Genomic DNA, 72089 nt, shown 5'->3' with positions numbered 1-72089 from the left:
AAGTCAGATGTGTTAAATGCTTTTATTAACTTTAAGAATCATGTGAAAAATATTTTCTCTACAAAAATTTAAATGTTTCAGAGTGATTGGGGTGGTGAATTTCACAATCTCTCTCGTTATCTTGATAATGCTGGTATTCTTCATTGCCTTAGTTGTCCTCATACGCATGAGCAGAATGGTAGTGTTGAGTGAAAACATTGGCATGTTATTGAGTCCACATTGTCTCTACTGGTATCCTCCTCTCTCCCTCAGTCCTTTTTGGGTAGATGCTGCTAAAACTACGGTCTTCCTCATCAATCGACTGCCAACTCCAGGCCTTGGTAATCTCTCTCCTTATAAGAAATTATTTGGAAAGCCTCTTGATTATTCTATGCTAAAGGTTTTTGGTTGTAAGTGTTACCCTCTTCTTCGGCCTTATAATGTACACAAGATAGATTTTTGTTTTGTTCCCTATATCTTTGTTGGCTATAGCAATAATCACAAAGGGTACCATTGTTACAATCCTACTACCAGCAATGAGATAATTGTGAGACATGTTGTATTTGATGAGCACTCCTTTCCCGGATCAGCACAGTCATCGCTGCCTTCCATCCCTGTTACCCCTACTGGAGTTTTTCTTCCTTCTTTGGGCACCGTTAGTGGTGACACGTGCCCAACTTCTGTGGCTCTTGAGGTATCCTCTTCTCCTCTACCATCTATATCTGTTACTAATGAGGCATTTGCTACTTCCTCCTCTAAGCCAAAACAGGAAGTTTCTCTCAATGTTGATTCCCTTCCAGTTCCTGTGCACCCGCCTTATTTAGGAACTGTTGGACACAATTCCTATTGTAGACCTTCCAGAGCGTAGTCATAAAATGATGACAAGGTCTATGACATCTAGGTCGGCTCAAGCATTAACTGCCACTCGTAATCCTCTCCTAGTTGCTTTACTACATAATGTTCATACTCATGAGGAGGAACCCTCCTCCTACGGACAGGCTTCCAAGTCTCCTCACTAGTGGGCTGCCGAATTTCATGCCTTGCTTCAGAATGGTACTTGGGAATTGGTTCCCTATGATGCTTCTATGAATGTGGTTGGCTCCAAGTGGGTTTTCAAAATCAAATGGCACCCTGACGGTTCCATTGATCGCTACAAAGCCCGTCTTGTTGCATAAGGCTTCACTCTGGTTCCGGGCGTCAACTTTGAAGGAAATGACAGATCCATCGTATGGACGCCCAAAGATTGTGGAATAAGGGGCGAATTTCAAAAATTTTTCTCTCCCTTCAATTGGGAATCACATTCCCTATTTAGAAAATCATATTTTCAATGATCATTTTTGAACCATAAACTGAACCAGATCTGAACCAAAAAGGAGTAGGAGAGGATTATACCTGATACGGAGAAATAGTATCCCCCAACGAAGGTGTTCACACCCAAGGAATGATCCAAAGAGTGCTCCCAATGAAGATGGCACGGTTCACGATGGAACAGAATCAACAGTGTTCTTCTCCAAGAACTCTGTCCTTCGCAAGAATCAATAGGATGGCACGTGAGCACAACTTACTATCAATTCTTTCTCAAAGAACTGATGTCAAGATCGAATCTTGACTTCTCCCACAATTGGAGATCGAACTAGCAAATAGGGCGGCAAGAACAGGGAGGCGGCAAGAAAGATTTCTGCAGGGATGCTTAATTCTTCCTTCTTGATTTTAGCACTGAAGAGGATCTGAATGTGTGTGTCTTCTAAAGGATGTCGCCCCCTTATTCTTTTGTTAACATAAAAGATCAGCTCCTAATCCAATTAGGAGTTGCTTATCCAAATCATATTTGGATCAGCCTTCTCTTTAGGTGATAAGGATAAACCCTTATCTTATCTAAAGATTAGATCAGCTTTCTCCTAATCTCATTAGGAGGTTTCTAAATCTGAATCACATTCAGATTTGGACTCTCTGAGTGGATAGGGTCAAGACCCTATCTTATCTACTATTCCATCTCAGAATTCACCCCATAATTAACAAATTAAATAGCCCAGTTCGCATTAAGCTTATGTGCTCACTTAACCTTCCTAACTGTTACCTAGTTGGTGGCGTGGCACCCAAGCATTGATCTACACATTAGCCATATGGGTTCGGCCCAGCCTTTGTTACAAGGCCTGGCCGAATACACTGTTATGGATAGTGCACCCCTTGAAATCCATCAAATGGGCTCTATGGGCCCAACACTTACCCTAAGTAGTCATTGGGCCAAACCACATTGTAACACCCAGGGACTGTGGGCAGATGCAAGATTAGCCCATCAGGAATTATTCTTAACGGTCTTACACATAACCTCTCAGCCCATAATGATCATACACTGCCCGATAAGAGAGGACCTCTCCCTCGGCTGCAAGGAACAATATTGCACCCTCTACTTATATGGATCCCGGGAATTAAAACCTTATTGCAAATATTTTAGAAACCATAACATATATACTTTTATATCTCATATAAAATATATGTTGCAAAACAAATCTCAACGATTGAAATCGGCTGCCGGCAGTCTTGGTTTCCATCAGTGAGAGTGCATCCCTGACCATTACATTTGTTCGACAAAGGGGCTGATCCTGTCACTATGATCACCCACTCAGATGAATTCTTAGACTATCCCAACAGACCCAGGTTTTGACCCCCATTAAGGATCTCACTAAATGGTATATCAAAGACAGCCCAATCCGACACCTAGTGCAGTATCATAATCGAGTCTAGGGGTCGGGTGTAACTTTTCAGTTTTGCCCATCAATCTCCAAGGTCCAAGGCAATGCTGGAAATCTAGTCAAGTTCATAGATTCAATTAATCCTACATTATATGTGCCTAGGGTCTCACCCTGGCAGCTGAGTTAGGCCACCCCAACCGACTTGGTGGCACCACAGTGTCAGCCTTGTTAGGATAGGTCTCCCTAGACCGACCCACTAGCTGTGAACATTCTAAACTAACACAAGTCTCATTAAGTGTCCAGTTTAAGGGTATTACATAGAAACATACCAAGGGAACATGAATCAAATATGCACTTTTATTCATTTACAATAAACTCATAAAGTATATCATTCTGATTGAAGCTAAGGGCATACAAAACAGTCTAACAGCTCCCACTTGCACTTAGGTCCAATCAGGTACAAGCCGGAGTCCCATGCTTTCCACGTGTTTCTCAAACTTTTTCTGTGATAGTGGCTTCATCAATGGGTCTGCTACATTTTTCACTGATGCTACTTTCTGAATCTGGATGTCCCCTCTACCCACAATCTCTTGCAGTACGTGGTACTTCCTCTCGATGTGCTTGGACTTCGAGTGGGCTCGTGGCTCCTTAGCCTGAGAAATGGCTCCATTGTTGTCACACAACAAGGGGATGGGTGATGTGCTAGACGAAATTACTCCCACCTCATGAACGAACTTCTTCATCCACATGGCTTCTTTGGTAGCCTCACTTGTGGCAATGTACTCGGCCTCGGTCGTGGAGTTCGTAGTGGATCCCTGTTTGCTGCTTTTATAGCAAACAACACACAATCCTATCGTGAAAACATATCCAAATGTAGACTTTCTATCATCTAGATCCGACTGAAAATCGACATCTGTATACCCTTGGATCTGCAGTGAGCTACCGTCGAATACTAAACAAAACTCTTTTGTCCTTCGAAGGTACTTAAGTTAGTTTTTCACAGCAGTCCAGTGCTCTTGCCCTGGGTTGGCCTGAAATCTGCGTACTACACTCATTGCCTGAGCAATGTTAGGACGAGTGCACAACATGATTGAAAGAATGGTAGGATCCATCTAATGGATGCCAAGAAGGGTGCGGAATGGGGGGCGAATTTCAAAAAAAAATTCCTACCTTCTTCCAACTGGGAATCATATTCCCTAAATTTAGAATACTTTATTCAAGGATCCTACTTGAACCGTAAACAAACCAGATCTGAACCAAAAGGAAACAGAAAGGATTATACCTGATCCGGAGAAATAATATCTACCAAAGTTGGTGTTCACGCCCAAAGAAGTAACCAAGATCCGCTCCTGCTGAAGATGACACATCTGTGAATGGAACGGAACTAGCAGGGTAAGTCCTACACACTGGATTCTTCACAAGAACCCTCTGAAAACCTTGAACACCGAATCCTTTTGTCTTTCTTGCAAGACTATTGTTAAGAACTGCTTTCTTGACTTCCTGTTGCTGCAAAGATCCAATCTTCCAACAGGTAGTGGCGGCGGCTGAAGGAGGAAAAGTCCAGGGGTGAATAGGGCAGAACTATCTCTTCTCTCTGGAGTCTGTGAGAGATCAAATCTCAGATTGCAGGATGTGTTTCTTGCTTACTCAAAACCCCTAGTTTGAAATCTGATATTTCTGCTAGGGTTTTTTCCTCTTTTTTCTTGATTAAGAAACCTCCCAATATTTTGGGAGTTATCCCAATCCAAATCAGTATTTGGATAGAGGTTAATCTCAATCCTATTTGCAAATTAAGTTAGTTAACTCCTGATCTTATTAGGAGGTTACCCGATTCAAATCTATTTTGAATTTGGTCTCTTAGAGTAGATAAGGTCAAAGACCCAATCCTTTTACTAACACTAATCTCAGATTCACCCTATGAACTGGTGATCATATCAGCCTAGTTTGAAATGGGCTTTGTTAGACAGTTTTGTATGCCCTTAGCTTCAATATGATTTGATGTACTTTTGTTATTTAGTGGAAATAAATAAAGTGCATGTTTGATTCATGTTGTTTGGTTTAATTCTGTGTAAAACCCTAAAACTAGACATTTATAGAGACTCATATTAGTTTTAAATGTTCACAGCCGTTCGATAAGTCTGGGGAGATTTATCCTACCAAGGCTGATACTGGTGTGCCACCAAGTGTTGGGATGGCCTATCTCAGCCATCAGGGTAAGACCCGAGGCACATGCAGTATGGGATTACTTGAATCCTTGAACCGGACCAGATTTCCAGTATTACCCTGGACCTTGGAGATAGATGGGCAAAACTAGAAAGTTACACCTAACCCCTAGACTCGATTATGACATTTCACTAGGTGTTGGATCAGGCTGCCTTTGATATGCCATTCAGTGAGATCCTTAGCGGGGATCAAAACCTGGGTATGTTGGGGTAGTTTGAGAATTCATCTGAGTGGGTGATCATAGTGACAGAATCAGCCACTTTGTCGGACAAAGGGTAATGATCGGGAATGCCTCTCTCTGATGGAAACCAAACTGCCGGCAGTTGATTTCAATCGTTGGAATTTTGTTTTGCAAAATTAATATATTTATATATATATGTACGGTTTCGAATTGTTTGCAAATGGTTTTAATTCCCGGGATCCATGTGAGAGGAGAGTGCGACACTGTTCCTTGCAGCCGAGGGAGAGGTCCTCTCTTGTCGGGCAGTGCTTGATCATTAAGGGCTGAGAGGTTAAGTGTAAGACCATTAAGGATAATACCTGATGGGCTAATCTTGCACCTGCCCACAGTCCCTGGGTTTTTATAAGATGGCTTGGCCCAGGGACCACTTAATGTAAGTGTTGGGCCCATAGGGTCCATATGATGGACCCAAGGGGTTCATTGAGTTTTTCAGTGAATTCGGCTGGGCCTTGTTTTAGAGGCTGGGCCGAACCCATGTGGCTGGTGTGTAGATCAATGCTTGGGTCCCACACCATACAAAGAAGCCCAACTGGGCAGCAGATTGGAAAGTAATTAGACACTGAACACTTAATGAGCCAAAAGCCCATTTCGAGGTGGGCTGATATGATCACCCATCCATGGGGCGAATTTGAGATTAAAGTTAGTAAAAGGATTGGGCCTTTAGCCTTATCCACTCTTAGAGACCAAATTCAAATTAGATTTGAATCTGGTAACCTCCTGATAAGATCAGGAGTAAGCTAACTCTATCTGCAGAAAGGATTAAGATTATCCCCTATCCAAATACTGATTTGGATTGGGATAACTCTTAAAAAGGAGGTTTCTTAATCAAGAAGAAAGGAGGAGATTTCGAACCACCTTGAAGAGGTATAGGATATCTCCTGCGAATTGAGGGAGGTTTTCATTATTCATACTCTCCAGAAAAACAGAAAAAGCAGTTCAGCCTTTTTCGTTTTGGAGATCTCCTCCTGCCGCCGCCATCTGCCATTGCAAGATTAGATCTTTGCAGAAAAGAAAGTCAAGAAATCTGTTCTTGACATCAGTCTTGCAAGAAAGACTGAAAAAGATTCAGTGTTTAATACTTCCAGAGGATTCTTGTGAAGGATCCAGTGTGTAGGACGCACCCTGTTAGTTCTGTTCCATTCACAGCTGTGTCATCTTCAACAGGAACGGATCTTGGAGCATTCTTTGGGCGTGAACACCAACTTTGGGAGATACTGCTTCTCCGGATCAGGTATATTCCTCCCATTTATCTTTTGGTACAGATCTGGTTTGATTATGGTTCAAGTAGGATCCTTGAATATTGTATTCTAAATTTAGGGAATATGATTCCCAGTTGAGAGAAGGTAGGAAATTTTTGAAATTCGCCCACCCATTCCGCAACCTTTATGGCGTCCATTAGATGGATCCTACCATTCTTTCACTTTTGGTCCATTAAGTGTTCAGTGTTTAACTAGTTTCCAACCTGCTGCCCAGTTGGGCTTCTTTGTATGGCGTGGGACCCAAGCATTGACCTACCCACCAGCCACATGGGTTCGGCCCAGCCGAATTCACTGAAAGACTCAGTGACCCCATTGAGCCCATCACATGGACCCTATGGGCCCAACACTTACATTAAGTGGTCCCTGGGCCAAGCCATCTTATAAAAACCCAGGGACTGTGGGCAGGTGCAAGATAAATGGTCTTACACTTAACCTCTCAGCCCTTAATGATCAAGCACTGCCCGACAAGAGAAGACCTCTCTTTCGGCTGCAAGGAACAGTGCCGCACTCTCTACTCACATGGATCCCGGGAATTAAAACCTTTTGCAAATCTTTTGAAACTGTACATTATATATATATATATATATATATATATATATATATATATATATTTCTTATTTTTGCAAAACAAAATTCCAACGATTGAAATCAACTGCCGGCAGTTTGGTTTCCATCAGAGAGAGTGCATTCCCGATCATTACCATTGTTCAACAAAGGGGCTGATCTTGTCACTATGACCACTCACTCAAATGAATTCTCAGACTGCCCCAACATGTCCAGGTTTTGACCCCCACCAAGGATCTCACTGATTGACACATCAAAGACAGCCCGATCCGACACCTAGTGATGTGTCATAATCGAGTCTAGGGGTCAGGTGTAACTTTCCATTTTTGCCCATCTATCTCCAAGGTCTAGGGCAATACTGGAAATCTGGTCTGGTTCAGGGGTTCAAGCAATCCCATACTGCATGTGCCTTGGGTCTTACCCTGATGGCCGAAACAAGCCATCCCAACACTTGGTGGCACATTAGCATCAGCCTTGGCAGGATAAATCTCCCCAGACTTATCCAATGACTGTGAACATTTAAAACTAACACAAGTTTCTATAAGTGTCCAGTTTTAGGGTCATACACAGAATTACACCAAACAACATGAATCAAACATGCACTTTAATTTATTTCCACTAAATAATAAAAGTACATCAAATCTGATTGAAGCTAAGGGCATACAAGACTGTCTAACAGCTCCCACTTGCACTTAGGTCCAATCTGGTACAAGTCGGAGTCCCATACTTTCCACGTGTTTCTCAAACACCTTCTGTGTTAGTGGCTTGGTCAATGGGTCTGCCACATTATCCGCTGATGCTACCTTCTGAATTAGGACGTCCCCTCTACGAACGATCTCCCGTAGTACATGGTACTTCCTCTCGATGTGCTTTGACTTCAAGTGGGCCCGAGGCTCTTTAGCCTGGGCGATCGCTCCATTGTTGTCACACAACAACGGTATGGGTGATGTGCTGGACGGAATCAATCCCAATTCGTGTATGAATTTCTTCATCCACACGGCTTCCTTGGCAGCTTCACTTGCGGCAATGTACTCGGCCTCGGTTGTGGAGTCTGTAGTGGACCCCTGTTTGTTGCTTTTCTAGCAAACAAGACACGATCCTATTGTGAAAGCATACCCAGATATAGACTTCCTATCATTTGGATCCGACTGGAAATCGGCATTGGTATACCCTAGAACTTGTAGTGATCTACCATCGAATATCAGACAAAACTCTTTTGTCCTTCGAAGGTATTTAAGTATGTTCTTCACAGCAGTCCAATGCTCCTGCCATGGGTTAGCCTGGAATCTGCTTACCACACTCACCGCCTGAGCTATGTACGGGCGAGTGCACAGCATGGCATACATGATGCTCCCTACGGCTGAGGCATAGGGAACGTCTCTCATGCCCTCAATCTCCTCAGAAGTCTTGGGAGATATCTTCTTGGAGAGAGTTACTCCACGTCTGAAAGGAACATTTCCTTTCTTGGAGTTTTCCATGCTATACCTTTTGACAATTTTGTCAATGTAAGCAGCCTGGGATAATCCAATTATCTGCTTCGATCTATCTCTATAGAGTCGAAGACCCAGTATGTATGAAGTTTCTCCAAGATCTTTCATGGAGAACTACTGTGACAGCCATACCTTGACCGAAGTCAACATTCCTACATCATTCCCAATGAGTAGGATATCGTCCACGTACAATACTAAAAAAATAATCTTATCCCCACTAGACTTCCTGTAAACACATCAGAACGAATGTTCCAACTCCTAGAAGCCTACTTAAGTCCATATATGGATCTGTTGAGTTTACATACCATGTGTTCCTGACCAGCAGCAATAAAGCCTTGCAGCTGTTGCATGCAGATATCTTCACTAAGATCTCCATTCAGGAATGCCGTTTTGACATCCATTTGCCAAATCTCGTAGTTATGGTATGTTGCTACAGCTAGCAGGATCCTAATGGATTTAAGCATGGCCACGGGCGAAAAGGTTTCCTCATAATCGATGCCTTCTTTCTGAGTATACCCTTTCGTCACCAAGCGAGCTTTGTAGGTCTCAATCCTGCCACCGGGGCCCTTCTTCCTCTTGTAGATCAATTTGCAACTAATTGCTTTTACCCCGGAGGGTTGATCTACTAAATTCCAGACTCCATTGGTCTCCATCGAGTCCATCTCAGCTCTCATGGCCTCCACCCACTTCTAGGAATCTATGTCTAACATAGGTTCCGCATAAGTCACGGGATCCTCTTCACTAGTCAAGGCTTCCACTAGGTAGGTATCCTAGTTATAACCATATCAGACTGGTGGTTTGGATACCCAGGTGGACCTTCTAGGTTGGTCACTACCTGGAACTTGTGGGACATCTCCCACTGCTCCTGAGCTCTCCTCATCAAGAACTATTTCCTGACGGTGAGTGTCCATGATGTATTCGGATTCTAAGAATTGGGCGTTTCGACTGCAGAACACTTTCCGCTCACTTGGGTCATAGAATAGATAACCCACTGAATCCTTTGGGTAGCCTATAAATAGGCAACGACTGGTTTTGGATTCCAACTTGTCCGCACTTGTTCTTTTAACGTGTGCAGGACAACCCTAAATCTTCAAGTGTCTTACACTTGGCTTCCTTCTGGTCCATAGTTCATATGGAGTTTTCGGAACTGATTTGGTTGGAACTGTTAGACAGTTTTGTATGCCCTTAGCTTCAATCAAAATTGATGTACTTTATGAGTTTATTGTAAATGATTAAAAGTGCATATTTGATTCATGTTCCCTTGGCATGTTTCTGTGCAATACCCTTAAACTGGACACTTAATGAGACTTGTGTTAGTTTAGAATATTCACAGCCAGTGGGTCGGTCTGGGGAGACCTATCCTGACAAGGCTGACACTGTGGTGCCACCAAGTCGGTTGGGGTGGCTTGTCTCAGCTACCGGGGTGAGACCCTAGGCACATACAGTGTGGGACTAAATGAATCTTTGAATTGGACCAGATTTCCAGTATTGCCCTGGACCTTGGAGATTGATGGGAAAAACTAGAAAGTTACACCCGACCCCTAGACTCAATTATGATACTGCACTAGGTGTTGGATCGGGCTGTCTTTGATGTACCAATCAGTGAGATCCTCAGTGGGGGTCAAAACCTGGGTATGTTGGGACAATCTGAGAATTCATTTGAGTGGGTGATCAAAGTGACAGGATCAGCCCCTTTGTCGGACAAAGGTAATGATCAGGGATGCACTCTCACTGTTGGAAACCAAGACTACCGGCAGCCGATTTCAACCGTTGAGATTTGTTTTGCAAAGTATATTTTATATGAGATATAAAAGTACATATATTATGGTTTCTAAAATGTTTGCAAAAAGGTTTTAATTCCCGGGATCCATATAAGTGGAGAGTGCAACACTGTTCCTTGCAGTCGAGGGAGATGTCCTCTCTTGTCGGGCAGTGTATGATCATTAAGGGCTGAGAGGTTAAGTGTAAGACCATTGAGGATAATACCTGATGGGCTAATCTTGCATCTGCCCACAGTCCCTGGGTGTTACAAGGTGGTTTGGCCCAGGGACCACTTAGGGTAAGTGTTGGGCCCATAGAGCCCATTCGATGGGTTTCAGGGGGTGCATTGTCTTTAACAGTGTATTCGAGCAGGCCTTGTAACAAAGGCTGGGCCGAACCCAGGTGGATAATGTGTAGATCAATGTTTGGGTCCCACGCCATACAAGGAAGCCCAACTGGGCGGCAGTTAGGAAGGTTAAGTGAGCACATAAGTTTAATGGGCCTAAAGCCCATTTTGAACTGGGCTATTTATTTAGTTAATTAAAGGGGCGAATTCTGAGATGGATTAGCAGATAGGATAGGGTCTTAATCCTATCCACTGAGAGAGTCCAGATCTGAATGTGATTCAGATCTAGAAACCTCCTAATGGGATTAGGAGAAAGCTAATCTAATCTGCAGATAAGATAAGGGTTTATCCTTATCTCTAGAAGAGTAGGCTGATCGAAATATGATTTGGATAAGCAGCTCCTAATGGGATTAGGAGCTGATCTTTTAAGTTAACAAAAAGGATGGGGCAGCAGCCTTTAGGAGATATACATCAGATCCTCTTTTGTGCTGAAATCAAGAAGAGAGAATTCTGCCCCCTGCGAATACTCTCTTGCTGCCTCCCTGTTCTTGCCGCCCTGTTTTCCAGTTCGATCTCCAATTGTGGGAGAAGTCAAGATTTGATATTGACATCAGTTCTTTGAGAAAGGATTGAAAGGAAGTTGTGCTCATGTACCATTCTACTGATTCTTGCGAAGGACAGAATTCTTGGGGAAGAACACTACTGATTCTGCTCCATCCTGCACTACGCCATTTTCAGTGGGAGCAGTCTTTGGATCCTTCCTTGGGCGTGAACACCTTCGTTGGGAGATATTACTTCTCCATATCAGGTATAATTCTCTCCTATTCCTTTTGGTTCAGATCTGGTTCAGTTTAAGGTTCAAGAATGATCTTTGAAAATATGATTTTCTAAATAGGGAATGTGATTCCCAGTTGAAGGGAGAGAAAAATTTTTGAAATTCTCCCCTTATTCCGCAATCTTTGGGCGTCAATGGGATGGATCTCTCATCCATTCAGTGGTATCAGAGCCATGGTTCAAATCTTGAACCATTCTGTTTCAGATCTGAACCTACGCAATTAGGGAGAAGGCGTTATACCCAATTTGCGCAGATATGGATTTTGGGAAATTTGTTCCCGAAACAGATGGGCAAATAATCTGAAATTAATTTTAAATAAATCTAATTCTTATTTAGAATTGTTCTTTTTAATTTTCTTGATTTATGGGCTGTTCGTACAAGAGGAGATCGAATTCTTGGTTTGCGCAGGGAACCTACGATTTTGCAGTTCTTGAATTATTTTGGGTATGTAAATAATTTTTTTTTTATTTTCTAGAATCAATGTATAGGTATTCGATCTGATGTAATCATTAATAGAAATAGGATTTCTATTTATTTTTATTTTGTATCAAAGATGGTGGCGCAGAAAAGGAGATTTCATAGATGGGAGAAACGCTATCTGCGATTTGCAGTTTGTGAAACTGCATTCTGTGATCTAACCTCTGTTTTGCAGGATGGATTGTGCGAACAGCCCTGATTGACTGATTCTTGTTTTTTTCTTTTATCAGTATTTAATTTCAGATTATTTTCTTGAATTAAGGATTTAATTAAAAATCAAACCCTAGACCCATTCGAACCGAGATAGGTTCAAACTGTTTGGACCAATTCTAGGGTTTAATCAAGGCTGAAAGTCAGCCATAATTTCCCACTAATGGGCCTAAGGATTGATATTTAATTAAATGGTTAATTCGGCCCAGCCTGTAAAGGCCCAGTTTTAAATAGTTAAAACTACAAAAGCCCATTTTAAAGGATAAAGCTATATGGGCCGAACTGGGTAACCCTAATTCAGCCCATATACCTAGATAATATTAATGGTTAATATTATGGAATTTTAACGGGCTTCCAACGAGCCTTACAGATAATTAATTGATTGGATCAGTTTATCCCTGCATGAGATGTATGGATGTGTGATGTGCTGCGTACATGGGCCATAAGTACTTGGCCCATGCTCATTCGACAGTGGCTCTTGCGCACACCATGGCTGAATGCACATCGTTGTCATGGTGTCCCTTTTGGTCATTGGATGACTTCCCTCAGTGGTGGGCCCCACACCTCATCAAGAAGTTACGTACGGAACCCTAGCCGAATTAAGGCCCACCGAAATCTGGCTTGATGAAAGTCAGTGGGAGCCACTTTGGATTGACCTAAATCAAACTAGGGCGTAATTTTGTTCCCTCTAGCTAATATGAGTGCATGTGATAGGGAGATTCATATGATGAACTCTCTAAAGGCCTTCCATCATTAGCATGAGGATGGGTCTTTCAGTAATGAGGAAACGCACTAGAAAATGGGTTATCCATTTGCTGTTGGGCTTGTTTGAGTGTTTCATAAGATGATAGGGGCGTCATAGACCGATGTGGGAGGGGCTTCACCAGAAAATGGGAACTCTCTCACGGTACCTTGGCGTTCACGAATATGATGGGTACGCACTCACTGGACAGAAAGGTTTACCTGAAAATGGCTCTGAACCTTGTCTGATAGAGGCCAAAGGGAAAACTCATATGATGAGTGGATATGATCCTTCACAGAAAGGTGGTGGGGTTATGCAGCTGAAACAGTTGGCTCCATGCACCCTATGTGATTTCCTACATTTTCAGAGACAACCCATAGTCTCCGTCACTGAGAAAGGAGGGAAATCTCAGAGATGAATAATTGGAAATGGATCGTAGATTAAAATCCATATCTATGAAATGAATATGAATCAAATTAGGTTGTGGACTGATGTTTGCTCTTTTATCAGAAAATGGCAAACGGATCTTTTGCAAAACTACTTGATGACTACAAGTTGAAGGGCCCAAACTATGCTGACTGGTACAAGAACCTTATGCTGGTCCTACCTTCTGAAAAGCTGGACAAAGTGGCAAAGAATCCTGCCCCGGAGTGTCCGGGTGATAGGGCTTCTGAGGCCCGAAGGAGAGACTATCAAGAATGGGAGGAGAAAAACTTCCTTGCCCGGTGTTACATCATTGCCTCTTTGGACAACCCAATACAGAGGCAGTTCGATCAGATCGAACTTGCCTAAGACATATTGGACAGTCTCGGGACAATGTATGAAGAGCAGAATCGTTCTACTTGACAAAAGGTCTTGAAATAGTTCATGACCGCACAAATGTCCAAGGGTCAACAAGTTCACGACCATTGTCTTCGGATGATGGGATACATCAACGAACTGGAGGCTCTTGGATCCGGGCTGGACCTTGCAACCTAGATAGATGCTATCCTTAACTCTTTGCCTCCTTCCTTTAATCCGTTCATCATGAACTATAACATGAACAAGCTGAATGTCAGCTTGCAAGAGCTCAACAATATGTTGCAAAGAGCTGAAGAACTTATTAGAAAGGCTGAGCCTGTAGCTATGTTTGTTGAAGCTAGCAAGATAGGCAAGAGACAAAAGGAAAGCAAAGAAGCCTCAAAAGAAAGCCACTAAGGGCAAGAAGTAGAAGAAAGACAAAGCATCGGATGCCTGTCACTTCTGCAAGAAGACCGGCCACTGGATTAGGAACTGTCCTGCCTACCTGAAATCCAAGAAAGGTAACTTTGAAACTTGTGTTATAGAAACCAATTTATTTGTAGCTTATGCGTCCTGGTGTATTGACTCCGGGGCTTCAACTCATGCGTGTAACTCACTGCAGGGGTCCAAGGTTAGCAGAAGGCTGAGTGAAGGAGAAGTCACACTCTAATTGGGGACTACTACAACTGTTGCAGCAGCGGCCATAGGAACCGTGGAGTTAATTTTTAGAGAAGGAACAATTGTACTGAAAGACTGTCTTTATGTGCAAAATTTAAGGAGAAATTTGATTTCTGTCTCAAAACTGTGTGCAGATGGTTATTCTGTCTTCTTTAGTAATACAATTACTATTAAAAAAACAACAGATTCATTGCATACGGGGAACTGGAGAACGGTCTCTATGTTCTATATCCTTCTCTAGAAACTAACATAACCGAAACTACATCGTCTGAAATCCCCAAGAAGAGAGCCCGTGATACAGTTAATCCCACGTGTCTGTGGCATTACCGACTTGGCCACATCGGTGTTGACCGAATCACAAGGTTGGTAAAGGATGGTCTTTTGGATTTTCTAACTGTAGAAGATCTTCCCACTTGTGAGCTTTGCCTACAAGGCAAGATGACGAAACGACCATTTAACGGTAAGCCTGAAAGATGTACAGGCACACTTGACCTAATACATACTGATGTATGTGGTCCCCTGAGTGTTAGGACACGAAATCAACACGTGTATTTCATCACCTTCATAGATGATTTTTCACGATACGGTTAGGGAGAGAAATTAAGGCCCTTTGATCAGATCGAGGTGGTCAGTATCTCTCTGACGAATTCAGAGACTACTTAAAGGACAATGGGATAGTATCACAATTTGCTCCTCCTGCTACACCACAACTTAACGGTGTTTCGATGAGGAGGAATTGGACCTTATTGGATATGGTTCGGTCGCTTCTCATACACTCAGAGTTACCCACATCCTTTTGGGGTTACGCATTAGAGACTACGATTTATATGCTGAATCGGGTTCCAACCAAATCGGTTTTGAATACTCCATATGAACTTTGGACCGGAAAGCAACCACGTGTCAGACACTTGAAGATTTGTGGTTGTCCAGCACACGTTAAAAGAATGAGTGCAGACAAGTTGGAATCCAACACCAGCCGTTGCCTATTTGTAGGCTATCCAAAAGGCTCTGTAGGTTACCTATTCTATGACCCAAGTGAGTAGGAAGTGTTTTGCAGTTGTAATGCGCAATTCTTGGAAACCGACTATATCCTGAACACCCATCGTCAGGAAGTTGTTCTTGATGAGGAGAGCTCAGGAGCAGTGGGAGATGTCCCACAAGTTCCAGGTAGTGACCAACCTAGAAGATCCACTCGGGTATCCAGGCCACCAGTCCGTTATGGTTATGACTAGGATAGTTACCTGGTGGAAACCTTGACTAGTGAGGAGGATCCCGTGACTTACACGGAAGCTATGTTGGACATAGATTCCCAGAAGTGGGTGGAGGCCATGAGAGCAGTGATGGACTCAATGGAGACCAATGGAGTCTGGACTCTAGTAGATCCGCCCTCTGGGGTAAAAGCAATCTGTTGCAAATGGATTTACAAGAGGAAGAAGGGCCCCGATGGTAAGGTTGAGACCTTCAAGGCTCGTCTAGTGGCGAAAGGGTACACTCAGAAAGAGGGCATCGATTATGAGGAGACTTTTTTGCCTGTGGCCATGCTTAAATCCATTAGGATCCTGCTAGCTGTAGTAGCATACCATGATTATGCGATTTGGCAAATGGATGTCAAAATTGCATTCCTGAATGGAGGTCTTACTGAAGATATCTTTATGCAGCAACCGCAAGGCTTCATAGTTGCGGGTCAGGGAAACATGGTATGTAAACTCAATAGATCCATTTATGGACTTAAGCAAGCTTCTAGAAGTTGGAATATCCGTTTTGACTCTACTGTCAAATCGTTTGACTTCGAGCAGAATCCGGATGAACCCTGTGTCTACAGGAAGTACAGTGGAGATAAGGTTACTTTCTTGGTTCTGTATGTAGATGACATTCTACTCATTGGGAATGATGTAGGAATGTTAACTATGGTGAAAGTATGGTTTTCACAGCAATTCTCCATGAAAGATCTTGGAGAAGCCTCCTATATATTGGGTTTTTGACTCTATAGAGATAGATCGAAGTGGATAATAGGATTATCCCAATCTGCCTACATTGACAAAATAGTCAAAAGATGCAACATGGAAAACTCCAAGAAAGGAAATGTTCCTTTCAGGCACGGAGTCACTCTCTCCAAGAAGATGTCTCCCAAGACTTCTGAGGAGATTGATGGCATGAAAGATGTTCCTTATGCCTCAGCCGTAGGGAGTATCATGTATGCCATGCTGTGCACTCGTCCTGACATAGCTTAGGCAGTGAGTGTAGTAAGCAGATTTCAGGCCAACCCAAGGCATTAGCATTGGACTGCTGTGAAAAACATACTTAAGTACCTTCAAAGGACAAAAGAGTTCTGTCTAGTATTTGACGGTAGCTCACTACAGATCTAAGGGTATACAGATGCCGATTTCCAGTCAGACCCATATGATAGAAAGTCTACATCTGGATATGTTTTCACGATAGGATCGTGTGTTGTTTGCTGGAAAAGCAGCAAACAGGGGTCCACTGCAGACTCCACGACCGAGGCTGAGTACATTGCCGCAAGTGAGGCTGCCAACGAAGCCATGTGGATGAAGAAGTTCATTCATGAGTTGGGAGTAGTTCCGTCTGACACATCACCCAACCCATTGTTGTGTGACAACAATGGAGCCATTGCTCAGGCTAAGGAGCCACGAGCCCACTCGAAGTCGAAGCACATCGAGAGGAAGTACCATGTACTGCGGGAGATTGTTGGTAGAGGGGACGTCCTGATTCAGAAGGTAGCGTCAGCGGAAAATGTAGCAGACCCATTGACAGAGCCACTATCACAGAAAGTGATTGAGAAACTTGTGGAAAGCATGGGACTCCGGCTAGTACCTGATTGGACATAAGTGCAAGTGGGAGCTATTAGACAGTTTTGTATGCCATTAGCTTCAATCAAAATTGATGTACTTTATGAGTTTATTGTAAATGAATAAAAGTGCATATTTGATTCATGTTCCCTTGGTATGTTTCTGTGTAATACCCTTAAACTGGACAATTAATGAGACTCGTGTTAGTTTAGAATGTTCACAGCCAGTGGGTCAGTTTGGGGAGACCTATCCTGACAAGGCTGACATTGTGGTGCCACCAAGTCGGTTGGGGTGGCTTGTCTCAGCTACCGGGGTGAGACCCTAGGCACATACAGTGTGGGACTAATTGAATCTTTGAACTGGACCAGATTTCCAGTATTGCCCTGGACCTTGGAGATTGATGGGCAAAACTGGAAAGTTACACCCGACCCTTAGACTAGATTATGATACTGCACTAGGTGTCGGATCGGGCTGTCTTTGATGTACCAATCAGTGAGATCCTTAGCGGGGGTTAAAACCTGCGTATGTTGGGACAATCCGAGAATTCATCTGAGTGGGTGATCATAGTGACAGGATCAGCCCCTTTGTCGGACAAAGGTAATGATCGGGGATGCACTCTCACTGTTGGAAACCAAGACTGCCGGCAGCTGATTTCAACCGTTGAGATTTGTTTTGCAAAGTATATTTTATATGAGATATTAAAGTATATATATTATGGTTTCTAAAATGTTTGCAAAAAGGTTTTAATTCCTGGGATCCATATAAGTGGAGAGTGCAACACTGTTCCTTGTAGTCGAGGGAGAGGTCCTCTCTTGTCGGGAAGTGTATGATCATTAAGGGCTGAGAGGTTAAGTGTAAGACCATTGAGGATAATACCTGATGGGCTAATTTTGCATCTGCCCATAGTCCCTGGGTGTTACAAGGTGGTTTGGCCTAGGGACCACTTAGGGTAAGTGTTGGGCCCATAGAGCCCATTTGATGGGTTTCAGGGGGTGCATTGTCTTTAACAGTGTATTCGAGCAGGCCTTGTAACAAAGGCTGGGCCGAACCCATGTTGCTGATGTGTAGATCAATGTTTTAGTCCCACGCCATACAAGGAAGCCCAACTGGGCAGCAGTTAGGAAGGTTATGTGAGCACATAAGCTTAATGGGCCTAAAGCCCATTTCGAACTGGGCTATTTATTTTGTTAATTAAAGGGGCGAATTCTGAGATGGATTAGCAGATAGGATAGGGTCTTAATCCTATCCACTGAGAGAGTCCAGATCTGAATGTGATTCAGATCTAGACACCTCCTAATGGGATTAGGAGAAAGCTAATCTAATCTGCAGATAAGATAAGGGTTTATCCTTATCACTAGAAGAGTAGGCTAATCCAAATATGATTTGGATAAGCAGCTCCTAATGGGATTAGGACATGATCTTTTAAGTTAACAAAAAGAAGGAGGGGGTGGCAGTCTTTAGGAGATATACATCAGATTCTCTTTAGTGCTGAAATCAAGAAGAGAGAACTCTACGCCCTGCGAATACTCTCTTGCTGCCTCCCTGTTCTTGCCGCCCTATTTTCCAGTTCGATCTCCCATTGTGGGAGAAGTCAAGATTGGATCTTGACATCAGTTCTTTGAGAATGGATTGAAAGGAAGCTGTGCTCACGTACCATTCTACTGATTCTTTCGAAGGACAGAGTTCTTGGGGAAGAACACTGCTGATTCTGCTCCATCCTGCACTGCGCCATTTTCAGTGGGAGCAGTCTTTGGATCCTTCCTTGGGCATGAGCACATTCATTGGGAGATATTACTTCTCCGAATCAGGTATAATTCTCTCCTATTCCTTTTGGTTCAGATATGGTTCAGTTTAAGGTTCAAGAATGATCTTTGAAAATATGATTTTCTAAATAGGGAATGTGATTCCCAGATGAAGGGAGAGAAAAATTTTTGAAATTTGCCCCTTATTCCGCAATCTTTGGGCGTCCATGGGATGGATCTCTCATCCCTTCAGGAACCCGATTCAGCACGTAGATAGCAGTCTCTAATGCATATCTCCTAAAGGATGTGGGTAATTCCGAGCGTATGAGAAGTGACAGGACCATGTCCAACAAGGTCCTATTCCTCCTCTTTGAAACACCGTTGAGTTGTGGTGTAGCGAGAGGAGCTAGTTGTGACACTATCCCATTGTCCTTTAAGTAGTTCCTGAATTTGTTAGAGAGATACTCGCCACCTCGATCCGATCGAAGGGCCTTAACTTCTCTCCCTAACTGTTTCTCGACTTCCGGTTTGAACTCTTTGAACTTTTCAAAGGATTTAGACTTGTGTCTCATTAGGTACACGTAACCATATCGTGAAAAATCATCTGTAAAGGTGATGAAGTACACGTGTTGATTCCGTGTCCTAACACTCAGGGGACCACATACATCAGTATGTATTAGGTCAAGTGTGCCTCCAGATCTTTCAGGCTTACCGTTAAATGGCCGCTTAGTCATCTTACCTTGAAGGCAAGGCTCACAAGTGGGAAGATTTTCTACAGTTAGAAAATCCAAAGGACCATCCTTTACTAGTCTTGTGATTCGGTCAATACCGATATGGCCAAGTCGTAATGCTAGAGGCACGTGGGATTAACTGTATCACGATTCCTTTTCTTGGGATTTTTGACCGACGTAGTTTCGGTTAGGTTAGTTTCTAGAGAAGGATGTAGAACATAGAGACCATTCTCCAGTTCCCCGCATGCAATGAATTTGTTATTCTGTTTAACAGTAATCATATTACTAAAATAAACAGTATATCCATCAGCACACAATTTAGAAACAGAAATTAAATTTCTTCTCAAGTTTTGTACATAAAGACAATCTTTAAGTACAAGGACTCCTCTAAAAACTAATTCTACGGTTCCTATCGCCGCAGCTGCAACACTTGCAGTCATTCCCAAGAATAGTGTCACTTCGCCATCACTCAATCTTCTGCTAACTTTGAACCCCTACAGTGAGTTACACGCATGAGTTGAAGCCCCGGAGTCAACACACCAGGACACAGAAATAACTAACATATTAGTTTCTATGACACAAGTTTCGATGTTACCTTTCTTAGATTCCAGGTAGGTAGGACAGTTCCTCTTCCACTGGCCGGTCTGTTTGCAGAAGTGACAGACATCAGATGCCTTGTTCTTCTTCTGCTTCTTGGGTTTGGCAGTCTTCTTGTTGGGCTTCTTTGCCTTTCTCTTTTTCTTGCCCGATTTGTTAGCTTCAACAAGCATAACCACAGACTCATCCTTCTTTAAAAGATCCTCGGCCCTCTACAACATATTGCTGAGTTTCTGGACGCTGACATTCAACTTATTCATATTGTAGTTCATAGTGAACGCATTGAAGGAAGAGGGCAAAGAATTCAGGATGGCATCTACTTGCGTGCCAAGATCTAGCCTGGATCCAAGAGCTTCAAGTTCGTTAATGTCTCCCATCATCCGAAGACAATGGTCATGAACTTTTTGCCCCTTGGACATCTGTGCGGTCATGAACAATTTCAGGACCTTTTGTCGAGTAGAACGGTTCTTCTCTTCATACATTGTTCTTAGACTGTCCAATATATCCTTGGCTAGTTCGATTTGATCGAACTGCCTCTGTATTGAGTTGTCTAATGAGGCAATGGCAAAGCGGCGGGCTAGGGAGTTCTTATCCTCCAAATCTTGGTAGTCCCTCCTACGGGCCTCAGAAGCCCTATCACCCAGACGTTCTGGGGCAGAATTTTTCACCACTTTATCTAAATTTTTAGAAGTTAGGACCAGCATAAGATTTCTGTATCAGTCGGCATAGTTTGGGCCCTTAAGCTTGTTATCATTTAGAAGCTTTGCAAATTGACCGTTTGCCATTTTCTGATAAAATAGCAAAAATGTTAGTCCACAACCTTAGTTTGATTCATGTTACCTACATAGATATGACTTTTAATCTATGTTCCATTCCCATTTATTCATCTCTGAGATTTGCCCTCCCTTCTCAGTGACGGAGACGATGGAATGTCTCTAGAAATGTGGGAAATTACATAGGGTGCGTGAAGTCAACTGTTTCAGCTACTTAACCCCACCACCTTTCTATGACGGATCATATCTACTCATTAGATGAGTTTCCCTTTGGCCTCTGTCAGATAAGGTTCAGAGACATTTTTAGGTAAACCTTTCTATCCAGTGAGTGCACACCCATCATATTCAGGTTACGCCAAGGAATCGTGAGAGAGTTTCCATTTTTTGGTGAAGCCTCTCCCACATCGGTCTATGACGCCCCTATCATCTAATGAAACACTCTAACAGATCCAACAGCAAATGGATAGCCTAATTTTATGGTGCGTTTCCTCATTACTGATGGACCCATCATTGTGCTAATGACGGAAGGCCTTTAGAGAGTCCATCAAATGGATCTCCCTATCACACGCACTCATATTTGCTGGAGGGAACAAAATTACGCCCTAGTTCTAATTTAGGTCAAACCAAAGTGGCTCCCACTAACTTTCATAAAGCTAGATTTCTGGTGGGCCTCAAATGCTAGGGGTTCCGTACGCATCCCTTTTTAGGGTTGTGGGGCCCACCAAGTGGAGAGGGGTCATCCAATGACCTTAAGGGACACCATGGCAATGATGTGCATTCAGCCATGGTGTGCGCAAGAGCCACTAACGAGTTAACATGGGCCAAGTGCTTATGGCCCATGGTCGCAGCACATCATACATCCAAACATCACATGTAAAGGAAGAATTGATCCAATCAATTGACTGCTGTAAAGCCCATCGAATGGCCCATTTAAAACTTAAAGCATTAACAATTAATGTTTACTAGGTGTATGGGCTGAATTGCAGTTAGCAGTTCGGCCCATACTGCTTTTCTCACAATAATGGGCTTTTGCAGTTTTAACCCTTTAAAACTGGGCTTTACAGGTGGGCCGAATTAATCCCTATAATTGAACATCAGATTTGGAATAATCAGTGTGGGAAATATGGACTGAAAAATAGCCCATTTCGAATATCAGATTCGGTCCAATCTAGTCCGAAATGGTCCAAAACTGATTTTCAATTTACGAATTAATTCAAGAGAGGTATGAAATTAATAATTTTTGATTGTAGACAATCACAAATCAAAATATGGACTGTTCGTACCACCTGGAAAACAGAGGTTAATCACAAAAGTTACAGTTTCATAAACTGTAAATCGCAGTATGCGATTTCTCCATCTGCAAATCTCCAGCGCCGCCATCTTCTTCCTTCTTCTTTAATCAAGAAAATAAATAAAAAGCAGAAATCCTATTTCTATTAATTAATTGCATTCTTGATCAAATCCTATACATTAAGTCTAGAAAAAAAAAATATTTACAGACTGAATAATAATAAAAGGAAGAAAAAGGGTGCGCAGACTATCTGTGCCAAATCTGCACTGCGATCTCCAGGTTCGAACAGTCCATTAAATAAAAAATAAATAAAGAACAATTCTAAAAAAATTTTTGGATTTAACAAAATTAATTTCAGATCAAACGCCCTTAACAAGAAACCATTTCTTGAAAAAAAAGAAAGAAAGCAATATGCGTAGATCTTGGCAGAACATTTTCTGTTCATCTGCGCAAGGTCAGATCTGATTTTCTTTTGGTTCAAGATTCGAACTTGTGTCTCTGATACCACTGAAAGAATGGTAGGATCCATCTAATGGACGCCAAGAAGGGTGCGGAATGGGGGGCGAATTTCAAAAAAAAATTCTACCTTCTTCCAACTGGGAATCATTTTCCCTAAATTTAGAATACTTTATTCAAGGATCCTACTTGAACCGTAAACAAACCAGATCTGAACCAAAAGGAAATAGGAAGGATTATACCTGATCCGGAGAAATAATATCTCCCAAAGTTGGTGTTCACGCCCAAAGAAGTAACCAAGATCCGCTCCTACTGAAGATGACACAGCTGTGAATGGAACGGAACCAACAGGGTGTGTCCTACACACTGGATTCTTCACAAGAACCCTCTGGAAACCTTGAACACCGAATCCTTTTGTCTTTCTTGCAAGACTATTGTCAAGAACTGCTTTCTTGACTTCCTATTGCTGCAAAGATCCAATCTTCCAACAGGTAGTGGCGGCGACTTAAGGAGGAGAAGTCTAGGGACGAAGAGGGTAGAACTGTCTCTTCTCTCTGGAGTCTGTGAGAGATCAAATCTCAAATTGTAGGATGTGTTTCTTGCTTACTCAAAATGCCTAGTTCGAAATCTGATATTTCTGCTAGGGTTTTCTCCTCTTTTTTCTTGATTAAGAAACCTCCCAATATTTTGGGAGTTATCCCAATCCAAATCAGTATTTGGATAGAAGTTAATCTTAATCCTATCTGCAGATTAAGTTAGTTAACTCCTGATCTTATCAGGAGGTTACCCGATTCAAATCTAATTTGAATTTGGTCTCTTAGAGTGGATAAGGTCAAAGACCCAATCCTTTTACTAACACTAATCTCAGATTCGCCCTATGAACTGGTGATCATATCAGCCCAGTTCGAAATAGGCTTTTGGCCCATTAAGTGTTCAGTGTTTAACTAGTTTCCATCCTGCTGCCCAGTTGGGCTTCTTTGTATGGCGTGGGACCCAAGCATTGATCTACCCACCAGCCACATGGGTTCGGCCTAGCCTTTATTACAAGGCCCAGCCGAATTCACTGAAAGACTCAGTGATCCCCTTGAGCCCATCACATTGACCCTATGGGCCCAACACTTACATTAAGTGGTCCCTGTGCCAAGCCATCTTATAAAAACCCAGGGACTGTGGGCAGGTGCAAGATTAGCCCATCAGGTATTATCCTAAATGGTCTTACTCTTAACCTCTCAGCCCTTAATTATCAAGCTCTGCCCGACAAGAGAAGACCGCTCTCTCAGCTGTAAGGAATAGTGCCGCACTCTCTACTCACATGGATCCCGGGAATTAAAACCTTTTGCAAATCTTTTGAAACCGTACATATACATATATATATATATATATATATATATATATATATATATATATCTTATTTTTACAAAACAAAATTCCAACGATTGAAATCAACTGTCGGCAGTTTGGTTTCCATCAGAGAGAGTGCATTCCCTACCATTAACATTGTCCGACAAAGGGTCTGATCCTGTCACTATGACCACTCACTCAGATGAATTCTTAGACTGCCCCAACATGTCCAGGTTTTGACCCCCACCAAGGATCTCATTGATTGACACATCAAAGACAGCCCGATCCGACACCTAGTGATGTGTCATAATCGATTCTAGGGGTCAGGTGTAACTTTTCAGTTTTGCCCATCTGTCTCCAAGGTCTAGGGCAATACTGGAAATCTGGTCCGGTTCAAGGGTTCAAACAATCCCATACTGCATGTGCCTTGGGTCTTACCCTGATGGCCAAAGCAAGCCATCCCAACACTTGGTGGCACATCAGCATCAGCCTTGGTAGGATAAATCTCCCCAGACTTATCCAACGGCTATGAATATTTAAAACTAACACAAGTTTCTATAAGTGTCCAGTTTTAGGGTCATACACAGAATTACACCAAACAACATGAATCAAACATGCACTTTAATTTATTTCCACTAAATAATAAAAGTACATCAAATCCGATTGAAGCTAAGGGCATACAAGACTGTCTAACAATGATATACATGATGCTCCCTACGACAGAGCCATAGGGAACGTCTTTCATGCCATCAATCTCATCAGAAGTCTTGGGAGACATTTTCTTGGAGAGAGTGACTCCGTGCCTGAAAGAAACATTTCATTTCTTGGAGTTTTCCATGCTGTATCAGATTGGGATAATCCTATTATCCGCTTCGATCTATCTCTATAGAGTCAAAGACTTAGTATATAGGAGGCTTCTCCAATGTTTTTCATGGAGAATTGCTATAAAAGCCACATTTTCACCATAATTAACATTCCTACATCATTCGCAATGAGTAGAATGTCATCTACATACAAAACCAAGAAAGTAACCTTATCTCCATTGTACTTTCTGTAGACACAGGGTTCATCCGGATTCTACTCGAAGTCAAATGATTTGACAGCAGAGTCAAAACAGATGCTCCAACTTTTAAAAAGCTTGCTTAAGTCCATAAATGGATTGATTAAGTTTACATACCATGTTCTCCTGACTTGCAGCAATGAAGCCTTGTGGCTGCTGCATATAGATATCTTTAGTAAGATCTCCATTCAGGAATGCAATTTTGACATCCATTTGCCAAATCTCATAATCATGGTATGCTGCTACAGCTAGCAGGATTCTAATGGATTTAAGCATGGCCACATTCTCAGTAGGATGGCACATGATCACAGCTTCCTATCAATTCTTTCTCAAAGAACTGATGTCAAGATCGAATCTTGACTTCTCCCACAACTGGAGATCAAACTAGCAAACAGGGCGGCAAGAATAGGGAGGCACCAAGAAAGAATTCTGTAGGGATGCTTAATTCTTCCTTCTTAATTTCAACACTGAAGAGGATCTGAATGTGTGTGTCTTCTAAAGGCTGTCACCCCCTCATTCTTTTGTTAACCTAAAAGATTGGCTCCTAATCCAATTAGGAGCTGTTTATCCAAATCATATTTGGATCAGCCTTCTCTTTAGGTGATAAGGATAAATCCTTATCTTATCTGAATATTAGATCAACTTTCTCCTAATCTCATTATGAGGTTTCTAGATCTGAATGTTCAGATCTGGACACTCTGAGTGGATAGGGTCAAGACCCTATCCTATCTGTTAATCCATCTCAGTATTCGCCACATAATTAACTAATTAAATAGCCCTATTCGAAATGGGCTTTAGGCCCATTAAGCTTATGTGCTCACTTAACCTTCCTAATTGCTGCCCAGTTGGGCTTCCTTGTATGGCATGGGACCCAAACATTGATCTACACATCAGCCACATGGGTTCGGCCCAGCCTTTGTTACAAGGCCTGGCCGAATACACTGTTATGGACAGTACACCCCCTGAAACCCATCAAATGGGCTCTATGGGCCCAACACTTACCCTAAGTGGTCCCTGGGCCAAGCCACCTTGTAACACCCAAGGACTGTGGGCAGATGCAAGATTAGCCCATAATGATCATACACTGCTCGACAAGAGAGGACCTCTCCCTCGGCTGCAAGGAATAGTGTTGCACCCTCTACTTATATGGATCCCAGGAATTAAAACCTTCTTCCAAACATTTTAGAAACCATAACATATATACTTTTATATCTCATATAAAATATATGTTGCAAAACAAATCTCAACGATTGAAATTGGCTACCTGCAGTCTTGGTTTTCATCAATGAGAGCGCATCCCCGATCATTACCTTTGTCCAACAAAGGGGCTGATCCTGTCACTATGATCACCCACTCAGATGAATTCTCAGACTATCCCAACATACCCAGGTTTTGACCCCTGTTAAGGATCTCAGTGAATGGTATATCAAAGACAACCCAATCCGACACCTAGTGCAGTATCATAATCGAGTCTAGGGTTCGGGTGTAACTTTCTAGTTTTGCCCATCAATCTTCATGGTCTAGGGCAATACTGGAAATCTAGTCAAGTTCATAGATTCAATTAATCCTACATTGTATGTGCCTAGGGTCTCACCCTGGCAGCTGAGATAGGCCACCCCAACCGACTTGGTGGCACCACAGTGTCAGCCTTGTCAAGATAGGTCTCCCCAGACCGACCCACTGGCTATGAACATTCTAAATTAACACGAGTCTCATTAAGTGTCCAGTTTAAGGGTATTACACAGAAACATACCAAGGGAAAATGAATCAAATATGCACTTTTATTCATTTACAATAAACTCGTAAAGTACATCGTTCTGATTGAAGCTAAGGGCATACAAAACTGTCTAACAAACTTCACTGAGACTTTTAGTCCTATAGTCAAACCTACTACTATGCGCACTGTTCTTGCACTTGTAGTTTTCTGTGGTTGGGACGTTCGACAATTGGATGTTCATAATTCCTTTCTTAATGGATTCATTACCGACACTATTTTTATGCGTTTAACCGAAAGGCTTTGAGGACATCAATTATCTCCATCATGTCTGCAAACTTCATAAGGCCCTCTATGGGCTTAAACAGGCTCATCGAGCTTGGTTTTCCTGATTGAGTAATTGTCTATATGACCTTGGTTTTCGGTGTTCCCAATGTGACCCCTCTTTGTTTATATACAGCCAAGAAAAAATTACCATTTACATTCTTTTTTATGTTGATGATATTCTTATTACTGGATCCTCCTCTACTCATGTCTCTCAACTTATTGGCAATTTATCTCAGACCTTTGCTTTGAAAGACTTGGGGCCGTTGCACTACTTCCTTGGTATTGAATCTCATCATGATGCAACCGGATTGTTCTTTTCTTAGTGTAAGTATATGCTGGAGCTTCTATTGAAGACTAACCTTGATGCGACCAAACTTGTTTCTAGTCCAATGGCCACCTAATCCCAGCTCTTTTGGTTTACTAGTTAACTGTTATCTAATCCCACTCAGTACCAGAGCATTGTAGGTGCTCTTCAATACGTCACTCTAACAAGACCTGATGTTGCCTTCGCAGTGAATAAAGTTTGTCAGCTTTTACAAGTTCTTACTGATGAACACTAGGGTGTAGTAAAGAGGATTCTAAGTATCTCAAAGGAACCATTGACTCCGATTTGTTTTTCTCGGCATACTCACCAGATACGTTGATAACATACTCTGATGCTAATTGGGCTGGTTGCCCCGATGATAGACGTTCTACTTGTAGATATGGTATTTTTCTTGGTTCTCATTTGATTTCATAGAGCGCTAAGAAGCAACTTACAATAGCTCGGTCTAGCATAGTGGCTGAATTCCGAGCTCTAGCTAATGCCACCACTGAACTCTTGTGGCTAAATTCTCTTCTCTCCGATTTGAGGGTCAAACTTATGTCTTCCTAACAAAGAAGGCTCTAGTATTCCTACCAAAGGACTGACTACTATATAGAGGACTCTTACCAAAGAGAGATCAATCAGAGCAAAAAGAAAATTCTCTTCTTAGAAAGTTTCCTACTGAAGACCTTTCCTTATTTCTTTGTTTCTATTCTTGTAATTGTTTCTAATTTATTCTTTATTATTTTTGTATAAATATTCAGCCATATACAATTATTCATCATAGTGAAATTCAACCCATTCTTTTAATTTTTGTCTTTCAAGCTTTAACTTGAGGCAAGGATGCCGGATTGAACATTATTAAAATTGTCTTTCAGACCTATCAAGAATTGATAGAACCGATCCATTTCTCGTTCCATTGATATTTCTTTGGCTATAGTGCATGAACAATCTAGGAGAGGTGATAAGATTGCAAGCTCATCCCATAATTCTTTGATCTTGGTGAAATAGGTGGCAACTGAGAGTTCTCCTTGGTGAAGGAGTGTTATATCACGCTTGAGCTTATAAATTCGGGGTGTGTTACTATGATAAAAGCATTCTTGTAGATTGATCCAGACATTTTGAGTTGACTTTGCGTAGGCTACATTTCCCTATAGCTCACGTGTCAATGAATTGAAGATCCATGACATGACATGATCATGGACATTTGATCCATGCGTTTTCTTCAGCCGCAGATCGTTCTAGACGTTGCAGAGATTGATCCGTCTACTTGTTTTTATTCTTGGCTAATAATGCATTATGAATTGCTCATTGCCAAGTAGAGTAATTATTACCGGTGAGGGGGCAGGCACCAGTATAGCACTGGGATTATCTGACGAATGCAAATAATTTGGAGATAATGGATCAAACTCAGCCATGGAGACAGGTTGATCACAGAGAAAAAAAGAATGGCAGAATTTGAAGGCAAGAATTACCTTGATTGAAGGAGGCAAGACGCAACATCAGTACTCTGAAAAAACCAGAGCTTCTCTAGTTTCTATTATCGTATCTTTTTCACTAACAATACCCAAATATATACATTCGAGTCTCCTACGTATACAAGGATCGGAGACTCCTGATTCAATTACAATTACAACAGAGACTTTCAATCCTAATTGTAATCCTAACACCCCCCTCAAGTTGGAACATTCAGATTGTGAATGCCCAACTTGCGGAGAAAGTACTCAAATTCTTTGCGACCTAGTGCCTTTGTAAAAATGTCTGCCAGCTGAACGGTAGTCGACACATAAGCAGGACGAATGCAACCATTTTGAATCTCATCACGTACAAAATGGCAATCATCTTCAATATGTTTCATACGCTCATGAAACACTGGGTTTGCTGCAATATGCAAGGCTGCCTAACTATCACAATATAATCGCATTGGGTTTGAATGTGTAACTCCAAGAGCCAATAACAATCCCTTCAGCCATTTTAATTCACACGTGGTAGTGGCCATAGAACAATACTTTGCTTCCGTTGAAGAACGAGCCATAGTGTGTTGCTTCTTAGTTTTCCAAGAAATAGGCGATTTCCCAAGTAGAATAAACCATCTAGACAGAGAACGTCGGGACAAAGGACAATTTGCCCAGTCTGAATCACACCATGCATATAACTGCAAGTCAAAATCTGAACACAAGAGAATTCCTTGACTAGGATTTCCTTTCAAGTAGCACACCACTCGTAATGCAGCCTCCCAATGTCTTTCTTGCGGTTGCTGCATGAATTGGGATAGACTGTGCACACAATAAGACAACTCAGGATGAGTTGCTGAGAGATAAATAAGCCTGCCCACCAAGCGCTTGTATCGCTTAGGATCAGATAAGAGAGGCCCATTTGTCAAGGCCAGATTGTGATTCTGCTCCATAGGAAAAGGAGCAGGTTTTGCACCAAGTAATCCAACTTCAGCGATAATATCCAGAGCATATTTTCGTTGAGACAAAAATTCCTGTTGAGTTTCGGGCAACTTCAATGCCCAGAAAATATTTCAATGGTCCCAAGTCTTTCATATGGAAGCAGTCACTCAAATATTTCTTGAAGACTTGAATTGCCATATGATCATTACCTGACACGATAATGTTGTCCACATATAAGAGGGCAAGTACATGTAACCTGTTTCGATGAAAGGTGAGTAGGGAGTAATCTGAACCCGATTGTTGAAACCCATATGTCTTCAAAACTATGATTAATTTAGCAAACCAACATCTCAGCGCTTGTTTCAAGCCATATAGAGATTTTCACAACCAACACACCATACCTGGTTTATCTGTCTAAAACCAGGAGGTATTCGCATGTAGACTTCCTCATGAAGGTCTCAATTTCTAGCTATTGCGACTACAAGAAAGGTACAGACAGTAATCATTTTTGCAACTGGGGAAAAAGTTTCATTATGATCAATTCCCTCAACCTTCTTGTTCCCAAAGATCACAAGACGGACTTTGTATCTTTCCATTGTCCCATCAGCGTTGTACTTGATTCGATAAATACCCATTTGCATCCTATGGCTCATTTTTTGGATGGCAAAGACTCTACGATACATTTCTGATTATTCTCAAGTGCCTGTATTTCTTTCTGCATTGCATCCCTCCATTTTTCATCCTTTATGACCTTAGCAAATGAAGTAGGTTCAACTCCTACAGTAATAGCTGCCAAGAAAGCATGATGTTGACAAGAAAAATTGTTACAATTCACATAGTTATCTATGGGATAAGGACTACCTGCAGGATGTGATTGGCTGAGTGAGCTTGCAAAGGGATGCGGAGAGGGACTCAAGCGCTGTGTGGTGTGAAGCACATAGTCTCTTAACCTTGTGGACTGTTGTTTCTGTCGATGCCCACACCCTAAATAAGAATCAGAGTGTTGTTGTTGCTCAACATTGCTACCCCCCCTGACGTCAGGACTGTCTTCGCTTGTTAGTCTCCATCTCGCCATTTGCTTGTCCTGGTAAATAAGTGGACGGCACCAACACCTCATTTGTCCCACCTATTCCATAATGAAATTGGCCTTGTGCTTTGTTTGGTTGTTTATCCTCATGTTCATAAGGGAATTCATGCTCTAAAAAGGTAACATCTCTTGATGCAAAGAACATGCCGGACTCTAAATCATACAAGCTCCATCATTTCTTTCCAAAAGGATACCAAGAAAAAACACATCGTCTGCTTCGACTAACAAATTTATCCCCTCCATGTCCATGATTATGCGCATATGCTAAGCAACCAAAAACTCGCACATTATCATAAGAAGGAGGCCGCACAAATAATATTTCATAGGGAGTTTTTCCCTTCAACAGAATGGACGGTGTCTGATTGATAAAATAACATGCGGTCAAGACATATTCCCCCCAAAAATCAATAATCAAATTGGCTTGAAAGCACAAAGCTCGGGCAACATTGAGTATGTGGTGGTGCTTGCATTCAACCCTCCCGTTTTGTTGAGAGGTTCCGACACAAGTGGTTTGATGAATAATACCACTATCAACAAAATAACTAGCCAAGCATACAAACTCAGTCCCATTATTAGTACATATCACCTTTACAAGTTTGTTAAATTGCCTTTGAACCATAGCAAAAAAATTTCAAAGAACCCGTCCCACTTTCGTCTTATCGACCAGAAGATAAATCCAAATGCCTCTAGAAAAATCATCTACTATGGTCAAGAAATAATGAGCACCACAAGAAGCTGCAGTTCTATAAGGACCCCACAAATCACAATGAATTAACTAAAAAATGTCAGATGCTTTATTATTACTAGAAACAAACTCTTCTCGACATTGTTTAGCTCGGAAGCATGCATCACAACCCTTAATACTGGCATCATTACTATTCTTAGTACTAATAAAAGGCAGCAACTTAACAATTCTATAAGAAGGATGCCCTAACCTTTGATGCCAAATATCACCATTCGTCCTGTTTTCTGTAGTCTTCATTGCTATTGTTGATGCAATGCTCCAGAAATAATAGAGTCCCTCTCGCTGCTCACCCGCTCCAATCAGCATCCTCATAGTGCGGTCCTATGTCACACAGAATTTATTAGTGAACTGGACAATACAATTAGATTCCTCAATCAATTGCGATATGAAAAGTAAATTGCAATTCAAACTAGGCACATATAAAACACTATTCAGTTTTAGATGATCGTCCAGTGCAACTGTGCCTTCTTTCTCTGCTATTGTCGCTTTCCCGTTTGGTAGCCCAATAGAGCAAGGAATGACATTCTTTTTGTCTCTCATCGACTTGAGGCATCCTGTCATATGATGAGAGGCCCCTGTGTCTATTATCCATTCTGTCAATTTTTTCTTACCACTTAGTCGTTGACTCCCCTTTTTCTGTGTGTTCAAAAGTTTGAGTAACATGTTCCACTGCTCACTACTCAGTCCATTTAACCCAGTCTTGGTTGCATCAATTGATTCTCCTTGAGACGCATTGCCTTGCGTAGAGGCTTTGGCTATATGGGCCTTGACTTGGCTGCCACGACCTTTTCCTCCTGCCCCTACTCCTTGTTTCTATTCACCCTATTCTTTTTCTTTGTTTTCAGCCATACCAACTACTGTGTCTGAAAACCCACAATCGGTGGCAGAATCGCCACAAATGAAAAAGAGCTGATCTCTGCTGCCGTAGAATGTTGACTAGCCGGAGACTTGAGCCCTTGTTAGGATGGTTGTCCGATCAACAGTCTCGACTAAACGGAACTTTTACAGAAGGAGAAGAATTTCCTCCTCTATTCTTCTGTACGAATGGCCTCCCGTCTTCTCATCACCTCTCTTCTTGCCTTTGTGTTCTGTTTATTAGCGGAGTCATGCAACCGTTCTCTTCTCTTCTCTTCAGTGAACTCTCGTTGTCACTGCTTCACCCATCAGCCCAAAAAGACCGTGGGTGGAGGAAGACCCAAGATGAGCTTAGTAAAGACCGGACCTACCAAGACGACCAGAGCCCATCGACGAAGTTCAGAACCCTAGATAGACTAATAGTGCTCCGAAGCTATTACTTCCTCTATCGTTGTGACTCCTCTGTCTCCACCACGATATTGTCAGTCTCTCTCCTTGTGGTTGGTTGTGAAGATCATCAGTTTCTCTCTGCCATGAGACGACCAAAGCCCATCGACGAAGTTCAGAACCCCAGATAGACTAACCGTGCTCTGAAGCTATTACTTCCTTTGCCGTTGTGACTCCTCTGTCTTTAAGCTTTCCTTCTTCTTCTGATCTGAAAGATCAAGCGAATAGTCGACGTCTTCAACGACGATCACTGATTTGCTGGAAGTTGAGATCCGAAGCTTCCTTAGCTGTGAATTACTCGACACAACCGCTAATTCGAGGCCATAAATGAGGAAATTCGCAATGGCAACGAACAAGCTTGTCTTTCCAGTTCCCGACGGGCCGTATTGTAAAACCAGAGCTTACAACTCCAACCAGCAGTTCCTGACGGGCCGTATTGTTCCAATTTGGGCATTCTTGGCGGGCCGTATTAAGAAACCAGAGAAGTGCTGCTACTGTTCTCCGAAGGAGACGATGATCACCGAAGTGCCACCGTTGGTCTGAAAACACAGCGCCGGACTGAAAAACACAGCGCAGTTGATCACTGGTCTGAAACCAGAAGAAGTGCCGCCGCTGTTCACTGAAGGAGACGATGATCACCGAAGTGCCACCGCTTGTCCAAAAACACAGCACTTGACTGAAAACCACAGTGCAGAATGTTGTCGCCGCTGGTCACTGGTCTGAAGTCGCCGTTGATCACTGGTTCGAAGTCGCCATTGATCACTGGTCCAAAGTGCCACCGTTGATCACTGGTCTGAAGTGCTGCCGCTGAATGGTCGTTGCTGCCGCCGTTGATCTCCAAAGTGCCCTGGCTCTAGACCTGTTCATGGGCCAGGTGGCCCGATGGGCCGGCCTGGCCCGGCCCGACCTCTGGACAGGCTTGAACATGCTTATAGGCCTGTGGGCTTAAATTTGGGCTAAAAAGCCCGACCCGCAATAAATTTGAGCCAGTCTCGGGTTTTGTCAAAATAGCCCAGCCTGGCCCGACCTAGTATTAAACTTAAAATTAGTTATGTGATTATGTCCATTTGAATAAATTTTTGATTTAAGAATGTAAAATTGTATTTTAAAATATAATAGAAAGGGAAAAATACCATCTTGTAGGCCCATTGTTCATTTAAATAGAAAAAAAATACTATTTGAGTTTTAAATTCTAATTTGAATAGGGAAAATTGTTTTTTTTTTCAACTAGGTTGGGCTTCGGGCTCGGGCTCGGGTTTTAGGCTTTTTACCAGGGCCGGGCTGGGCCCAAGTTATAGGCCCATTAGTCGGGTCAGGCTCGGGCTCGGGCCTAATATATTTTCATTAGTGACAAGTAAAAGCCCGGCCCGAGCTCGGTCCAATCCGGCCCATGAACAGGTCTACCTGGCTCTGATACCATGAAAAACCAGAGCTTCTCTGGTTTTTACTATCGTATCTTATTCACTAACAATACCCAAATATATACATTCGAATCTCGTATGTATACAAAGATCGGAGACTCCTGATTTAATTACAGTTACAATAGAAACTTTCAATCCTAATTGTAATCCTAACATCCTCTATCCAGGATGTGCAGCGGTCGTTTGGCACGTTTTTGATAGAAGTACAGGGGTTATCAGAATTCAGAACGCAGAGGCTGATTTCTTCAAAGGATACGAGACGCAGTCATTATAGATACAGATGTGAACCGACTTGTATTGCCACATCAGCTTTATTCATTATTGGGTAGCTCTAATTATAAGGCATCCAATTTCCATGTCCAACAAGCTGAAGAGTAACCCTATGCATTTCCCATAGATATGATATATATATATATATATATGTTAGTTCAGTGTAACAAACATTCTTCATTGGTGTTCTCGTTGTCAGATTTATCTTGCAAAATATTATTGAATTTATCTTCAGATCCATCCGCAGGAACCCATACGAGGATCCGAATGTAAATGCGTTCTTCTGACATGACCCAAGAGCAGCAAGTAATGTCGAAGACCGGGGAAATTTCTCCAGCTGATTATACCTTTTTCTTCTTCTCCTTCTCTTCCTCAGAGGAGACTGAGATATCGGGTTTTAAAAATGCTCTTCTGAGATGGTCCGTAGTCCGTACGTGGGTCTCGGTCCAAAGAAATGGTGGAAAAGAGTAAGAGCGAATTTTAAAGAAGAGATTTGCAGAGAAAAATGAACAAGGGAAGAGAATGAGAGAAAAACGCACTCGGGATTTTCTATTCACTTTTCCTATTCACTCTCTATCCGCCTGAATTGGTGCCACATAGGAAAAATGAATAAGAAATCTGGACTCAGAAAAACGAGCTTCATGACAATGTCGAAGGCTCGAAGCCATAAACAAAAGTCCATTTGCAGTGTAGGCGCCGGTGGTGACTGACACTGATAGGAGAATTTAGATAAATTTGCTGGGCCTGAGCCTGGGCCTGGGAAAAGCTAAGAAGCCCCAATTCCAGCTGTGGAATAATAATGGAAGTGCACAGACTAGTTTAGAGCAAACGCCTCGAGCCCGGAGCCGGAGGAGATGCAAACCTGCAAAAGTGAGTCGGGCCTGTATCTGTATGAACTCGACGCGACGTAGCCCGTAACAGTACTCGCCCAAATTCCAGGCTCAATTTGAAGGCCCAAGGACGATCAGGATGGGCTTGGACTGAACTGACACACCCAAAGGAACCATGGCCCTGCCTGAACTCTGAAGTCAATCAGTTGTATATGGGTACAAGCATATATAATAGTTCTTTGGTAAGTCCAATACAAAGTGGGCTTAGAACACTTAGGACAGTTCAGGGCTCATATATCTGAATTTGATGAACAACCAATTATGATGAAGGGTGATTTGGTCCTTATTGATATTATGACGCGTGAGCTACAGAACTATCTATTAACATCTCGGTACCATGGCAGGAGGTTGAGAAAGAATTCAGACACATCGCATCTGTCTCAACCTCTTTGGCCCCACCTCGGCAGAATGACCTTCGAACAACTCAGGAGATGTTAGGTTGGTGTGAAAAGGCGACCTGCCTTTACCAACTTAGCCCGAATCCAATTAGCGACCTACCCGATGTGATAGGCGACTTCCTTCTTGAGTAGGTAACTATCTTCGATTCTCCCGGGATCACGATGACACGTTGATGGAGCTGATCTTGGTCCCGCTCGGTTTAGATGAGACCAGATAAGCATTATCAACTTATGAGCAGTTTGTCTTTGGGTGTGGAACCACTTATGAATCAGACAGGTTAGAGATCTCGGACATGTTTCATGGAGTTCATGATAGTTAGCATCTATAAAGGCGTTCTTTTCCTCCGAAAAGGTACGCATGATTTAGCTCTTTAAACATTTCAACCCTCGCTTTCAAGCTTTCAAACTCAATTCGTTAACTTAAGCATCGGAATGCTCACCCTAGGTCAAACAACCGGACACTCTGATATGTTCTTCTTGCAGCTCGACCAGGTAACTTCATCAATCCAACATCCGAGATGTCTCCTACCAGCAGAAAGCATGCGAAGAGATTTCTGAAAATAAGAAAATCAACAATTTCTGAAAATAAAAAATAAAAACAATTAAATAGAAACTTCAGTGCCAATCTTTACTAGAAAGATTCTATTCCAAATTGCAAGTGGGACGTCAAACAAAGTCCCTTCAAGAAAGTACTACTAATTCTAGAAACTAAAAAAATAAAAAAAAAGTTCAGTCCCTTTATACAAATAGGGAAGGATTTCCTGATCGAGTCAGTTAGAAAAGTTGCCTAGATGAGAACACCTATTTCTATCAAACAATGGGACCATGTCTAATCAGAACCATCCATTGGGTAGGTCATACATTATTCATGCACTCTATCCATATCACCCCTTTACACTTTACACTATGTTTTCTTGGACTTTTCCACGACTAAAACAAGCCATTAAAAGATTCGACACTTAGGTGTCTTAAAAGGGTGGTGATTTGGGTTCCCCCCTTGTAAATAAAGACTTAATGTACATGTACCACGTACAAGTTCCAAGAAATGCACATCAAGCAATAACTGTTGCAACAATGAGTTTCATAACGTCGCACTCCCTGTGGCTTTTATGTGGGATGGGGGTTTGCAACCTACGCGGACTTGAGTTCGGATTTTGTTCAAATATGAATGCGCCTGGGTTCGATGTATTGTACATTCTTTAAATTGGGCACTCAACTTGCATCCTGCTCTTTACTTTTATATGGGTGTTCTACTTTTATCATACTTATATTAAGGTGCAACATTACTATAGCTTTTTTTGTTTTTCTTTGCAAAAGAGGCGCAAAAATATATTAAGTATTAAAGGTGACATGCTGAGAATGTTTGGAGTTAAAGTGCAAAGTAGACTGGCCTTTACAGGCTAAGTAAGCAAAAAGATGAACTCTTTGGTTGAGCTGCCTCGAAATATGTACAAACTTTATAAATATAAAAAAGTCTATTAGACGTTGCAGATGTCTTCTATGCAGACGCTCGAACCAGAAGGATACTCAATCAGTGTTTGCTAGCTTTACTAAAGTTGCATTATTTGTATATACCAAAAGATGAGAGATGCCATTGGAGAGTGCCATCCGTAGTCCTCCTAGAAGGGCTCGTATTTTGGCATCATAGCTGGTAAGGGCCCAAGAACGTCTGCCTTCAGCGATGGTAAAATGTTTATGGGGTGTTGGAGGACGAACCCTCGTCCTGCATTACCTGTAGCTGTATCCAAAGAGCCATCAGTATATAGAGTGGAAAGGAAATTTTGCCTTGGCTGATCCCGTTGTTGCTGCCTAGGCTGGTTTATTGGGAGCTCCACGTCAGAACTTAACACTAAGCTTACCACTTGTGCAGGATGTTGCATGACATTTTCAAAAATTTGTTTATTCCTTGCTTTCCTTAGGAAGTATAAGATGATAGAAAAATTACTTAGACTTATTAGAGCTTGATGTTTACCCAAACGAGTACACAAGGAAGTGTACCGATTCATGATAATGACATGGATGGGGAGTTGAGATATGTGCGATGGGTTTAACCCAATCTGAGCACCGCACCAGACTGCTCATGCAAAGGGGCATCCAAAGAAAAGATGATGAGTTGTTTCTTCTTGAAATTTGCAGAACACACATATTCTATCTTCTTCGTTGAGCCATGAGGAACACTTAGTTTTTGTAGGTAGACCATCCCAAAGAATCTTCCAGAGAAAGACTTTGGAATCTAAATGGCATTTTGAGTTTCCATATGAGCTTCCAGTTGAAGTGTGTACTTGATGTCGAAACTCCTAGAGAAGACAGAGCTAGAGTGATATGCCGATTTAACTGAATAAATGCCTGTGGCATTATTCTTCCAAACTAGGAGGTCATTGGGTTAGTCAGGTTCCAAAGACACCAAGGGAATATGGGAAATGGTGGAGTCTGAGAAAAACTACTGTAATTTTTGAAGATCCCAAGTGCCATCTAAATTTATTAGCTCTGCAACTCTGAGCTCCTGGGCTTGATGTTGCGATAGATGGACATTCAGAGGCGGTATATTTCCAGGTAGAGATGGGATTCATGGGTCAGATATGGCAGAAATCTCCCTTCCATCCTTGACTAACCATACCATGTTTGGGCGTAGAAGAGGGAGTATTTTGTGTGCATGTTGCCACCACTGAGAGCTCAGTTTACCCTTTTTTGCCTCAAACAAAAAGTGCGGGGAAAATATTTGGTTTTGATCTGAGTGCTCCAAAGCTCACATCTATCTGCTAACAATTTCCATATTTGCTTGCCAAACATTGCTTGGTTCATGGCCTCTAAAGATCTAAACCCTAAACCTCCTTGCGTTTTGGGTTGACATAATTTATTCCACGAGAGGGTATGATAGGTGGTTTTCGAAGTTTGGCTCCACCAGAAACTTTTATACATTTTATCTAGTTTGTGAATTATGGACTTGGGAAGAATGGACGGTGACATGGAATAAGTGGGGATTGCTTGGAGTACTGATTTTACTAGGGTGGTGCAGCCAGCTTGGGATATAAGTTTTGAGCTCCAAGAGTTAATTTTTTATTTCACCTTGTCAACAATTTCCTTATGAGAGCTGCCTAGCTGAATATTTGTCCCCACTTGAGGTCCAAGGTATTTAGATCCAACCAATGATTTTTTTAACATGAAGTGCATGGGAGATGAACTTACAGTGCTGGCGAGGTACATTTCTACTGAAAAAAAATGATCGACTTGGAATAGTTGATTTCTTGACCCGACAACAGCTCAAACTTGTGAAGAGTGTCTCACAAAGTTTTGACTTGTGACATGTCAGAATACAATCATCAACAAAGAGAAGATGTGTGATAGGAGAACTGTTCCTCTTGAGTTTTACACCCTCAATATGTCCAGAGATCGTGGCATGGTTCAAAAGTTGTCTGATGACTTCCAAACCTATGATGAATAGGTACGGCAAGATGGGGTCACCTTGTCGTACTCCCTGATTCAATTTGAAATGGTCATGAGATTCACTGAAAATTTTGATTGAGAAAGGAGCTGTGGATATACATTGATATATCATGTTAAACCATTTCTCAGGAAATCCCATTTTTTGAAGGTATGATACAAGAATGACCAACCTAGATGATCAAATGCTTTGGACATATCCAATTTGAGAGCAATGTAACCTTTCCCCTTTTTTTAGTCTTTGATTTTATGAAGTATCTCTTTCACCAACAAAATACTATCAGTGATTTGTCTGCCATTTAGAAAACCCTACGGGGATGTCATCTATTGTAATATTGGTTGTAGCTGGCCATCCATCCATTTAGTGATAATCTTATATATCACATTGCAGAGACTGATGAGACGATTACTTGAAGTATCTACCGGTTGACTGTTCTTGGGAATAAAGACCATTGTTGATTTCCTTTGGTAAATGCTCCGATTCAGGAAACTTTAGTACCATCTAAAAAATGTCCGATCCCACCAAGTCCCAGAAGTGTTGGTAAAAGAATGGAGTAAATCCATCAGGACCTGGGGCTTAATGAGGATGTATATGTTTAACCACTTCAGTTAATTCCTCGTGATATGGTGGGAGAAGTAGAGAGTCCTGTTGTGAGGAGGATAGAGTAGGAAGTGAGATATCAGATAACATGCTTGGGTCAAATGACTCATGTGTACCTCCAATGTTTAAAATTGACTGTTTGAAGACTTAAATAATAGAAGCCCAATCTGATGTCTATGAAAGAATTAGGATCCATCTAACGGATGCCATAAAGATTACGGAATGGGTGGGCGAATTTCATAAATTTTCCTACCTTATTCCATCTGGGAATCGTATTTCCTAAATTTAGAATACAATATTCAAGGATCCTACTTGAACCATAATCAAACCAGATCTGAATCAAAAGGGAAAGGTGGAATTATACCTGATCCAGAGAAGCAGTATCTCCCAAAGTTGGTGTTCACGCCCAAAGAGAACACCAAGATACACTCCTGCTGAAGATGACATAGCAATATGTGGAACGGAACTAGCAGAGTGTGTTCTACACACTGGATCATTCGCAAGAATTCTCTGGAAACTCTGAGCACCAAATCTTTTTTAGTTTTTTCTGCAAAACTGATGTCAAGAACTGATTTCTTGATTTCTTTCTTCTTCAAAGATTGAATCTTGTCAGAAAGAATGGTGACGGCTGGAGCAGAACTCCTAAGACGAAGATGGCTGAATTGCTTCTCTTCTCTCTGGAGTGTGTATGAGATGCAATCTCAATTCGCAGGATGTTTTCTTGCCACCAACCCTAGGTTCGAAATCTATTATGATCTCTTAGGGTTTTCTCCTCTTTTCTTCTTAATTAAGAAACCTCCTAATTAGGAGTTATCCCAATTCAAATCAGTATTTGGATAGGGGATGATCTTAATCCTATCTACAGATTAAGTCAGCTTACTCCTGAACTTATCAGGAGGTTACCAGATTCAAATCTGATTTGAATTTGGTCTCCCAAAGTGGATAAGGTTAAAGGCCCAATCCTTTTGCCAACTTTAATCCCAGATTCGCCCCATAGATGGGTGATCATATCATCCATGCTCGAAATGGGCTTTTGGCCCATTAAGTGTTTAGTGCTTAACTAGTTTCCAATCTGTTGCCCAGTTGGACTTCTTTGTATGGCGTGGGACCCAAGCATTGATCTACACACCAGCCACATGGGTTCAGCCCAGCCTTCATTACAAGGCCCAGCCGAATTCATTGAAAAACTCAATGAACCCCTGAGCCTATCACATGGACCCTATGGGTCCAACACTTACATTAAGTGGTCCCTGGGCCAAGCCATCTTATAAAAACCCAAGGACTGTGGGCAGGTGCAAGATTAGCCCATCAGGTACTATCCTAAATGGTCTTACACTTAACCTCTCAGCCCTTAATGATCAAGCACTGCCTGACAAGAGAGGACCTCTCCCTCGGTTGCAAGGAACAGTGCCGCACACTTACTCACATGGATCCCAGGAATTAAAATCATTTGCAAACATTTTGAAACCGTACAAATATATATATGTATATTAACTTTGCAAAACAAAATTCCAATGATTGAAATCAACTGCCAGCAGTTTGGTTTCCATCAGAGAGAGTGCATTCTCGATCATTACCTTTGTCCGACAAAGGGGCTGATTTTGTCACTATGATCACCCACTCAGATGAATTCTCAGACTATCCCAACATACCCATGTTTTGATTCCTACTAAGGATCTCACTGATTGGCATATCAAAGACAACCCGATTTGACACCTAGTGAAGTGTCATAATTGAGTCTAGGGGTCAGGTGTAACTTTCCAAAATTTCCCATCTGTCTCCAAGGTCCAAGGCAATACTGGAAATCAGGTCCAGTTCAAGGATTCGAGTAATCCCGTACTGCATGTGCCTTGGGTCTTAACTTGGTGGCCGATAGGCCATCCTAACACTTGGTGGCACATACCAGTATCTGCCTTGGCAGGATAAATCTCCCTAGACTTATCCAATGGCTTTGAACATTTAAAACTAACACGTGTTTCATTAAGTGTCCAGTTTTAGGGTCTTACACAGAATTATACCAAACAACATGAATTAAACATGCACTTTATTTATTTACATTAAATATCAAAGGTACATCAAATCGGATTGAAGCTAAAGGCATACAAAACTGTCTAACAGTCTAGGACCCAGTTGAAGATTTTATCCAGTCAATATTGTTTTTGGTATTCTTGTTATTTTCCTTGTGATGGAAATACTTCGTATTTCTATCTCCATCTTGCAACCATAATTCATGAGATTTAGCTCTCCACAGCTGCTCTTCTTTCAGCAGTTAATAATTATACTAGTTTTTGAGAGATTGGAGTTGTGTGTGAAGCCGACTGTCCAGCTCATTCATTTGAAGAGACGAAATTTGGTCAAATGTTTTTGAATGTGACTTTGTATGTGACCAAATTGGCTCTTGTTCCATGACTTGATAGAAGATTTACAAGACTTATTCTTTGAAATAACTTGGTTAGTAGGAGATCCATGAAAGCACTAATTCCAAGAATCTCCAACTACTTATCCACATTGAGGGTGGTCTGTCCAAAAGTGTAGGAAGTGAAAGTGAGGCTTCCATGGGGGAGTAGTCGGTATGGTGGTAATGGAGATGGCTCCATGATCATAGCTTGTGATTGGAAAATGCCTAAGTTGATGGTTGGGAAAAAGTTTGCACCAGGGTAAGGTAGCTAGAGCTTTATCTAGCCCTTCCAAAACTTTTGTTGGGCCTTGTTGACCATTACTCCACGTGAAGGGTGGACCAATGAAATCAATGTCTGCAAGATTGAAGTGATCTATGAATTCATGCATATGTTTTGATTGGAAATGCCTTGAGTTTTTGAAAGACTTATGGTCTTCCAATTAATAAATGTCATTCATGTCCCCTACAAGAAGCCATGGTAAGGAGAGGTTTGTTAATGAGTGGGTGAGCCTTTGCTATAGTTCATTTCGAAGATGATGGACTGGGTGTCCATAATACAGTAGCAAGCGCCAAGGATTGCCCACCGGGTAATTACTGATTTCCAGTTGGATCAAATGGCTATTTACGTAAAGGGCAGTTGTTTGCATGGAGTTTGACCAGCAATAAAGGAGACTCCCAGATTGGCCCGAAACTTCATTGAAGGGATGGGACATCTATCATATGGATGACAATTTCAAAAATTTCTAAAACCAAGATTAGGGAGAGATATACCTGATACGGAATCCACACAAGATGACATAGATTAGGGAGGGAACACCTCCCAACGTAGGTATTCATGCCCAAAGAGTGTATCCAATCCTCCCTCCACTGAATATGACACAGCTTAGGATGAGACAAGATTAGTAGGTTCTTCACCAATAACCTTTGATTAGGAGTCTCTTGATCCAAATCTTTATTTGGATTTGGACTCTTTAAGTGGTAAAGATAATCCCTTATCTTATTTGCATATAAAGATTGACTTATTCTTAATCAAATTAGGAGTTCTTAATCCAAATCTTTATTTGGATCTGGACTCTTTAAATTGATAAGAGTTATCCTCTCATCCTTATCTAATGATCCAAACCCAGATCCCCCTATTTAATTAACCCAATTAACCTAGCTTGAAGTGGGCTTTAGGCCCATTAAGCTTTCACGCTCACTTCCTTTTAATGTTGGATAGCTTGGCTCTCTTTGAATGATGTGGGACCCTAACATTGATCTACACATCAGCCACATGAGTTTAGCCTAGCCTCTGTTACAAGGCCTAGCCGAATTCATTACTGAATACAGTGAACCCCTGAGTACATCACTATGGGCTCTTAATGGGCCCAACATTTACACTAAATGGTCATTGGGTCTAGCCATCTTATGAAGGCCCAAAGATTGCGGGTAGATGCAAGATTAGCCCATCATGTATAACCTTCAATGGTCTTACACTTAACCTCTCAACCCTTAATGATCAAACATTACCTGACAAGAGAGGATCTCTCCCTCGGCTGCAAGGTACAATGTTGCAATCTCTACACACATGGATCCCAGGAATTAAAACCTTTTGCAAACAATTTGTGAAAACATAATATATATGTATATCTCTATATAAATTATTTTGCAAAACCAAATTTCAAACACATTTGAAATCCACTGTTGGTAGTTTAGGTTTCCATTAGAGAGTACATTTTCCTGATCATTTACTTTGTCTGACAAAGGGGCTAATCCTGTCACTAAGATTACCCACTCAAATGATTTCTCGTACTGTCCCAACATACCTAGGTTTTGACCCCCTCTAAGGATCTCATTCATTGGCACATCGAAGACAACACAATCTGACACCTATTGTAGTATTATAATTGAGTCTAGGGGTCAGGTGCAATATTTCAGTTTTGCCCATTTATCACCAAGGTCCAGGGAAAAACTGGAATTTTGGTCCAATTCAGGGTTTCAAAAAAGCCACACTACATGTAACTCAGGTCTCACTCTAGCAGCTGAGATAAGCCACCCCTACCAACTTGGCAGTACATTAGTGTCAGCCTTAGTAGGATAGATTTCCCCAGATCCATCCAACGGTTGTGAAGATTCTAAACTAACACGAGTCTCATATGTGTCCAGTTTAAGGGTATTACACTGAAACATACCACAATAACAAAAATCAAATATCTACTTTATTCATTTACAATAAATGTCATAATGTACATCATGCTGATTGGAGCTAAGGGCATACACTGTCTAACAGCTCCCACTTGCACTTAGGTCCAATCGGATTGATGGGTTGTCGAAGCCCTCAAAATGAGTACTAGTCTCACAATCAAATAATTGCAGTAAAAAGTGGTACTAGGTCAAATCCCATAGGGAGAAAATTAGTAATCTCTTAGCCGAATGGATAAAGTAATTGAGTCGAAAAATAACTAAAATTTAAAAGAATAAGAAAGCAATAACAAACTAAACAAACAAGAGAAAATCAGTCTTACCGAATTCTAGTTCAAGGGTTCGGGTTGAATCATTTGGTCATCGATCCTAGGTAAATTTCAACATTCTTGCAATTCAACCATTTAACCTTATATTTATTAGGATAGCCATAATAAACCTTGTGTTTTCCTAATTCACTTGACCAAACCCGACATTCGATCAACACTCATCACCACTCAATTGGGTACGATAGTGTTCCATGTTCCATCGATTCCATTTAGGTTAAACCATGTCAATACACTAGTCAATGGCTGTCACGAACAATTGACCCAAAAAGATATTAACCTAATTGCTACTTGTACCACTATTCATGACAATTACGGATCACCGAAATCATGGATAGTAGTAGAAAAATCAACATTAATTCAGTTTGTCAGACTAATTAACATTAATATCCAATAAAAATGTGCACAAGAACCAATGAATACTTGAATTAAAAAGCAAGAAAATAAGTTAACTATAGAACTTCACAATTGCACAATCGAACCTCCCCCCTTGAACCAGAAAAAGAAGTTTAGTTGCTCATGATTTGCGAAACCTCCATGCTTTGCTTGGTGATCTCTTGGATCTTGGAGTGAGTGATGCTAGAGCTGATCCACCCCCCTCTTTATATAGCCAAAGGAGAGGGTTGTTTTCCAACTCTTTCTAGGAGATCATCTTATCTTAAGGGAGTCCTGATATTCTTTGAACTAATCCTATCCTATCTCTTATCTAATCCCCATCCTTCTTATCTTTATAGGATTATATTCAGAATTTAGATCTAATAAGACCCTCTCCCTCCTTGGAGGTTACATTTGAATTAGGACTCTAGGTTCTCACATTCGAGATAACTTGGGTTGCTTCCATGTTCTTCTGCGAGTTGGGCTTCAGTTGTGAAATGGGCCCAGCTACGAACTTGCTTCGAATTCGGACCCGGTTTTGGACTCGATGTGTACCGAATATGCAAAAACCCAAAACATGAAAGTTGTGGGCCTTCCTTTATTCTTTCTAATCCTTCTTGAATTGTCTAATTCGGAGTTCAGAATTGAGAGTTATTCCAAGATTACTATCATCAAAACTATACAAAATCACCCGATTTGCCCTATTTTCTTCCAATTGCCTTCTTTATTGCCCTGATCAAAATACAAGAGTAATGAGTCCATTTAAGTGCTAAATAAATATAAAAGAGTGAATATTATGGGATAAAAATAGGTTCTTTTTGGTCTCATCAAATCCCCCCACACTTAAACATTGCCCTCCTCGGGCAAGACAAAATTCGAACAAAAACAAACTAACTATTCCTACCGATTTTTGAACTCAACTCTCCTTCATCTTTCTCCACAAATATTCTAGGTTAACTATTGTGAACCGTTAAATCAACACCACCAAGTCATACATGACTCAGTCATCAGTCAATCCAATTTCTGCTACTGCAAACCAGGTAGTAAATTAGGGAAAACCTTTTTATCTTCTCTCTCTTTTTATTTTATTTTTCTTTCCTCTGAAGAAGTGAGTGCATTTTATGCTCCATCTCACTTTTGGATTACTTGGTCAATAGGTGCATTTTATGCTCCATCCTACTGTTTGATTTACTAGCTAGTAGGTGCACTTTATGATCCATCCTACTATCAGATGACTTGGCTGGTAGGTGTATTTTATGTTCCATCTTACCATCGGATTAATTGACCGGTAGGTGCATTTTATGCTCCATCCTACCAATTATGGCAATGGTGAAGTATTTACCCTATTTACTTAAACCTGAATTTAGGACTAGCTTAACTGGAAAATGGCTTCAGATAAGTCATGTACTCTTTGATCATATTTCTTTATTAGGTTCACAAGAATTTCCTTACAACATTGCTTCTATTGATTGCAAAAGAGTTGCGATTTTGATTTTTTTTTTGAAAAGCAAATGCAGAAAAACACGACCTAAATCAAATTTTAGAATGCAACATAAATTCTAACCTAAATCTCCCTCCCCCACACTTAAATTTTACATTGTCCCCAATGTAAGGTTAAATGCAAAGAAATGGTAGAAAAAACTAAACTAGGAATGTAAAAACAAAAAGAAAAAGGAAAAACAAACTTCTCTATTTTTAATAATCATGGATTGGATCCTCTAATTCTCGTGGATGTAGCTTTTGGTGTGCTCCCCTTCCATCCATCATGGGCGGGTTCAAATCTAAAATAGGGGCCTTCATCCAATTATGCACTCGATTCTAGGTTGAATCCCATAGGGAGCAAATTAGTAATCTCTAGCCGAATGGATATAGTAATTGAGTAGGAAATAACTAAAATTTAAAAGAATAAGAAAGCAATAACAAACTAAACAAACAAGAGAAAATTAGTTTTACCGAATTCTGGTTCAAGGGTTCGGGTTGAATCGATTGGTCATTGATCCTAGGTAAATTTTAGCATTCTTGCAATTCAAGCATTTAACCTTAGATTTATTAGGATAGCCATAATAAACCTTGTGTTTTCCTAATTCAGTTGACCGAACCCAGCATTCGATCAACACTCATCACCACTCAACTGGGTACGATAGTGTTCCATGTTAAACAGTGATAGCATTAAGATTTGTGAAAACAGTTAAACCAAAAGAACAATAATTGAAATAGCTGTAATTATTGAATCTTGTTCCATCGATTCCTTTTAGGTTAAACTATGTCAATACATTGGTCAAAGGTTGTTACAAACAATTGACCCAAAAAGATATTAACCTAATTGCTACTTGTACCACTATTCGTGACAATTAATGATCACCGGAATCATGGATAGCAATAGGAAAATCAACATTAATTCAGTTTATCAGACTAATTAACATTAACATCCAATAAAAATGCGCACAAGAATCGATGAATACTTGAAATAAAAAGCAAGAAAATAAATTAACTACAGAACCTCACAATGACATAATCAAACCTCCCCCCTTGAACTAGAAAAGGAAGCTTAGCTGTTCATGATCTGCGAAACCTCCATGCTCTGCTTCTCCATGGCCGAACTGCTCTCTTGAGTTTCTTGAGTTGCTTGGTGATCTCTTGGATCATGGAGTGAGTGATGCTAGAGCTGGTCTGCCCCCCTCTTTATATAGCCAATGGGGAGGGCTGTTTTCCAACTCCTTCTAGGAGATCATCTTATCTTAAGGGAGTCCTGATCTTCTTTGAATTAATCTTATCCTATCTCTTATCTAATCCCCATCCTTCTTATCTTTATAAGATTACATTCAAAATTTAGATCTAATAAGACTCTCTCCCTCCTTGGAGGTTACATTCGAAGTAGGACTCTAGGCTCTCGCATTCGAGTTGGGCTTCTCTGATAACTTGGGCTGCTTCCATGTTCTTCTGCGAGTTGGGCTTCAATTGTGAAATGGGCCTGACTACAAACTTGCTCCAAATGTGGGCCCAGTTTCGGACTCGATGCGAATCGAATCTACAAAAACCAAAAACATAAAGTATGGGCTTTCCTTTTATCTTTCTAATGCTTCTTGAATTATCCAATTCGGAGTTCGGAATTGAGACTTATGCCCAGATTACTGACTGTCGCCAAAACTATGCCAAATCACCCGATTTACCCTGTTTTCTTCCAATTGCCTTCTTTATTGCCCTGAATCAAAATACAAGAGTAATGAGTCCATTTAAGTGCTAAATAAATGTAAAAGAGTGAATATTAGGGGATAAAAATAGGGTTCTTTTTGGTCTCTTTACGGATACAAGTCGGAGTCCCATATTTTCCACGTATTTGTCAAACACTTTTTGTGTTAGTGGCTTAGTCAATGGGTCTGCTACATTTTCTGCTGATGCTACCTTCTAAATGGGTTTGTGGCTCCTTAACTTGAGCAATGACTCCAGTGTTGTCACACAACAGTGGAATGGGTGATGTGCTGGATGGAACCACTTCAAATTCCTAAATGAATTTCTTCATCCATACAGATTCCTTGGCAGCTTCACTTGCGGCAATGTACTTGGCTTTGGTTGTGGAATCTACTGTGAACCCATGGTTGTTGCTTTTCCATCTAACTACCCAAGACCCCATCGTAAAGATGTATCTAGATGTAGACTTTCTATAATCTAGGTCTGACTGAAAATCGGCATCAGTATACCCAAGGATCTATAGTGAACTACCACCGAATACCAGACAAAACACTTTTATCATTTGAAAGTATTTCAATATATTTTTTACCGCGGTCCTATGCTCTTGTCTTGGGTTAGACTGGTATCTACTTACTACACTCACAGCCTGAGCAATGTTTGGCTGAGTGCGCAGCATGGCATACATGATGCTCCCTACGTAGAGGCATAGGAAACTTCCTTCATGCCCTCAATCTTCTCAAATGTCTTGGGAGACATACCCTTGGAGAGAGTGACTCAATGCCTGAAAGGAACATTTCCTTTCTTGGAGTTCTCCATATTGTATCTCTTGACTATTTTTTCAATGTAAGTAGATTAGGATAATCATATTATCCTCTTCGATCTATCTCTATAGAGTCGAAGTCCTAAGATATAAGAGACTTCTCCAAGATCTTTCATGGAGAATTGTTGTGAAAGTCATACTTTCACCATAGTCAACATTCCTACATCATTCCCAATGAGTAGAATGTCATCTACATACAAAACCAATAACGTAACCTTACCCCCACAGGTCTTCCTATAAAACATAGGGCTCATCCGAATTCTGCTCAAAGTTAAACTATTTGACAATAGAGTCAAACCGGATGTTCTAGCCCCTAGAAGCTTGCTTAAGTCCATAGATGGATTGGTTGTGTTTATATACCATGTGTTCCTAACCTGTAGCTATGAAACCTTACGGGTGTTGCATATAGATATATATAGTAAGATCTCCATTTAAGAATGCGGTTTTGACATCCATTTGCCAAATCTTATAGTCATGGTATGTTGTTATAGCAAGCAGGATCGTAATGGATTTAAGCATGGCCACGGGCAAAAAGGTTTTCTCATAATCAATTTCCTTTTACTAAGTATACCCTTTCACCACAAGACAAGCCTTGTAGGTCTCAACCTTACCATCGGGGCCCTTCTTTCTCTTATAGATTCATTTGCAACCAATTGCTTTTACCCTAGGGGCGGATCTATTAAAGTCCAGACTCCATTGGTCTTCATTGAGTCCATCTCAACTTTCATGGCATCTACCCACTTCAAGGAATCTATGTCCAACATAGCTTTCGTATAAGTCACGGGATCCTCCTCACTAGTCGTGGCTTCCACCAAGTAACTTTCTTGGCCATAGCCATAACAAACTAGAAGCCTGGATGCTCGGGTAAATCTCCTAGGTTGGTTATTAACTGGAGCTTGTGGGAATCTCCCACTACCCTTGAGATCTCCTCATCAAGAACAACTTCCTAAAAATGATTGTTCTGGATGTAATTTTTCTCTAAGAAATGAGCATTTCTACTACAGAACACCTTCTGCTATCTTGGGTCATAGAATAAATACCCTACAGAGCCTTTTGGGCAACTTACAAAAAGGCAATGACTGGTCTTAGATTCCAATTTGTCAGCACTTATTCTTTTAACATGTGTTGGACAACCCCAAATCTTCAAGTGTCTTACACTTGATTTATTACCGGTCCAAAGCTCATAGGGAGTCTTTGGAATGGATTTGGTTAGAACCCGGTTCAACACGTATATCACAGACTCTAATGTGTAACCCCAAAATGATGTAGGTAATTCCAAGTGTACGAGAAGTGATCGGATCATATCCAATAAAGTTCGATTCCTCCTCTCTAACACATCGTTTAACTGTGGTGTGGCAGGAGGAACTAGTTGTTATACTATCCCATTTTCCTTTAAGTAGTCCCTGAATTCATCAGAGAGATATTCGCCTCCTCGATCTGATCGAAGGGTCTTAATGTGTCTCCCCAACTGTTTCTCGACCTCTTGCCTTAACTCTTTGATCTTTTCAAAGGATTTAGACTTGTGTCTCATTAGGTACATGTAACCATACCGAGAATGATCATTGGTAAATGTTATGAAATAAACATGCTAATTACGTGTCCTAACATTCATGGGACCACATACATCAATATGTTTAAGGTCAAGTATGCCTGTTGATCTTTCAGGGTTTACCGCTAAATGGCCATTTTGTCATCTTACCCTGAAGGCAAGGTTCATAGGTTGGAAGATCTTCTATAGTTAGAAAATCCAAAGGACCATGATTTACTAACCTTGTGATACGATTTATGTTAATGTGACCAAATCGGTAATGCCACAGGCACGTGGGATTAACTATATCACGGGTTCTTTTTTTGGGGTTATTATCTGATGTAGTTTTGGTTATATTTGTTTCTAGAGAAGGATGGAGAACATAGAGACCATTTCAATTTCTCCATATGCAAACAATTTGTTATTCCTTTTGATAGTAACCACATTACAAAAAAGAACAGAATAACCATCAGCACACGGTTTTGAAACATAATTCAAAATTCCTCTCAAATTGGTGTAGGGATGAGAGATCCATCATATGAATGGCCGAACCCTACAGGAAGGTTGGGCAAAATTTCAAAATTTTCTCTCTCTTCCATGTAGGAATCACTTTCCCTATTTTAGAAAACTGCATTTTCAAGGATCAATGTTGAAACCAAACCGGACCAAATCTGAAACCAAAAGGGAGTAGAGAGATATACCTGATATGGAGTAATAGTAAACTCCCAATGAAGGTGTTCACGCCCAAGGAGAAAACCAAAGACTACTTCCACCGAAGATGACACGGTATGAGGTAAAGAAGAATCAACAGGTTGATTCTTCAGCAAGAACCTAATTCTTCAGCAAGAATATGATAGAGGGTTGGTGAGCACGACTTCAAATAGCCTCTTCTCGCAAAAGGCAACCAAATCTGAAACCAAAAGGGAGTAGAGGGATATACCTGATATGGAGTAATAGTAAACTCCAATGAAGGTGTTCATGCCCAAGGAGAAAACCAAAGACTGCTTCCACCGAAGATGACACGGTATGAGGTAAAGCAGAATCAACAGGTTGATTCTTCAGCAAAAACCTAATTCTTCAGCAAGAATATGATAGAGGGCTGGTGAGCACGACTTCAGATAGCCTCTTCTTGCAAAAGGCAATATCAAGAACTGTTCTTGATCACTCCCACTGGTAGAGATCGAACTAGGTAGGGCGGAAAGAGCAGGAACAAGAGCAGAAGACTGAAGCAGTCGTACTATATATTGTCTTCTCACTTAATTCAACAGACTATCTATTGTTCCTGTTGTGTTTTGTGGATTCGCACTGCTCTCCTATTTATAGACTTAAAGAGAGGTTCTCCTAATCCCATTAGGAGTTTCCTAATCCAAATCTTATATTTGGATCTGGACTATCTTTAAGAGATAAGGATAATTACTTATCTTATCTATAGATAAAGATCAGCCTCCCTATCCTTGTATAGCGTAGGACCCAAACATTGATCTACACGTCAGCCACATGGGTTTAACCCACCTTCACTGTAGGAGAAAGTGAACCCTTGAGTCCATCACCATGGGTTCTTATAGGCCCAACATTTACACTAAATGGTTCTTGGATCAATCCACCTTATAAAAACCAAAGGACTGTGGGCAGATGTAAGATTTGCCCATCAGGTATACCCTTAATGGTTTTACATTTAACCTCTCAGCCCTTAATGATCAAACACTGCCCGACAAGAGATGACCTCTCCCTCGGCTGTAAGGTACAGTGCTGCACTCTCTATTCACATGGATCTAGGGAATTAAAACCTTTTGCAAACATTTTGAAACCATAACATATATGTATATCTCTATATAAATATATTTTTCAAAACAAATTTCAACGGTTGAGATCGACTGTCGGCAGTTTTGGTTTCCATCAGAGAGATTGCAATCCCGACCATTCACTTTGTCCGACAAAGGGGCTGATCCTGTCAATATGATCACCCACTCAGATGAATTCTCGGGTTGTCTCAACATACCCAGGTTTTGACCTCCTCTAAGGATCTCACTAATTGGCATATCAAAGACAGCCCAATCCGATACCTAGTGTAGTATCATAATTGAGTTTAGGGGTCATGTGTAACATTCTAGTTTTGCCCATCTATCTCCAAGGTCCAAGGCAATACTGAAATTGTGGTCTGGTTCAGGGTTTAAGAAAACTCACACTGCATGTACCTCAGGTCTCACCCTGGCAACTGAGACAAGCCACCCCAACCAATATGGCGGCAGATCAGTGTCAGCCTTGGCAGGATAAATCTCCCCAGATCTATCCAACGGTTGTGAAGATTCTAAACTAACACGAGTCTCATATGTGTCAAGTTTAAGGGTATTACACAAAAAACACATCATAATAACATGAATCGAATATGTACTTTATTCATTTACATTAAATGTCATAATGAACATCATTCTGATTGGAGCTAAGGATATATTCTGTCTAACAATTGAGTACATAAAGACAATCTTTTATTATAATTATTCATTCTCTGAAATACAATTCTATAGTTCCTATGGTTGTAGCTGCAACACTTGCAGAAGTCCCCAAGTAAAGAATCACTTCTCTATCACTCAATCTTCTACTTGTCCTGAACCCCTGCAATATATTACATGCATGAATAGGAGCCCAAGAGTCTATACACCAGGAAGCAGAAGTGACCAACATATTGGTCTTTATGACAAAGGATTCAAAATTACATTGTTTCTTGGTCTCTAGTTTATTGATGTATCCCATCATCTTAAGACAATGGTCATGAACTAGTTGGTTCTTGGAAACTTGTGCGGTTATGAACTTCTTTAGGACCTTATGACGAGTAGAATGATTCTACTCTTCATACATTGTCCTTAGACTATCCAAGATGTCCTTGGACACTTTGATCTAATCGAACTGCTGTTGTATTTGATTGTCTAAGGAGGCTATGATGTAGCACCAGGCAAGAGAGTTTTTTTCTTCCCATTCTTGATATTCCCTCTTGCGTGCCTCAAAAGCCCTATCACCTAGATGATCCAAAGCAGAGTTCTTAGCAACTTTGTCTAATTTCTCAGACATCAGAACCAGCATAAGGTTACAAAACCAGTCAACGTAATTTGGGCCCTTAAGCTTATTATTGTCCAACAGTTTGGCGAATTCTCCGTTTGCCATTTCTTATAAAAGGCAAAGCAAATATTAGTCATCAACTTGATTTGATTTATGTTATCTACATAGATCTGGCTTTTAATCTATGTTTCATTTCCATTTATTCATTTATGAGATTTTCCTCTTATCTCAGTGACGGAGACTATGAACTATGTCTCTAGAAATGTGGGAAAACACATACAATGCATGGAGCCAACTGTTTCAGCTGCATAACCTACCACATTCTTTGAATGATCATATCCACTCATCTCGTGAGCTTTCCATTTTGCCTCTACCAGACAAGGTTCATTGACATTTGAGGTTAAACCTTTCTGTCTAATAAGTGCTTACCCATCATATTCGTGAATGCCAATGTACCATGAGAGAGTCTTCCATTTTAGGATAGGCCCCTTCCACATCGGTCTATGACATTTCTATCATCTTATGAAATAATCTAATGGATCTAGTAGCAAATGGATAGGCCAATGTTATGGTGCATCATCTCATTACTGAAGGACCCATCTTCATTCTAATGATGAGAGGCCGTTAAAGAGTTCATCATATGAATCTCCCTATCACATGCACTTAAATTTAAGTGGAGTAAACGAACTATTATGCCCTAGTTTTATTTAAGTCAAATCAAAGTAATTCTCACTTACCCCTTAACCTGCTGCCTAGTTGGTTTTCTTTGTATGGCGTGGGACCCAAACATTGATCTACACATCAGCCACATGGGTTCACCCCAGCCTTTGTTACAAGCCTTGGCCGAATTCACTGTAGGAGACAGTGAACTCCTAAGTTCATCACTATGGGCTCTTAATGGGCCTAACATTTACTGTAAATGGTCCCTGGGTCCAACCACCTTATGAAAACCCAATGACTGTGGGCAGATGCAAGATTAGCGCATCAAATATTACCCTCAATGGTCTTACATTTAACCTCTCAACCCATAATGATCAAACATTACCCGACAAGAGAGGACCTTTCCCTCGGCACCATGGAACAGTGTTGCACTCTCTACTCACACGGATCTCGGGAATTAAAACCTTTTGCAAACATTTTGAAACCATAATATATATAAGTATATCTCTAAATAAATACATTTTGCAAAATATAAATTTGAATAATTGAAATCAACTACCAGCATTTTAGGTTTCCATTAGAGAGACTGCATTCCCCGATCATTCACTTTGTCCGACAAAGGGACTGATCCTATCACTATGATCACCCACTCAGATGAATTCTCGGATTGTCCCAACATACCCAGGTTTTGACCCCTCTAAGGATCTCACTGATTGGCATATCAAAGATAGTCCAATCCGACACCTAATGCAATACCATAATCTATCTCCAAGGTGCAGGGCAATACTGAAAATTTGGCCAAGTTTAGGGTTTCAAGAAAACCCACACTACATGTACCTCAGGTCTCACCCTAGCAGTTGAGACAAACCACCCTAACCAACTTGGCAGTACATTAGTGTTAGCTTTGGCAGTATAAATCTCCCCAGATCTATCCAACGACTGTGAAGATTCTAAACTAACACTAGTCTCATAAGCATCCAGTTTAAGGGTATTTACATAGAAAGACACCACAATGACATGAATCGATTATGTACTTTTATTCATTTACAATAAATGTCAAAAGATATATCAATCTGATTGGAGCTAAGGGCATAATTATCTATCAGCTCTCACTTGCACTTAGGTCCAATCGGGTACAAGTCGGAGTCTCATACTTTCCATGTCCCCTCTACCACTTCCTCTCAATGTGCTTTGTCTTCGAGTGTGGTCATAGCTCTTTAGCCTAAGCTCTAGCTCCATTGTTGTCACACAACAGTGGAATGGGTGATGTGCTGGATGGAACTACTCCTAATTCCTGAATGAACTTTTTTATCTAGATGACTTCTTTAGCAGCTTCACTTGCAGCAATGTATTCGGCTTCGGTTGTGGAATCTATGGTGGAACCTTGTTTACTACTTTTCCATCTAACTACACAGGCCCCCATCGTAAAGATGTACCAATATGTAGACTTTTTATCATCTGGATCCGACTAAAAATTGGCATCAGTATACCCTTGGATCTATAGTGAACTATCATCGAATACTAGACAAAACACTTAAGTCCTTCGAAGGTATTTCAGTATGTTTTTCACATTTGTCCAACATTCCTATCCTGGGTTAGATTGATATCTACTTACCACACTCACTACCTGAGCCATGTCAGGACGAGTGCTCAGCATGGCATACATGATACTCCTTACGGATGAGACATAGGGAATCTTCTTCATGCCCTCAATCTCCTTGGGAGTCTTGGGAGATATACCCTTGGAGAGAGTGACTCCATGCCTGAAAAGAACATTTCCTTTATTAGAGTTCTGTATACTGTATCTCTTTACAATTTTTTCAATGTAAGTAGATTGGGATAATCCTATTATCCTTTTTGATCTATCTCTATAGAGTCGAAGTCGCAAGATGTAGGTGGCTTCTCCAAGATCTTTCATGGAGAATTGTTGTGAAAGCCAAACTTTCACCGTAGTTAACATTCATACATCATTCCCAATGAGCAGAACATCATCTACATATAGAACCAAGAACGCAACTTTATCTCCACTGGTCTTCCTATAAACACAGGGCTCATCCGGATTTTGCTCAAAGTCAAACTATTTGACGGTAAAGTCAAACCAGATGTTCCAACTCCTAGAAGCCTGCATTAGTCCATATATGAATTGGTTAAGTTTGCATACCATGTGTTCCTAACCTACAGTAATGAATCCTTGTGGTTGTTGCAAGTAGATATCTTCAGTAAGATCTCCATTTTGGAATGTGGTTTTGACATCCATTTGCCAAATCTCGTAGTTATGGTATGCTGCTACAGCTATAAAGATTCTAATAGACGTTAGCATAGCCACTGGTGAAAAGGTTTCCTCATAGTCGATTCTTTCTTTCTAAGTGTACCATTTCGCCACAAGGCGAGCTTTATAGGTCTTAATGTTACCATCTGGGCCCTTCTTCCTCTTGTAAATCCACTTACAACCAATTGCTTTCACCCTAGAGGGTGGGTCCACAAGAGTCCAGACCTTGTTGGTCTCCATCGAGTTTATCTCGACTTTCATGGCATCTACCCACTTCAGGGAATCTATGTTCAATACAGCTTCCGCATAAGTCATGGGATCCTTCTCACTTGTCATGGCTTCTACCAAGTAACTTTCTTGGTCATGCCCATAACGAACTAGAGGCCTGGATACCCGGGTAGACCTTCTAGGTTGAGTATCTGGAACTTGTGGGACATCTTCCAATACTCTTGGAATCTCCTCATCAAGAACAAATTCTTGTTGAAGATTCTCCAAGATAAATCTTCTTCTAAGAAACATGCATTTTGACTACAAAACACCTTTTGTTCTTTCGGATCATAGAATAGATAACCTATAGAGCCTTTGGGGTAACTTACAAATAGGCAACTAGATTCCAATTTGTCAACACTAGTTCTTTTAACATGTGTCGGGCAATCCCAAATCTTCAAGTGTTTCACACTTGGTTTCTTACTGGTCCAAAGCTCATAGGGAGTCTTTGAAATGGATTTGATTGAAACCCGGTTTAGCACATAAATCGATGTCTCTAATGTGTATCCCCAAAAAGATGTAGGTATTTATGAGTGGACGAGAAGTGATCAGACCATTTAATTGTGGTGTAGCGGGAGGGGTTAATTGTGATACTATCCCATTGTCCTTTAAGTAGTCATTGAATTTGTCAAAGAGATACTCACCACCTTGATCTGATTGAATGGCTTTAATTTCTCTCCCTAACTATTTCTTGACTTCTTGTCTAAACTCCTTGAACTTTTCAAATGATTCAGACTTATGTCTCATTAGGTACACATATCCATACCGAGAATAATCATCGGTAAATGTTATAAAATAAGCGTGTTGATTACGTGTCTTAACATTCAAGGGACCACAAACATTAGTATGTATAAGGTCAAATTTGCATGTAGATCTTTTAGGCTTACCATTAAATGGCTGCTACATTATCTTACCCTGAAGGCAAGGTTCACAGGTTGAAAGATCTTCTATAGTTAGGAAATCCAAATGACCATCCTTTACTAACCTTGTGATATGATCTATGTTAATGTGGCTAAGTCGGTAATTCCATAGGCACGTGGGACTAACTGTATAACGGATTATTTTCTTATGGATTATTTCCGACATAGTTTCAATAGTGTTGGTTTCCAAAGAGCGATGGAGAACATAGAGACCATTCTCAAGTTCCCCATATGCTAAGAACTTGTTATTCTGTTTAATAGTAATCACATTACTAAACAAATTAGAATAACCATCCATGCACAATTTTGAGACAGATATAAAATTTCTTCTTATATTAGGTACGAAAAGACAATCTTTTAGTACAATAATCCCTTCTCTAAAAACTAATTCTACAGTGCCTTTAGCCATACCTGCAATAGTTGCAAAAGTTTCCCAAGTAAAGTGTCACTTCTCCATCACTCAGTCTTCCGTTTATCTTGAACCCCTATAGTGAGTTACACGCATGGGTTGAAGCCTCGAAGTCAATACACCAGGAAGCAGAAGTGACCAATAGATTGGTCTCTATGATGAAAGAATCGAATGTACCTTATTTCTTAGTCTCCAAGTATTGAGGACAATTCCTCTTCCAGTGGTCTGTCTGCTTGCAGAAGTGATAGGCATTCGGTGCCTTATCTTTCTTTTGCTTTTAGTTTTGCTACCCTTTTTCTAAGCATTTCTTTTAGCCTTTCGCTTTTTCCTACCCGATTTGCCACCTTCAACAAGCATGCTATTGGCTTATCCTTCTTAATCAATTCTTTAGCTCTCTACAACATATTGTTGAGTTTCTGAAGGCTAACATTTAGCTTATTCATGTTGTAATCCATGATAAATTGATGGAAGGGCGGAGGTAAGGAATTGAGGGCAGTATCAATTTTGGTGTCATGATCTAGTTCTGACCCGAGAGACTCCAGTTCATTGATATAACCCATCATCTTTAGACAATGGTCATGAACCTGTTAGTTGTTAGTCATCTATGTGGTCATAAACAATTTTAAGACCTTTTGTCGAATAGACCGGTTTTGCTCTTCATACATAGTCTTCAGACTATCAAAGATAGCTCAATCCGACACCTTGTGCAATACCATAATCGAGTCTAGGGGTCACATGTAACATTTCAATTTTGCCCATTTATCTCCAAGGTCCAGGGCAATACTAGAATTTTGGTCTGGTTCAGGGTTTCAAGAAAACCCACACTACATGTACCTCAGGTCTCACCCTGGCAGCTGAGACAAGCCACCCCAGCTAATTTGGCGGCACATCAGGGTTAGCCTTGGTAGGATAAATCTCCTCAGATCTATCAAACGATTGTGAAGATTCTAAACTAACACGATTCTCATAAGTCTCCAGTTTAAGGGTATTACACAGAAACACACCACAATGACATGAATCAATTATGTACTTTTATTCATTTATAATAAATGTCAAAATATCCATCAATCTGATTAGAGCTAAGGGCATAATTGTCTAACAAAATATTCAATAAACATTCATAGAAGAATTCTATAAATATAATAGAATAATAAAGATTTATTTCTAGATCATTTGCCCATAATCTAGGAGCCAATTCCTAGGAAAAACGCTAGCTACGCAAATCGGGTAGAACGCCTTTTGCCCATTTGCGTAGATTCAGATCTACCCTAATTTGGTTCAAAACATGAACCTGGCTCTGATACCACTGAAGGGATGGGAGATCCATCATATGGATGGCCGAACCCTATAGGAAGGTTGGGTGAAATTTCAAAATTTTCTTTACTCTCAATCGGGAATCCTCCCAATTTAGAAAACTACATTTCAAGGTTCGTTCTTGTAACCAAACCAGACCAAATATGAAACCAAGATTAGGGAGGGATATACCTGATATGGAATCCATGCAAGAACGCTCCTTCCAACGTAGGTGTTCACACCCAAAGAGTATATCAAATCCTCCCTCCATTGAAGATGACATAGCTTAGGATGAGCCTGGATCAACAGGTAGTTCTTCACCAAGAACCTTTGATTCTTCAGCAAGATTCAAATGGGAAAGTGAGCACAGCTTCAGAATTGTTTCTTCTAGCAAGAAACAATATCAAGATCAAATCTTGATCTATTCTAAGAATTGGAGATTAAACAGAGTAGGGCGGCAAGAGTAGGGAGAAAAATGACTAAAGGCAGAAACAGTCAAACTGGGTTTTCTTCTTTGTGTTGTGTTTGTGTCTTTTTCAGATCCGCCCTGCTATCTATTTATAGCCTTAAAGAGACAACCTCCTAATCTGATTAGGAGTCTCTTGATCCAAATCTTTATTTGGACTTGAACTCTTTTAAGTGATAAGGATAATCCCTTATCTTATCTGCTGATAACGACCAGCTTATTCCTAATCAAATTAGGGGTTCCCTGATCCAAATCTTTATTTGGATCTGGACTCTTATCCTTATTTACTGATACAAACCCATACCCCCCTATTTAATAACCCAATTAACTCAGTTCGAAATGGGCTTTAGGCCCATTAAGCTTTCAAGCTCACTTCCTTTTAATGTTGGCTAGCTTGGCTCTCTTTGTATGGCATGGAACCCTAACGTTGATCTACACATCAGCCACATGGGTTCAGCCTAGCCTCTATTACAAGGCCTGACCGAATTCATTGCTGAATACAATGAACCCCTGAGTCCATCACTATGGGCTCTTAATGGGCCCAACATTTACAATAAATGGTCATTGGGTCCAGTCATCATATGAAGGCCCAAAGACTGTGGGCAGATACAAGATTAGCCCATAAGGTATAACCATCAATGGTCTTACACTTAACCTTTCAACCCTTAATGATCAAACACTGTCTGACAAGAGAGGACCTCTCCCTCGGTTGCAAGGTACAGTGCAACACTCTCTACACACATGGATCCCAAGAATTATAACCTTTTGCAAACAATTTGTGAAACCATAATATATAAGTATATCTCTATCTAAATATATTTTGCAAAACCAAATTTCAAACACATTTGAAATCAACTATTGGTAGTTTAGGTTTCCATCAGAGAGAATGCATTTTCCTGATCATTCACTTTGTTCGACAAAGGGGATGATCCTATTACTATGATCACCCACTCATATGAATTCTCGGACTGTCCTAACATACGTAGGTTTTGACCCCCTCTAAGGATCTCGTCGATTGGCACATCAAAGACAGCCTAATCTGACACCTAGTGCAGTATGATAATCGAGTCTAGGGGTCAGGTGTAACATTCCAATTTTGCCCATCTATCTCCAAGGTCTAGGGTAATACTGGAATTTTGGTTCGGTTTAGGGTTTCAAGAAAACCCACATTACATATATCTCAAGTCTCACCCTGTCAATTGAGATGAACCACCCCAACCAACTTCGCAATACACCAGTATCAGCCTTGGTAGGATAAATCTCCCTAGATCTATCCAACGGCTTTGAAGATTCTAAACTAACACGATTCTCATATGTGTCCAATTTACAATAACATGAATCAAATATGTATTTTATTCGTTTACAATAAATGTTATAATGTACATTATGTTGATTGGAACTAAGGACATACACTGCTAACATTCATGAGCCACAAATTAAGCAAAACCCAGCTTTTTATTTTGAAAAGAGTTTTTGCTAGTAGAAGAAAGTTTAGTTTCTGAACCTTGTTTGCATAGTTTTCATAGATCTCTAACTTTCTTCAGATCGTTGGCTCCTCAGATGTTCCTCCAGATAATTTTCATTATTACAAAAATGCATGTGTAAAACCGTAATAATAGAATGTGTAATATAATAATAGTAAGTATAAGGGTGAGTTTTACCTGGTGTAAATGATGCGATGGTTGGAATGATGACAAGTGGAGGTTCTATTCAGTGATTGAGGCGGCATCCGCAGACAGTGATAGTAGGAGCGTAGCTGCTACCATGTTTGAGAGGGGGGATATGTCTTTATGGACGGGGGTGGGTAGATGGAGCAGAGCAAAGGGGTCGTAGGTAAGGTGGAGTAGGGTGGGATAGAAAATCTCCATAAAGTAATTGGCCACCTGACCATTGTGAAATACCAATAGAGCCCAGTCTGCCAGATTTGGTAAGGTAATAAGCCATGATTGTGGGTTTTGGGGTCATGGGAATGGCATGTGCATGGAAGGTATGTGGCGTTCGTGGGCTTTCCAGAAGTTCTGCATGCTTCATGCATGGAATTGCATGGGGGCCAGGTGTTCAACGTGAAGTAGAAGCTTGCTGGGAGGAGAACTCGTCAGGATTCTGTTGCGCTGATGCTGGCGAGTTGCTAGAGACCAGGGTGAGGAGATCCCTTGATGGGTCAATGCAGCGTCTTTTTCGGCCCCCAAATCTGTCTTCTGAATCCTCATCAAACCTTGCTCACTGTGGCGAATTTTGCAAGTACCACTGTTATTTGGCTTGGGTGACAAGTACACTGGAATATTAAGTTGTTTTTCTGGTTTGAACTCTGCCCGAAGCCATTCTCCTGGGTGATCAATTGTGCGAATGAATCCACAATTTATAGAAAACTGTGGCAATTGTTCATAATAGAATCGTAACCAAACTGGCTTTCCACAATAAAAGATAAAGCGGCCTGTGTGTAATGGTTTTCTCAAGTCGATAATGATCTTCTTACGAACATACAGACCTCTAATTAGGTGGCCAATAGGGGTTGAGTCTTGGTTTGGAATATTGGCACCAGCTACACTTGCAAGAAAACATATTCGGTTTTCTTCTACCGTGGCTTTGGGAATCATGTGGATTTTTAACCAGATTCGCTGGGTCCAGACTTTGTTCACTAGGCCTGTAATGGAATCGCTCCATTCTTCCAGAAGTATCCAGCTAGAGAGATAAAACCAAGGTCCTCCTTCTAAGGTTGCTTGCCCATCATTCTGATTTTGAAAACTGAATTCTAAACTTCCTCCTTCAAGGAACCTTACCTTAATATTTTCTGTAGCTTTCCACAGACTTCGAACATGTGTAGCCAAAACCTCTACTGAAACTTGTTGGCGTGGGAAGATACGCCCCTTCAATGTCAAGTTTATGAGTTGTACTGCTTTCTCTAATGGCTCGAAGGTGAGAGGTTGATCTCTATCCTCCACGTTGACTGCACGCGAGAAGGTCTCAAAGTCTTCATGTGGTTGTGTAGGATCTGAAAAGGTAATAACTTCTTTACCTTTTAAAGACATTCTTGGAATAAATTAGTCGCATACATGAAAAAGGGCACTATAAAAAGTCTGAAGAAAATCTTACTATAGATGGCTCAACAGGAAAGGTAAATGCAGGAAACGGAGAGGGTAAGAAAGAACAGGGTAAGTAAGAAGGAACAGGGTAAGGTGGTAGCTACGTCCCACTGAGCCCTGTGGAGCCTAGGTTAAGGTACTAGATGAGGGTGGGGAGAGGGAAGGGTTGTGAGCGATTGTGAAGGGGAACAGTAGAAAGTTGAAGGGGAACAGTAGAAAGTTGTGGATAGAGGCAAGGAGAGAATGGAGAATGTTAAGACAGAAATAAAGGGATTAGAGGGACAAGTGTACTGGACAAGTGGAGAGGCTGATATAACAGAATTATAACGGAAGTGTTATAAATAAGGAAAGGATTAGAGGGACGAGTGGAGAGGCTGATATAACAGAATTATAACAGAAGTGTTATAAATAAGGAAAGGAAGCCAGAAGATGAGGTATTGATTTTGGGAATTCACTCACTCTCTCTATCTCGTTAGGAGGCAGGGTTCCTCGAAAAGTCCCTGAGTTAGGCAGTTACCTAACAAGGTCATCCGCGATGGAGAACAAGGTCGACAACATGAAAGGAGAAATGCAAAGATTATCGGCTGACGTCAAGGGGAGAAAAAAGGAGTGAGAGACGAAGGTTACAAGATTAAAGCTGATGGTTCAAAGTCATGGTTTATTGGGCCTAATCTCAAGCTTGAATTGGAAGATGACAAAGACAACTAGTAACATTACTATAGCTTAAGCCTTAAGGTTCTTTTCATAGTATCCTAACCACAAAATCAATTTTTTTAATGCAAAAAATCCTCCAAAAAAGTGCTCTTTTGGTTAAGTTTGGAAGGAGTACAAATGCAAATATGTAGAGTACAAAATCATGTATTTTGTATTATTTTACATTTATTTGTACTTTATATATTTGTATTTGTACTCCTTCCAAACTGAGCATTTATCTCAATTTGTTTGCTGTGTAAATTTGCACTAGTGTAAATGAATGGATGTGAAAAGTAAAATAGGAAGCAAAGTGAAGTGATTCCCACAATATAAGAAAGAGAATGGAGGTAGGATGAGAGTTGTTTGTTTGGGAGTGAGGTAAGAAGTAAGATGATGTGGTCACTTTATATCAAAGAGAATTGAAGTAGGAAGGTGGTGAAAATTGTGTACTATCAGTGAGTGCAAATGAGACAAAAAGTATAAATTTTGATCATCTAAGGGTCAAATCATAGATGCAAACAAATGAATGCAAAACTGAACCAGATACAAAATTTGTATCTGGTCAGATTTACAATGCAAGCAAGCACAGCCTTTGTTTTTCAATGTTTTTCTTTTTTAAGTTCATATATCATCACACAACAATCAAGAATAAATAAAACAATTGTCTTGCGTTTTTCTCTTTTTCACAATTTTGAGCTTTTCTTTCGGACCAGACAATTTATTGAAAAATAATGGTTCGTATAATTTCAATAGCCATACGGTTCAAATGATTCTGCCTAGTTGTCATATTACTTTGATTCAATTACCCATGACCAAACTAATAGCATGTCCAGTCCGGTTTTAAAGTATTGGTCTGAATTGCAAGACTGAATTGAACCGAGGTGCCTTAGTCATTTGGAAGGGAACTGCAGTCCTAAATAACTCAAGGTTGGCTTATTATCCTAATTAGAAATGGAGGTCTTTCATAAAAAAAAAAAAGGGAATGTCCTTACGTCTCCTGCATGTGCAAACTATGTGCTCGTTGGGAGGATTGAAGCTCGATGGATTTAGGCATGGTTTTTAAAATCGGACCGGATTGGACGATCGGACTGAAAAAACTAGGAACTGATCAGGTGATTGATTCTATTTTTTCCCAAAATCAGATTTTTACTAAAAGACATTAATTTGGTCAGCAAACTGTTGATTCGGACTGTTGAACCATTCGAATCGTTGAAACTGTTCAACAGTTTTGACTATTTTTTATTTTTTATTTTTTATAATTATTTTTTATCTTTTTTTATTAGAATGGACGAACTGTTCAGTTTAAACGATCAGACCGTTCAACCTGACAATCGGACCCTTACCAGTTCATTATCCAAATCGGTTTTAAAAACCTTGATCCCAGGTGAGCCCTATGCCAACAGCGAAGTTATGATAAAAAATTTGAAAAGCTCAAATCAAATTGGATATTCAGTCAATCATTTATCGGACAGTGTGCTTTAATTTATCCGAAGCACCTCAAAGCAAGTGAAGCAGCTTTAAGTGAATATTGAGTCCAATCCTTCCAAACAAGCACTACATGTAATATACAACAATTGAAATAATGATTCTCGCATTTTTCGCTTTTGAGTATGCATTTTGGACGTGTGCGTAGCCCTAGGTTGTTCGCAAAGGGCAGAATTGGGTGACCAATCTCTGTGTGGCAATACTCGTGCCACCAAGGCCCTGAAATTATTGATTCCTTTTGTGGGTTTATTCCCATAACTCCCTACCCACGTTCTACCTTAGCTTTTTTTAGTTATGCAAGGGTTTGAAAATATTGACATGGAAATGAAACCGCTTTTGTCATTGGTTTCCGGGTCAGCAGCTTAACTCTTCGGTCCGAATGAAAAAAATGAAATGACCTGAAAACAATTCATTAGGTTGAACGATACGGCAGTTCATTGACCAAGTCAAAAGAATTTTTTGAAAATTTTCAGGGCAAGCATAAAATGAAACCAGACAACTGACCGATTATTGGGTCAAATGGCCCGATCATCCGATCCGGTCCAATTTTAAAAACAGAACTCCTACTATAACATAAAAGATGGACCTGACTGACAAACATGTGGAATTCGATCACAACCAACTTCTAGTTTACAGTCTACAGATGGAACAGATTAAGCATCTACGTACCTATCTTCACTATTTTTTTTATTGGGTTACATTCGTTGGCTATTTATTTGTGGTGTATTAACTTCATAACAAGCACAGCAAAGTAGTATATGTTTTTTTATACTAATTAATGTGCGTGTTGCATTTCAGTAGTAATAATGTAATAATAAAAGAAGGCAAAACAGATCCTCCAACTCCAAGTAATAGAAGCTTGCGACTTAAGTGAAAGAACAATCCACTCGAACTATTCATTCCTTTCTTTTTAGCATGTTAATGCGCATTAATAATGTTCATCCAACCCTTTTAAGAGCCCGAGATGGTTGGCCCTCAACCCTCCACACTTTCACACGAAAGGAGGATTTTAGACCAGGGTGCCAAAATAGGGGATCTTATATCAATATTCTAAAAACTGATTGGTTCATTGATGTAGACTTCCAACTAAAGCTTCACCCTCTCTTATTCCAAACATTAGGCATGCACTAGTCCAATGAATGTTCCTCATTCTCCCTTTTTTGTGAGTGCTGGGGTTTTCCCCATTTTGTCTTCAAAGAGATACCTAATGGATCTCTTTATCCAATAATTGAATTACAGGTTTTTTTTGGAGTGTTGGACTGTTAGCGTGATGACCAAGAATAGATGGTGATCATATATGAGGCCGAAATGTATAATTACTCACAAATATGTAATGTCTACATTAATTAGCTAATGATACCACCACAATATAGGATAATCATATGTCATCATTATCATCATTTATGCCTTATTCCAACTATATGGGGTCGGCTTTACGTGTAGTTTATTTGAGACCCACTAAATGCGAAGTCTCAAAAGTTCTAATTGACAGGGGAATAAATTAGGTTTAGTCTTTGGGTTAGATTGGGATTTTGGGTAAGTCTAGAAAGTTTCTGAGTTAGGTTTTCTCTTTAACCTTAAGAAACTATAGTGCATTTGATTTATCATTAAAAGATCCAAAATGCTTTTCTAATTTGAATTTGGAAACAACAATATTTTAGATCAATGGTTACAATCAACCAAGTCTTATTCTCAAGAGGGCTAGTCATATATTTAGGGGCAGAGCCATGGGGTCCAGGGGAGCCATGCTCCACTATGGTCTAGAAATCCGCACTTGTAATATACTCTTTAATGTAAATACCCCGCCCCTATAATATCATTATCACTACCACCACCACCACCACCACCATCATCATCATCATCATCTATGCCATATTCTAATTATATGGTGTCAGCTATAGCAACCGTTTGCCATGTCTTTTTTGGAAAATCTTTTGATAGTTCTAACAATCAAAAGACGCATTGAGCTTTTGCATGAAGATTTGAGTAGTCCGAAGTTAGTTTGGTAGTATCACGTCTTTCCGTGTCTTTCCATGTGAGAATAAAACGTTAAAGACATGAAAAGCTTTATTTGGAGTTTCCCAAAATCAGCCCAAAATGGGCTTCTTGTGTCTTTTTGGCGTTCTGGCTTTTGGTGGCTAGATCTTCCATGAAGCAAACAGGAATAGACCAAAAATCAGTCTACCCAGCTTGTAAATAGTCGAAAGACTGTGAAAAGACACACAAAATGGGCTCTTCTCAAGAGGACCCCCCAATCCACTTGCTTTGTCATGATAGTAGAGACATGATTATATATCAAATTGGGGGCCCATTTGGCACATCTTTTTGGGAAGACCTTCTGGTAACTTTGATAGTCAAAAGACGCATTGAGCTTTTTCATGAAGATTTGAGCAGCCCGAAGCTAATTTGGTAGTATCACATCTTTCTGTGTCTTTCTGCGCTAAAATAAAACGCAAAGATGCAAAAAGCTTCATTTGGAGCTTCCTGAAATCAGCCCAAAATGGGCTTCTCACATCTTTTCGATGCTCCGACTTTTGGCAATTAAATCTTCCACGAATCAAACAGGAATAGACTGAAAATCAGTCTGTCTAACTTGTAAACAGCTGAAAAATGCACGGAAAGACATGCTAGACGGGCCCTGGGTTTCTTGCCCACGCTCTACTCATCTTGTTTAGTTACAACTCGCAAATAGTTAGGATTTCATAAGTGATGTAACTTTGAAAACCAGGAATATCTCCCCACTTATGTATTTTATTTTATATCGAGATATTCTCGATGCAAAGTTATAAGAGGCTGTTGGGACAGTGTGAGCATTGGCTTGCCCTGACCAAAGCCAATCTCCTTAGGTGACAACAAATAAGACTAATATAGTGGAATTTATTAGGCAGAACCATCGTTAATTGGCATTAAGACAAGGTCTTCAGCAAGGTTTTAAAAATTGGACCGGATACGGAACTCTTTTGGCCATTGGTTTTTAGGTCAAACAATTTGATCATCTAATTTGAACGAATGGTCTATTTTAATTAAAAAAATTAAAAATTAAAAAATAATTAAAACAAAAAAAAAATACTAAAACCTGTTGTTTGATCGGGTCAATGGGTCTTGATCAGATCAACGAATTATTGACCAATTCAACAATTTTTTATATTAGGAACGGTTTTAGGATAAAATGAAAGTAGTTGCTTATTCTTCGGTCAATTAGTCTGATCATCTTGTCCGGTTTTCAAAACCGATATCTCCGGTAGCAAAAAAGGTTAAGGCCCTAAGGCAATGCCATTTCATTCAATAAAACATGATCAGTACAATCACCTCCCATATGATATAATTGCTGATAGGAATGGACGTGAGATGAAGCACGTGAGCACATTATCCACTTTGCATACATCGTAGTAAATCTATATGGAGAACGAATTTATTAGGTCCAATATGTCTGGTCTCAAAATCTTGGACGGTTGGACCCAACCAATAATAAAGGATCAAAGGGCCCATACCCATTTTAATGTTGCGCACCAAACAGATGAGGACTTGATTTTTTTGAAGCCAGAGGCAAAAAATTATTTCAAAACAATAGGTTACATCCCATCTAGAAATATAGACATGATGAAATTTGGAGTAGTGTCATAGTGTGATTGTATCTGACAGCATAATTTGCTAGTTCGTAGGCTAAGCGATTACAAGATCGAGATGTATGAATAAAACTGATTGATACAAAGCCAGAAGCAAGATGCATATATTGTAGAATAGCAGAATGTGATCTTCAGGGAGGGTCTGCACCCAAAGAAAGAATGCCAATGATGTGTTTTGCATCACTTTCAATGATGAGAGCCACAAGGTCTATTGCAATAGCACACCTCGGACCTTCCAAAATTGCTAAGGCTTCAGCTTCTGCCGGAAATGAACAATGGAGGGGGCACATCTACCTAGTATGAAATAGCCATTGTGATCTCTGATAACAATTTCAAAAGCCGAGCTAGAAACACTCCATGCCCCATCTATATTAATTTTAATGACTCCAGTAGAAAATTTGATCCACCTCTGAACCAATTGAGGATCCGTGCTGATTTGAGAGTGAACACTGTTAGTGTTTGAATCTGGGGAGACAAATTTCTAATTAATGTATTAATTGGATACAGACACAAAGATAACGGAATACCGGCTTATATGGGGAGACAAATTCGACAAGTATCCGGATTCCATTTTCTGAGAGGATTTTGAATTCCGTAGAATTAGACGAGAATAAAACCATGTAAGGAAGGGCGTGACATGTTCTCCATCTACTGTTGCGATCTCATGCAGATAAACGTGTGGGTAGAGTTATCGTTGGTTGGACATTCGGACCTGTCAACAACGAAGCTCTATAACCTTTAAGTTACAAATAAGTCATTTTAAGCATTTACTAATATGCTTCAATTGAAGTAAAAAGGTTGCTATCCTTTCTTTTCTTTTATTTATTTTGGTCGGTGTAATTATTATCCATCTTATTTTAATGAAGCATTAATTGGATCATGAAATCTGCAATTTGTGTTTGGACACTCAACAGCGAATAGAGCAGAATCAAGAATACATATATATATCAGAATCACTGGGAAATCTATATGGGACGTAGCTTAGGTAGCTTGTGAAGAGTTGGGATGCGCATTGGATTTGCTGGGACCTCCGACCTCTATTTATCTTGTGTTAAACTATTTTGTCGTTTCTTGTTTGGTATTTTGTTTTAATTGTGGGAAAGGACTACTAGGTCTGCCTCATTCTGTTCTCGAGCGAATATTGTAGCATTGGATGCTCCTTCAGTAGTCTAGTGCAAACGCTGGAGAAGAATATCCATAATCCAGTCTTGTACTGCAGAGAGAGAAAGGGCTTCAGCTCCTATGCACTTACTTCTTTCGGACGATTAAATGGTTAGTCTAGTGCCATATACCATCCAGTTGACAAATGTGGCTATATATATATATGTCAAAATTTGATGGGTTCATTATTAAATATGTAAGACAAAATATACTCACATTTCCGGTCCAATCCAAGTCTGAGTTGTATGGGCCTGAAAGGTTTGCAGCTCTGGTACATATCCTAAGAGAGGATTCATCTAATGGCTACAGATGTATGTATATATACATTTATAATCTGACGCTGACGCTGCTTAAAGAGTAAAAAACAACCAATTGAGCTCACATCTTCAAAGCCAATTATTTTTCACATTTATGAATTTTGCTCAGCCGTGAGGAGTACAATCAGCCTTCACTGATAAAATTTGCAGACTGGTGCTTGGACCATCCATCATGCATGGATCCAGTCTCAAGCACCTCAAGACTGTGCTACTTATATACTACTTTAAACATATATATTTTGGTAATTAAGGATTATTATTGTCATCTAAGTCTTGTTCCAACTATATCAGGTCTGCTCTATAAATATATCCTGTTTCATCATTCCATTCTGTTTAGCGCTATATTTATTATCAAATTTTAATACTTCTTTTTTAAAAGCCAAGCACTATCACTTGAACATAAATATAATGTGATGGATCATTAACATCATCTAAGCCTTGTCTCAATTATATATGAAGTCTGATACATGAATCCTGTTTCACCATTTTACTATTCTGTTTAAATCTTATCAACATATTATAGGCTTAAATCATTTCTTATTACTTTCATCAAAATCATTTTGATTTTGATTTTGATCTGCGCCCCTAGTTCTTCATGCACCTGGCTCTAAGTATGAATGGACTCCAAATTTATTTCAAATAATTAGCTTCAATAAATAAAGTTGAAGAAAAAGAAGAAAAGGGTTTTGGTAAATGGACACTTGACCAGAAGACAAGAACAAAACAACAAAGAAAAAGTAAATGTTATAACTGATAATTGGTTCCTGAAAACGGCAATGATGGGATGTAGGGAAGGTAATTTTGATTTTCCCAGAAAATGTCCAAGGAACCAAACATATTCATGCAAAGAGAAATCCAACCTTATGTTAGTTATTGTTCAGCACGTCCCTTTCTCCTTTTATTTTCTGCAGTAAAGCACAACACATAAAGTTCTCTCCTTTCTTCTATCCGTCTATAAATCTTCTTTTAGTCACAAGACTGAATAAGATAATCCCATTTGGCTTTTTTCTAATCTAGCCATCAAAAGGTAACTCTATCCAAAATAGATGGCATCTCATGAATAATGAATCATCTCACCAATCTTAAATTCACGAGCATTGGACGAGCTTCACGAGGTACATTTGAGGACTAGCCTACCACTGTCCACATGGCAACTCACCTGAGTACTAAAGAAAAATCGTAAAAAATTGAGCTTTTCAGAAACAGTATCCATCCTATTCAATAAAGAAAGCAATAAAGGCATTTTATTTACCTAATTAATGCTTTCATATTTGAACATCTTGCAGATCACATCTTTTGATTTCATTCCTAAACTAATAAAAAGTAGATTATAATATTATTATTTTTATTCCTTATATAAAAGTTAAGCACAAAGTTTTATGATATAATAATTTACTTGAATCATTTAGTGCAGATTTCAGAAAATATTTGGAAAGAAGCGGTGTGTATTAAGATATAATTTAAGGCCTTAGGAATCACAACAAACAAAATTATTTTTCAATGCTCAACAAGCATTATCAAATTAATAAAGAAACCCAAAAGGGAGTTCTTCATCGCCAAGTAAGAGGCAGATGTAGCCAAAGCACGTTTCATCACT

General features: G+C 40.4%; 2 protein-coding genes and 1 long non-coding RNA gene across 5 annotated transcripts in view; all 3 read right to left on the bottom strand.

Moving 5' to 3' along the window:
- Nucleotides 1-35661: 35661 nt before the first annotated feature.
- Nucleotides 35662-36484, bottom strand: LOC148877985 (uncharacterized). The gene is made up of 2 exons (XR_016099805.1): nucleotides 35899-36484; nucleotides 35662-35846 (listed from the first exon to the last, which is right to left on the bottom strand). It is a non-coding gene; the product is annotated as an uncharacterized LOC148877985 (long non-coding RNA).
- Nucleotides 36485-37335: 851 nt separating this feature from the next.
- On the bottom strand, nucleotides 37336-63425 carry LOC148877984 (uncharacterized). Of its 2 annotated transcripts, none has more exons than XM_088947455.1 (2): nucleotides 61789-63425; nucleotides 37336-37668 (listed from the first exon to the last, which is right to left on the bottom strand). In XM_088947455.1, exon 1 carries the CDS (start codon nucleotides 63154-63156, stop codon nucleotides 62155-62157), a length of 1002 nt encoding a protein of 333 aa, XP_088803581.1. In that variant the 5' UTR covers nucleotides 63157-63425; the 3' UTR covers nucleotides 37336-37668; nucleotides 61789-62154. The 2 variants fall into 2 exon arrangements, with proteins under 2 accessions (XP_088803581.1, XP_088803572.1); XM_088947446.1 differs by lacking the exon at nucleotides 37336-37668 and adding an exon at nucleotides 47625-48454.
- Nucleotides 63426-71265: 7840 nt separating this feature from the next.
- The window catches only part of LOC148877983 (uncharacterized), a 2773-nt gene continuing 1949 nt past the window's right edge, over nucleotides 71266-72089 (bottom strand). The window contains exon 3 of one of the 2 annotated variants that reach the window (XR_016105250.1): nucleotides 71266-71658. The gene's annotated coding sequence lies outside the window, so the exon portion shown is untranslated. The remainder of the gene's footprint in view (nucleotides 71659-72089) is intronic. The other variant, XR_016105251.1, reaches the window with a different exon arrangement.

The sequence above is a fragment of the Nelumbo lutea genome, chromosome 1 (assembly GCF_056320005.1).
Source record: "Nelumbo lutea isolate HS-2025 chromosome 1, American lotus-T2T, whole genome shotgun sequence".
Lineage (NCBI taxonomy): Eukaryota > Viridiplantae > Streptophyta > Magnoliopsida > Proteales > Nelumbonaceae > Nelumbo > Nelumbo lutea.
Note: the sequence above shows the minus strand (reverse complement) of the source record. Positions and strands in the feature narration are given on the sequence as shown.

Excerpts from the sequence above, each read along its gene's own strand:
- LOC148877984 (XM_088947455.1), bottom strand. The coding sequence starts at position 63,156 with ATGTCTTTAAAAGGTAAAGAAGTTATTACCTTTTCAGATCCTACACAA.